Here is a 72,089-nt window from a genome sequence, read left to right as displayed (position 1 = left end):
AAAAAAAAAAAACAAACAAACCAAAGGCTTTTTACACATTTTTTTCAGTTAGCCTTCATGGCCAAATTAGTAAGACGATCCAACAGGTCAACTCTCCTGGTGTTGGATCTATCACAACAGAGAATAGCTCAACTGCTATTTTCATACTAGAGATGACTCCATAGCCACTCAGGCACCAAAGGGTTGTCATCTCCCACTCCTTCATTCTTCCATTTCCCAAACCATGCTTTTGCCATATTTCAGTGAGTCAGGGTCATTCGAGGATATCTTACTGCTGCCACCACTATGGTGGGGGTCTCCGGGATCACTGCCAGGTTTGATGATTGACAAGGAGGACTCACAGGACACCGTAAATAGTCATACTTAAGGCTTTAACTTATTATAAGGAAAAGCTACACTGAAAAATAAGCAAGGGGAAGACACATGGCACAAAGCCAGGAGGAAACCAGGTGGAAGTTTACAAAAGTCCTCTTCCAACGGATTCACACAGATCACATTTAATTCCTCCAGCAACAAGGTGAGACAACAGATGTGAAATGCTGTCTACCAGAAAAGCTCTTTAGAGACTCAGTGCTCAAAGTTTGTATTGGGATCTGGACATGTAGGCACCCTCTGCTTAGCAAATACCAAGATTCCATACAAACAGAAAGATCACATGTGTTCAACATAAACAATATTGTTTTCACACTTTTGGCACAATGAGGCATTTTTATCAGTTAAGGAAGGATGGGAACACTCCCAAAATTGAAGTTCCCAGACACTAGTCAAGGTCTAACATTGCAAGGAGGTCTGATATAACTCATTTATGCATAGTCGGTATAACTTACTCAAACAGGGCACTTAACCTCTACCCACTCGTAGAATAAGCCCGATACAATAACATCTGTATTTAAAGTACATAAGCAGCAACTAACAGGCTTTTTGTAGGTTAACAGACAATAGTTTCAACTCACCTAATAAAAATCATACTTCCAACCATGTCAGAAGACTTGAAGTAGCCAAAGTGTGATATTAGGAATTCATTTTTCAATAACATAAGAGAGGAATTACATTTTTAATTTTTAAAAATCTTTATTGAAATATAATTCAAAAAACATAAAGTCTGACCATTTAAAGTAAAAAATTCAGTGTTTTTTAGTATACTCACAGAATTATGAAACCATTACCAAAATCTAATTTTAGAACATTTTCATCACCTCAAAAAGCAACCCATTAGTAGCCGCTCCCCATTCTCCCTGACCCCAGCACTAGGTAACCCCTAATCTATATTCTGTCTCTATAGATTTGCCTATTTTGGAAGTTTCATACAAATGAGGTTTCTTTAGGCTGGCTTCTTTCAGTTTTGCTTAATTTTGAAAGTTCATCCATGTTTCAGTATATAGCAGTACTTCATTCCTTTTTATTGCCAAGTTTTCTATACATGGATAAATCGTATTTTGTTCATGCATTCATCAGTTGATGGCAAAGGTTTCTTTTTTTTTTTTTTTAAGATTTTATTTATTTGACAGAGAGAGACACAGTGAGAGAAGGAACACAAGCAGAGGGAGTGGGTAAGGGAGAAGCAGGCCGAGCAGGGAGCCCGATGCGGGGCTTGATCCCAGGACCCCGGGATCATGACCTGAGCGGAAGGCAGACGCTTAACGACTGAGCCACCCAGGCGCCCTGATGGCATTAGGTTTCTTTCAAATTTTTTATTATTATTGATGCTGCTATAAACATTTATGTAGTTTACATGTGGAAGTATGTTTTTATTTCTCTTGGGTAGATATCTAGAAGTGGAATTGCTGGGTAATATGTTAACTATATGTTTAGCATTTTGAGAAACCGCCAAAATGTTTTCCAAAGTGGCTATACTATTTTGTATTCTCACCAGCAATGTACAAGTGTTTCAATTATTCCATGTTTTTACTCACACTTTTTCTTTTCTTTTTTTTATTATAGCCATCTAGTGTATGTAAAGGTGTATCTCATTATAGCTTTGATTTTAAATTCCCTTGCGACTAATGATGCTGAGCATCTTTTTATATCATTACTGGCCATTTGTAGATCTTCTTTGTTGAATCTCATTTGTCTATTCAAATCCTTTGTCCATTTTAAAATGGAGTAATTTATCTTTTCATTATTGAGTTGTAAAAAGTTATTTTTTAATATATTTTGGATATAAGTCCTTAGCAGATACATATATTTTTTTAAGATTTTATTTATTTATTTGACAGAGAGAGATAGCGAGAGCAGGAACACAAGCCGGGAGAGCGGAGAGGGAGAAGGAGGCCTCCTGCTGAGCAGGGAGCCTGATGCGAGGCTCGATCCCAGGACCCTGGGATCATGACCTGAGCCGAAGGCAGACGCTTAACGACTGAGCCACCCAAGCGCCCCTCAGATACATGTTTTGTAATATTTTCTACCATTGCATAGATTATCTTTGACTTTCTTAATGGTATTGTTTATAGCACAAAAGTTTCTAGTTTTGATGAATTTATATTGCTTTGTTGCTGTGCTTTGGCTATCATATCTAAGAAGTCATTTCTTAACCCAAGGTTATGATGATTTACTCCTATGTTTTCTTCTAAGAGTTTAATAGTTTTAGTTCTTATATTTCGGTTTATGATCCCTTTTGAGTTAATTTTGTGTGAAGTGTGAGGTACGGTTCCAACTTCATTCATTCATAGGTGGATATCCGGTACTCTTAGCAATATTTTTTGAAAAGACTCTTCTTCCCCAATCAAATTGTTGGTACTGTTGCTTAAAATCAATTGACCAGGGGCGCCTGGGTGGCTCAGTCGTTAAGCGTCTGCCTTCGGTTCAGGTCATGATCCCAGGGTCCTGGGATCAAGTCCCACATCAGGTTCCGTGCTCGGCGGGAAGCCTGCTTCTCCCTCTCCCAATCTCCCTGCTTGTGTTCCTGCTCTCTCTATCTCTCTCTCTGTCAAATAAATAAAATCTTAAAAAAAAAATCAATTGACCATAAAAGTAAGGGTTTATTTCTGGACTCTCAATACTAATAATATGAGTATCTTTATGCCAGCACCACACTGTCTTGATTACTGAAGCTTTTTACTAAGTACTGAAATTTCAAGATTGTTTTGTGTATTCTGAGTTCCTTGCATTTCCATGAGTTTTAGAATTAGGATACATCTTGATTCCTACAAAAAGGCAGCTGGGATATTGACAGGGATTGCATTGAATCTGTAGATTAATTTGGGGAACACTGCAACTTAATATTAAGTCTTTATATCTATGAACATGGGACGTCTCTACATTTACTTAGATATTCTTTAATGACTTTTGACAATGTTTTATAGTTTTTAGTGTACGATTTTACACTTCTTTTGTTAAATTTATTTCTAGGTATTATTTTTGATGCTACTGTAATTGAAATTTTAACATTCCTTTTTCAGATTGCTTATTACTAGGGTATGGAAATAGAATTGATTTTGGTAGATTAATCTTGAATACTGCAGCCTTGCTGAAATCACTTATTATTTTTATTTATTTTATTATTATTATTTTTTTATTTATTTATTTGAGAGAGAGAATGAGATAGAGAGCATGAGAGGGGGGAGGGTCAGAGAGAGAGGAAGACTCCCTGCTGAGCAGGGAGCCCGACGTGGGACTCGATCCCGGGACTCCAGGATCATGACCTGAGCTGAAGGCAGTCGCTTAACCAACTGAGCCACCCAGGCGCCCTCACTTATTATTTTTAATAGGTTTTAGTAGATTCCTTGGGAATGTCTATGTACATGATTATGTCATTCACAAACAGAGATAGGTTTATTTCTTCCTTTCCAAATGGGATGTCTTTTTTTTTTTTTTCTTTCTTGCCTAATTACTTTGTCGAGACCCTCTTGTAAAATGCTGAATGGAAGTGGTGAGAACAGAGATCCTTCTCTTGTTTCTGATCTTAAGGGAGAAGCATCCAGTCTTCCTCCATGAAGCATGATGTCATCTGTGGGTTTTTCTTAGATGCACCCTTTATCAGGTTAAAGAAGTTCCTTTGTATGCTTAGTTTGTTGAGTGTTTGTTTTGTTTGTTTTGCTTTTGTTTTTGTTTTATAATGAAAGACTGTTGCATTTTGCCCTTCCCATATAGTGAGAAAATCACAAATATTTTGTCCTTTATTCGACTAATATGGTGTATTACACTGGTTGATTTTCTGATGTCAATCTAACTTTGCATTCCTGGGATTAATCCCAAATGATCATGAAGTATAATTCTTTTTCTATATTGCTGGATTCAGTTTGCTAGGATTTTGTTGAAGATTTTTTTCATCTATATTCATAAACAATAATGATTTGTAGTTTCCCTTTCTTGTGATGTCTTTTTCTAATTCTGGCACTGTAGCATTTAAAATTTTCCACTTTATGTAGGTCACTCTAAAATAATTTCCATCTTCCTCAGTATCACTCCACTTCTTGTATATCTAGGTACAGAAACTTGAGAGAGAGAGAGAAGGAGGGAGGGAGAAACTGATAGTGAAGGAAAGAGAATGAAAATCAAGGAAAGAAAGGTAATATATAGTCCCAGATATGCCAGGCATATTATGATATATCTCTAAGTAATTTTTACTAGTTAAATTCAATTTTGTGTCCTTATCAACAGCTCTTTTACCAGTGACTTAAGCTCTCCAGAACTCTCTGAATTCCATTTCATCAAAAGAGGTTTTTTTTTTGTTATGTTATGTTAATCACCATACATCATTAGTTTTTGATGCAGTGTTCCATGATTCATTGTTTGTGTATAACACCCAGTGCTCCACGCAGAACATGCCCTCCTTAATACCCATCACCAGGCTAACCCATCCCCCCACCCCCTCCCCTCTAGAACCCTCAGTTTTTCAGAGTCCGTAGTCTGTCATGGTTCTTCTCCCCCTCCGATTTCCCCCGTTCATTCTTCCCCTCCTGCTATCTTCTTTTTTTTTTAACATATAATGTATTATTTGTTTCAGAGGTACCTGTCTGTGATTCAACAGTCTTATACAATTCACAGCGCTCACCATAGCACATACCCTCCCCAGTGTCTATCACCCAGCCACCCCAACCCTCCCACCCCCCACCTCTCCTTGTATCATATGACCTCACTGATATGAGGAATTCTTAATCTTAGGAAACAAAAAGAGAAGAAGTTGACCATAGCCTATTCTCTCTCTTTTACACAGCTCTATCTCTGGCCCATGTGGGCATGCTCCCAAAACAACACAATGACCACCATTATCACCACCACTCCTCCCTCAAATCTCAAATTCATACTGTGCAGAATTTTGCCTGAGGCGAAACTTGAGCACCTCTGGAGAGCAACAGGACATGTCTTTTTCCAATTTGTAGTATAAACATATAAACCATCCCTAGTGAAGGGGCAAGTGCAGGTACTGGTAAAATCATTCTGAAGATTTTGATGCAGATCTAATCAAATTAAAAGAAACATTAAGCCAAGTTAGAAAGGAAAAATTATGTTACTCAAGGACAATCTTAGCCTGAAGGATGAATTTCTGTATCTTCCCTAGGGCCAAGTGGTTGGGAAGGTCATCGGCAAGAAGAACATTTGATTTTTATTTGGCTACATTGTATAACCACCTGGTTCTAGCCATGCAGAAACAGACCTCTCAAAGGCCCAAAACTTGGGTAGTCGGTTCAATACATTCTGGCCCAGAGCCTACCAGGAAAACTTGTTCTATACCATGTTTTTGATGTGCTTTGGCAAAACAGAGTGGAAACAGAATTCCACATAAACCTCTATTTCAAATGACTGGCCCAGCCATGGTTCTTAAGCCAACCCACTGGCCTTTCTCTGGGATCAATCCTCAATAGGAGTAGATTTCCTTCACTATGCTTTAGAGTCCTCAACTTCTTAGCTTTGTCATAAAGTAAATCATAAAACACATCCTGACTTTCTACAGAACTCAGCAGCTTCTGATATTTTTCATTTCTCTGTTTGTAGTACCTTGGAGTTGATACAAGTTTCTTCTTTGCCAGTGCTCACTTTTTAGCTTGTCTCCTCTAACCCAATTCCAATGTACTGCCGGGGCCATGTTTGCCTCTGTAATTGCTCTGTCCAATACCATAGGCACTAGCCACATGTGTCAAGTGAGTCCTTGAAAAGTGACTAGTCCAAACTACAACACACTGCAATGTAAAGTATATATTAGATTTCAAAGACTTAGTTTAAAAAGGAACATGCAGGGGTGCCTGGGTGGGTCAGTTGGTTAGGCGACTGCCTTCAGCTCAGGTCATGATCCTGGAGTCCCTGGATCGAGTCCCGTACTGAACTCCCTGCTCAGCAAGGAGTCTGCTTCTCCCTCTGACCCTCCCCCCTCTCATGTGCTTTCTCTCATTCTCTGTCAAATAAATAAAATCTTTTAAAAAAAAGGAACATGCAAAGTATTTCATTAATTTTTATATTAATTACATCTTGAAATTTTAATGTTTTAGATTTAGGTTACATAAAATATATTATTAAAATTAATTACACCAATTTCTCATTACCTTTTGTAATGTGGCTACTAGAAAATCAAAAAAATTAAGTATATGGCTTGCATTTGTGGCTATTATATTTCTCGTGGACAGTGCTGTTCTAGACTCTCTTAGTTCTAATAACTAGACACTCCCTTCAGAAATTGTTTCTTTCAGTGACAAAGTAATTTTGCATTAGGTAGACTTGGATTTACTTCCTAGTTCTGCCACTAGCTATATAACTTTAGGCAATTTATCTTGGGTCTTGGTCTCTTTACTTGTGAAATGGGATTATTAATACTTACTAATTTTACCTGTATATATGGTTTCATTTAATAGATTTGCTGTTTTAAAGTTCAAAAGATAAGTCTGTGTACAGCTCAGTGCTTGTCAAGTGGTAGGTAGGCAGGTTCTCATCATCTCTTCCCATCCTAAGTCTATATAGTTAACAAATGGACTTTTCAAATCTTAAGTCTCCTTACTGCTTGATTTGTCCATAAATCTTTTGCAGTTCCTAGTCTCTGATCTGGTCTTTTTGCACAAGGCTGTTCTCTAAAATGCACTACAGGTTCTCCATAAAAACAACTTCCTATAAAGAGTACTATATATTCAGGAGACACATGCAAATGAAAGTAATTTGCATTTTAGAAGATTTCTTTTAGGTTAATTTCTGTTTAGCCCATATGCCACTCCAGAATTTTACAAAATGCTGCAGGTACCAGTGATTTAATTATCTTCAGGTTTTATTTTATGCTACAGATTTTTTCCCGACCCAGAAAAAATATTAACTCATTTTCTCTACCCAGGCAGGGTGAAACATAAATACATAAATATTATAATCTCCTTTCCAAAAGGGAAAAACAATCATCAAATTCCCCTATCATTCCCTACCGACAGTGAGGATAAGGACAAAAGATTACACAAAAGTGATCAAAATAGAAAATATGCATTAATCACTGTTTTTTTGCTAAAAGTTAATACTTTAAGTCAACAATTTTCAAAAGGTTAACATGTATTACTTTTAAAAAGTACAAGTATATTCTGAAAGTATTTTTTATCCACATTTTGATGTGGAATATGTTAGGCTTTTCAGTCTGTATCACGTAACACTTTTATCTAGAAACTAGGGAAAAATTAAACCATCTACCAATAATTCTCAACAGAGTTAAGATTTTTGTTACAAGAAGTACTTATCATTGGTTTAATATCTTTCAAGGGCATCTGTAGATGTCATTCATATTACCACACATGAATGTATACTTATTTGAATATTTCTTTGTAAATGCTTTTAGGTCATATACGTGACTGTGTGTATGTGTGTATGTATCTGTATACACATGTTGCTGTGTTTCCCTGGTTTCTTCTCTTCTGTACCTATGACTTAGTTGATTTTTTAAATTAAGGTATAATTTACAGACAATGAAATCCACATTTTTTTTAAAGATTTTATTTATTTATTTGAGACAGAGAGAATGAGAGAGACAGAGAGCACATGAGAGGGGGGAGGGTCAGAGGGAGAAGCAGGCTCCTTGCTGAGCAGGGAGCCCGATGCGGGACTCGATCCAGGGACTCCAGGATCATGACCTGAGCCGAAGGCAGTCGCTTAACCAACTGAGCCACCCAGGCGCCCAGAAATCCACATTTTTTATGTATAGTTCTGAGAGTTTTGACAAAAGCATACAATTGTGTAACTACCATCCATCACTCCCACAAATCTCCCATCTTGTGTTCCCTTGTAGTAAACCTCTCTCCCTATCTAGAGAAAACTCATCTGTTTCCTGGGCCTACAGTTTTGCCTTTTCCAGAATGTCATATAAATGAAACCATATTGTATATAGCCTTTTGTATCTTCCTTCTTTCACTTAGCATAATGCAGTAGAGATTCATCTGCAGTGTTGCTTGGGTTAGAAATTCATTCCTTTTTATTGTTGACTAGAATTCCATTACATGGAAACAACAGTTTGTTTATCCATCTGTCAGTTGAAGGGATATTTGCTTTTTATAGGTTTTGGCAATTACAAAAAAGCAGATATAAATAGCCACAGAGAGGTTTTAGTGTAAAGATATATTTCCATTTCAGTTGAATAAACACTTACGACTAGGATTGCTGAGTCAGATGGTAAGTGTATGTGAATCTTTATAAGAAACTGCCAAATCATATTCCCATATGACTGTCCCATTTTTCACTCCCATCAGCTATATATGAAAGTTCAAGGTGGTCTGCATCCTTATTGATGGTGTTTCAATTTTAGACATCCTCATAATTGTGCAGTGAAATTGCACTGTGGTTTTTTTTTTTTTAAGATTTTATTTACTTATTCATGAGAGACAGAGAGAGAGAGAGAGAGAGAGAGAGGCAGAGGGAGAAGCAGGCTCCCAAGGAGCAGGGAGCCCGATGTGGGACTCGATCCCAGGACCCTGAGATCATGACCTGAGCCAAAGGCAGATGCTTAACCATCTGAGCCACCCAGGCGCCCTGCACTGTGGTTTTAATTTGAAATTCTCTAGTGTCTGATAATGTCTATCTTTTCATATGCTTATTAGTCATCCATATCTTTTTTTTTTTTTTTTGTAAAATGTATGTTCAAATCTCTCACCTACTTCACCCACCCCTTTTTGTCTTATCATTGAGAGTTCTGTATATACTCTGGAAACAAAGTTCTTTATCAGATATGTGATTTGTAAATATTTTCTCCCAATCTGTGCACTGCCCTTCATTCTCTTAAAGAGAACCTTTAACATAAGTTCTTAATTTTAATGAAGTCCAATTTATCATTTTCTTCTTTTATGGACCATGCTTTGGTTCTGTGTCTAAGAAATTTTTGTCTCACCCAATATCTCAAAGATTGCCTCCTACCTTGCTCAAGAAATTTTATAGTTTCATGTTGTGCTTTTAGATGTATGATCCACACTGAGTTTATTTTTATATGCTGAAAGAAATGAATTAAGTTTAATTTTTATTTTTTGCATATAGATGTTCACTTGTTACAGTATCACTTGCTGAAAAGACTGTCTTTCTTTACTGAATGGCCTTTTCATTTTTGTCAAAAATTAAATGACCATACAGATATGAGTCTGTTTCTATTCTATTCATCTATACTTCTATTCCATTCATCTCTGTATACTTTTGTCAGTATCACACTGTTTTGATTATGGTAGTTTTATAGTATGGCTTGAAATCAGACAGTGTGTCTTCACACTTTGTTCTTTTAAAAAGTTGTTTCAAGAGGCACCTGGGTGAGGGCGCCTGGGTGGCTCAGTTGGTTAAGCGACTGCCTTCGGCTCAGGTCATGGTCCCAGAGTCCTGGGATCGAGTCCCACATCGGGCTCCCGGCTCAGCGGGGAGCCTGCTTCTCCCTCTGACCCTCTCCCCTCTCATGCTGTTTCTCTCTCTCTCTCTCTCTCTCTCTCAAATAAATAAATAAATAAAATCTTAAAAAAAAAAAAAAAAGAGGCACCTGGGTGGCTTACTTGGTTAAGCCACCGACTCTTTATTTCAGCTCAGGTCTTGATCTCAGGGTCGTCACTTCAAGCCCCACATTGGGCTCCACAGAGCCTACTTAAAAAAAATTGTTTCAAGAAATTAAGGAGTCGATCCCATTTCCAATTGCACCCAAAACCATAAGATACCTAGGAATAAATCTAACCAAAGAGACAAAGGATCTGTACTCAGAAAACTATAAAATACTCATGAAAGAAATTGAGGAAGACACAAAGAAATGGAAAAACGTTCCATGCTCATGGATTGGAAGAACAAATATTGTGAAGATGTCAATACTACCTAGAGCAATCTACACATTCAATGCAATCCCTATCAAAATACCATCCACTTTTTTCAAAGAAATGGAACAAATAATCCTAAAATTTGTATGGAACCAGAAAAGACCCCGCATAGCCAGAGGAATGTTGAAAAAGAAAAGCAAAGCCGGCGGCATCACAATTCCGGACTTCAAGCTCTATTACAAAGCTGTCATCATCAAGACAGCATGGTACTGGCACAAAAACAGACACATAGATCAGTGGAACAGAATAGAGAGCCCAGAAATGGACCCTCAACTCTATGGTCAACTAATCTTCGACAAAGTAGGAAAGAATGTCCAATGGAACAAAGACAGTCTCTTCAACAAATGGTGTTGGGAAAATTGGATAGTCACATGCAGAAGGATGAAACTGGACCATTTCCTTACACCACACACAAAAATAGACTCCAAATGGTTAAAAGACCTCAATGTGAGACAGGAGTCCATCAACATCCTAAAGGAGAACACAGGCAGCAACCTCTTTGACCTCAGCCGCAGCAACTTCTTCCTAGAAACATCGCCAAAGGCAAGGGAAGCAAGGGCAAAAATGAACTATTGGGACTTCATCAAGATAAAAAGCTTCTGCAAAGCAAAGGAAACAGTCAACAAAACCAAAAGACAACCGACAGAATGGGAGAAGATATTTGCAAATGACATATCCGATAAAGGGCTAGTATCCAAAATCTATAAAGAACTCATCAAACTCAACACCCAAAGAACAAAGAATCCAATCGAGAAATGGGCAGAAGACATGAACAGACATTTTTCCAAAGAAGACATCCAAATGGCCAACAGACACATGAAAAAGTGCTCAATATCGCTAGGCATCAGGGAAATCCAAATCAAAACCTCAATGAGATACCACCTCACACCAGTCAGAATGGCTAAAATTAACAAGTCAGGAAACGAGAGATGTTGGCGGGGATGCGGAGAAAGGGGAACCCTCCTACACTGTTGGTGGGAATGCAAGCTGGTGCAGCCACTCTGGAAAACTGTATGGAGGTTCCTCAAAAAGTTGAAAATAGAGCTACCATATGATCCAGCAAATGCACTACTGGATATTTACCCCAAAGATACAAAAGTAGGGATCCGAAGGGGTACGTGTACCCCGATGTTTATAGCAGCAATGTCCACAATAGCCAAACTGTGGAAAGAGCCAAGATGTCCATTGACAGATGAATGGATAAAGAAGATGTGGTATATATATACAATGGAATATTATGCAGCCATCAAAAGGAATGAGCTCTTGCCATTTGCAACGACGTGGATGGAACTGGAGGGTATTATGTTGAGTGAAATAAGTCAAACAGAGAAAGACATGTATCATATGATCTCACTGATATGAGGAATTCTTAATCGTAGGAAACAAACTGAGTGTTGTTGGAGTGGGGGGTGGGGTGGGAGGGATGGGGTGACTGGGTGATAGACACTGGGGAGGGTATGTGCTCTGGTAAGCACTGTGAATTGTGCAAGACTGTTGAATCTCAGATCTGTACCTCTGAAATAAATAATGCAATATATCTTAAGGAAAAAAAAGAAGAAGAAGGTAGCGGGAGGGGAAGAGTGAAGCAGGGGAAATCGGAGGGGTAGAGGAACCATGAGAGACGATGGACTCTGAAAAACAAACACGGTTCTAGAGGGGAGGGGGGTGGGAGGATGGGTTAGCCTGGTGGTGGGTATTGAGGAGGCCACATTCTGCATGGAGCACTGGATGTTATGCCCAAACAATGAATCATGGAACACTTCATCTAAAACTAATGATGTAATGTATGGGGATTAACATAAGAATTAAAAAAAAAAGAAAAAAACATTGTTTCAGTTATTCTAGTTTCATTGCCCATGCACAATAATTTGATACTTTGTCTCTGTCTCAAAAAGTCCTGCTTAGGTTTTTTTGTAATTATGTTGAATACACAGATCAGTTTTTGGGGAAACTGACAACAATATTAAGTATTCTAATTTGTAAATACAGTGTATCTCTTCTCTTGTTCAGGCAGTATTTGATTTTCTTCATCAGTGTTTTATTGTTTTCAATGTACAAATCCTAACACATTTTCTATGATTTATAACTAAGCATTTCATGTGGGCCTTCTGGGTACAATGTAAACAGAACTTTAATTTTTTTCCTATTCAATTGTTCATTGCTAGTATACAAAAATAAGATGGATTTTTGCATATTGGCCTTATATCCTGAGATCTTATTAAACTCATTTATTAGTCTCAGTAGCTTCTTTGTACACACTTCAAGATTTTCTATGTAGACAATTAAGTTATCTGCAAGTAGAGCCAGTTTTATTTCTTCATTTCCAATTTGTGTGCCTTTTATTTCCTTTTCTGGCCTTATTTCACAAGCTAGGACCTCCAGCTCAATGTTAATTAGGAGTGATGAGAATGGACATCCTTGTTTTGCTGCTGACCTTCGGGTGGAAGTCATTCAATCTTCCACCACTAAATATGATGTTAGGTGTAGGTTTTTCAAAGAAGCCCTATATCAGGTTGAGAAAGTTTCTCCTATTCCTAGTATGCTAAGATTTTTTTTTAAAGCAGAAATGGATATTTGAATTTGTCAAATGCTTTTTATGAATCTATTGAGATGCTTATATGACATTTCTTCTTTAGTCCGTTAATATGATAAACTACATTGATTGTTTTTTTTAAAGTTGACCTAGTCCTGCATTCCTGAGATGAAACACACTTGGTCATATTATGCCATTATTTTGTACATTATTGGATTCAATTTTCTAACACATTATTAAGAATATTTGTGACTATATATATATATATTTTTAAAGATTTTGTTTATTTGTCAGAGACAGAGAGAGAGAGAGCATGTACAAGCAGGGGGAGCAGCAGGCAGAGGGAGAGAGAGAAGCAGGTTCCCCACTGAGCAGAGAGCTCAAGGTGGGACTCCATCCCAGGACCCTGGGATCATGACCTGAGCCAAAGGCAGATGCTTAACTGACTGAGCCACCCAGTCGCCCTATTTGTGCATATATTTATGAAGGAAACTGGTCTGTACCATTCTTGTAATTTTTTTGTCTGGTTATCATATCAGGGTAGTGCAGGCCTCATAAGATATACTGGGAAGTATTCCTTCTTCTTTAATTTTCTAGAAGAGCTTGTATGATTTACTTGCTTCTTATTTAAATATTTAGCAAAATTCATCAGTAAAGCCAGTGGGTCTGAAGTTTTCTCTGTGGGAATATTTTAACTAAAAATTCAATTTAATTAAAGATAGAGGGCTATTTAGGGTATATATTTCCTGTTGAATGAACATTAGTACCTACATGTACACAACATGGTCACTGTGGATTTGTTTTGGTAACTTTTGTATATAAGAGTTTTGTATCTCTGTTCATACATTAGATTAGCCTGTAGTTTAATTTCATCTATGTTGTTAAATTTATTGGTATAAAGTTGTTCATTATTAAAGAGAATACTTCTGACAACAAATATGTGGAGGTTTTCCCCATACCAACCAATTCTCCAACTTTTCCAAAAACCGATTAGCTGTCCTAAAATTCAATTAGGACACTAACTACCTGGAATCAGCACAGATCCCACAGGTTAAGGACTCAATCCCACAAGACTGCTCCCCCACCAACCACTTCAGGCACTAATTGCAAATCTAAGCTGGAGGTTCCCATGATTTCCTCTTCAGCTTTGATAATTTTCTACAATGTTTCATAGAATTCAGGAAAACAGTTTACTTACTAGATTACCGTTTATTATAAAAAGACACAACTCAGAATCAGCCAGATGGAAGAGATACATAGGTCAAGGAATAAGGGGAAGGGGCATGGAAACTCTAGGTTTTTTACCTTCCTGGGACCTCCATGTGTTCACCAAATTGGAAGCTTTCTGAACCTCTTCAATTAGGGTTTTTATGGTGGCCTTATTACCTAGGCATATTAATTAAATCAGTTAATTAACCTCTAGTCCTTCTCCCCTCAAGTCGGGAGGAAGGGCTGAAATAACACTGTTAGTTCCTCTGGCAAACAGTCCTCCATCCCTAGGGGCTTTCCAAAAGTCACATCATTATCATAAATTCAGGTGTGGTTGAAAGGAGTTTGTTATGAATAACAAAAGATGGTCCTTTCATCTTTATCACTCCAGAATTGTTTCAGGAGCTAGGGAAAAAAACCAATTATTATAACAAAGATGATTCTACTGCTCTTATCGCTTAGAAAATTACAAAGGTTTTAGAACCTCTGATGAGGAACTGGGGATGAAAAATCAAAATATATATCTATATAGCAATTATATTCCCTCATCATCCTTTGAATGAGTATATAATCTGTAGTAATATCTCCTCTCTCTTTCCTGAAACTGGTAATTTTTGTCTTCTCTCTCTCTTTTTTTCCTGATTAGTCTGTCTAGAGATTTATTTTTTTGTTTGTTTAATTTTCTCAAAAAACCTGCTTTGATTTCATTGATATGACCTATTGTTTTTATTTATTTTTGTTATGTTTTCTATTTCACTATTTTCTGCTCATCTTTTTGTTGTTGTTCAGACAGCTTTATTAATATGATAAAAATCACATTTCTACAACATGAAAGAGCTAAAATTTAAAATCATTTCTACCTGTCTCTGAATCTGAAATGATTAAATATCTTCCTCTTGAGGAGTTTTCCCTAGACCCAGACTCCTGTTTTAGCTGCTACCTCTGGTCAGTGACCAGAGATTTCTCCCTCTTTTCACAACCTTATTCTTTCAACCTCTTTATAAAATTACTCCTTATGCTCAGGTCATCTTACTTTGGGGAATCTCCAGTACACTGAGCAACCTTCCTAAACATTAGGACCCAATTTTCCTCAATTTACTGAAACAGTTTAACTCATAACTTACTCATTTTAACATATGTATAAAAACAAACTCTGCTCATATCTTTATAATTTCCTTCCTTCCACTTGACTTGGGTTTATTTTGGTCTTCTTTTTCTCCTTTTTAAGGTAGAAGGTTAAATAATGGATTTGAAACCTTTCTTTATTTTCTAATATAAGAATTTTTTAAAGCTTTCAGAAATTAGCATGCAAACACTGCTTTAGCTACATGTCACAATGTTGATATGCTGTTTTGTTTTCACTCAAGTCCAAATAATTTCTAATTTCCCTTTGATCTCTTCTTTGACCTTTAGGTTGTTTGGAAATGTATTATCAACTTTTGAATATTTAAATGTTTTTCAGATATCTTTAGGTTAATAAGTTCTAATCCAGTTTTGTTGTGATCAGAGAACATATTATTCATGATATGAGTAATTTTATATTTATTGAGATCTGTGTTGTGGGCTAGAATATGGTCTGTCTTAGTAAATGGTCTAGGTACACTTAAAAAATGTTCTATGGGATGTTTCTAAACTTTCTGAACTCTGACCCTATGATTTTTCCTAATATAAGTATGATTTCTTCTTTTTCATTCTTTTTCTCCTACTGATTATCACAAATAATACCAATGGTTGCCTGCAGAGGAAACTCTGTGGTTTTTGAATTGTGTAGAAACACTGCTTATTCAGAAAGTAGAGTTTCATTTTTAAATGGCTTTTGAAGAAGATAATTGAATCATGGTGGTGAACTAAACACAAAAATTATCTACACACACACACTAGAAAGGGTGCCATTAGGAGACCAAAAATTGTGAGGAATTCTAGAAAAATAGGAGAAGAGGCTATTAGATTGGCTAATTCAGAGAAGTTGCAACACCTGCCATAGAAAACCTGGTCATATTCAGAGAAACTCTAATGCCAGAGTAAATGAAATTGCAGCAGTGCAGAGGCTCCAGGGTCAGCTGTGAGATGAAAGAGTTAGTCTATGAACAGCAGATCTAATTTTCCTGTCCTGCTCTGACCCTCCCCACCTCTCACTTAAAATGAGAAGTAAGCACCTGTATCATCTGACACCTTTAATCTCCCAAAACTACACTCCAAAGAGAGTGAATGAGCTTAAGACAACTACAGATCTTCACAGGAGAGAAACACCAGGACATATCTACCCAGAAGGAAAAAACATTACTCTTCCAATGTCAAAAATATATTTATTTTGGTAACAGGGAGGGTCCCTATCCAAGCTCCATGCTTTATACCCACAAAAGAGAAAACCATTGAATAAGTGACACACCCTGCCCTTTCATTCTGAGAAGCATATTGGTGAAATGAACATCACAACTATAGATCAGATCTTTGCTAATTACCTAGGCTAATTAAACAAGCCATTTATTCCTAAATATAAGCAAACAAAGGTTTGGCAGATATTTGACAAAATTAAAAGTGAAAATCATGAGCAAATGAAATATTTGTGGGGGGAAACAGATATAATACAGGAAACAGAAGAGAACTTCACCAAAAAATTTAAATTCATATTCTCAAAAAAATTTTTTTTAAGATTTTTTATTTATTTATTTGACAGAGAGAGAGACAGCTAGAGAGGGAGCACAAGCAGGGGGAGTGGGAGAGGGAGAAGCAGGCTTCCCGCAGAGCAGGGAGCCCGATGCGGGACTTGATCCCAGGACGCTGGGATCATGACCTGAGCCGAAGGCAGATGCTTAACAACTGAGCCACCCATGCACCCCCATAGTCTCAAAATTTTAAGGGAAGAAAATTAGTTTATAAAATAAGGAAATGCTGCTATAGAACAATTAAGAATAAGATAAACTTCTTGCAAACTAGAAAAATTGATGCAAAATTTAAAACGCATTAGAAGCCAGGCACTCAGCACAGTTTCCCTCTCTTATGCAGGCTCTGACAGAACCTGAACCCAGTGCTTGGGGCCCGCCCCCTTCTTTCATCCTTCACTTCCTTCTTCCCCTCCCCCACATAACGGATCCTCCCTCCCCCTCCCCCACCACTTCTGGGTAACGGTTTCCAACTACCGGCCCCATCTCAGAGCTGTTGCCACCTGGCACGGAGTCTGTCTGCCTCCGGCCTCTCTCTTCATTCACACTGGGAAATCTCCGAGGCCGCCACCGCCTTCGGCCCCGCCGCTGCCCGCTGCGCAGCCCTCGATTGCGTGCCGCCTTCGCCTTCGTCTGGGTGCCCGGGCCGCCAGCCATGGCCACCGCGCCGCTCTCCCAAGTGCGCCAGAACTACCACCCCGACTGCGAGGCCGCCATCAACAGCCAGATCAACCTGGAGCTCTACGCCTCCTGCGTGTACCTGTCCATGGCCTGCTACTTCGACCGCGACGACGTGGCCTTGAAGAACTTCGCCCAGTTCTTCCTGCGCCAGGCCCGCGAGGAGACCGAGCACGCCGAGAAGCTGATGCAGCTGCAGAACCAGCGCGGCGGCCGCCTCCGCCTGCGCGACGTCAAGAAGCCGGACCGCGACGACTGGGAGAGCGGCCTGAGGGCCATGGAGTGCGCCCTGCACCTGGAGAAGAGCGTGAACCAGTGCCTGCTCGACCTGCACCAGCTGGCCGCCGCCAAGAACGACGCCCACCTGCGCGACTTCCTGGAGCGCCACTACCTGCACGAGCAAGTCCAGTCCATCAAAGAGCTGGGGGGCTATGTCACCAGCCTGCGCAGGATGCGGGCTCCCGAAGACGGCATGGCGGAGTACCTCTTTGACAAGCTCACCCTGGGCGACGGCGACGAAAAGAACTGAGGTGGGACTGTGCCCCGACAGCCCAGGGTGCGTGGCGACTTTCCCTGATCACCATGCCGAGCACGCATACTGCAGCATCGCCTTTGCGAAACGTTCCAGTTTTTTTCTTCCAGTTCTGCCATAAATAAAGTTAATTTGGTTTCAATAAAGTTATTTGGTTCTTAAAGAAAGGTCTCTGGTTGATTCGCGTGCCAATCTTTCGCCTTTTAGGTTTTAAAACAGGTATCCAGGAGTCTCTCTATCCACCCAACCCCATCCACATGCAGCTCAGGATCTCGGGAGATGGAGGGAGAAGGTATTCCATGGGACCCTGGAAAACACAAATCAATCTTCCCTTTATAAACGATGTGGGGGCAGGGAGGTGGTGGGGTGAGGTGAGGTGGGTGGTCTGGGGCCCTGGGTGTCAGTGGGTAATATGTACGGTAAAAGTATAAAAGAACATGGTCTAGAATTCACAACAGTGGTTGTCCCTATGGAAAAAGTGAAGAATGGGATTAGGCTGGTATTAAAGGGAGTCTTCAACTTCACTTGAAAACTTTTAGCTTACTAAAATATGCAAATATTAACAATTGTTGCTTCTGGGTAGCAACATGGGGGTCTTAGAAGCAGGAATGGCAGAGTATTTCTTTGACAAGCTTGCCCTGGGCAACAGTAACAGTGTAACTGAGCCTTAGGCTGGCTTCCCATAGACAGGGTTGGTCACCCTGCTAGACGTGCATATTGCCCTTAACAAAATATCCAAATACAATTTCAATTGTACCCTTTCTTCCATTAATGTAGCAGGAGTATCCAAAACCCCAAACTACGTTATTAGAACGGCTGAAAAATACAAGGTCAAGGTTGAAGCTCAAATTTGTGATACTGAATATGAAGTAGAATAAATCCCCCTGAATGTTAAGCCACTGAGTCTGACTGCTTTGTCAAATGTAGCGGGTGGGCAAGAGTTGAAGCTGGGAGGCCAATCAGGAGATACTGTAGCAGATCCAATGAGAGACTCTGGTGGCTGAACTGGAGTGAAAGCTAAAGAAAAGGTGACAACAAAATTCTAGTTGGATTTGGATGAATCAACAAGATTTGCTCAGGGACCACAGGTGAAGAATGAGAAATGAGGAAAATAATTTAGGTGTTTGTACTTGAACACCTGAGTTGATGGTAATGCTTAGTTATTAATTTGAGGGGTAGGGAAGGCATGTCATGTAAAATCTGAGATGCCTATTAGATATGCAAGTGGAACTGTCATGCAGGTAGTCAGAAAAATGAATCTGGAGCTCAGGTGGGATGTCAGGTTTAGAAATAAACATAAAAGAGACATCAGTCACAGATGGTGTTGAGGTCATGGGACTGGATAAGCTTACCAGAGAGTGTGGCACAGTCAGCCCCATGCCCTGGACAGCTACCATTAGAGGATGGGTTGAGGTGTTACAACTCCCAGAGGGCTACTGGCCCCACCTTGACCATTACCTCATTCCAGACTGTGACCATGTGTGCCCATGCCCAGTGTCCCCAAATCAGCCTGTTCCTGATATAAGTGTGGTTTCAGGTTGCTCCTTTCAAGATGCAGAGAGGAGTTAGCCTATTACCTTGTCTTCATGGCTATGGGTAGAAAGAAATTATTTCTTAGTAAAAAGATTTTCCAAGGAAATGATAGATGCTTCTCTATGGTTTTTTTTTTTTTTTTTCTGCTTCCCTTTAACAACTCGTCCCCTCTCTCAGTCCACTCTCTGACCGGATGAAATCTGTACCCATGTAAGTCTTTAAGGCTGTTCGTGTCTGGGAAAAAATACTCAAAACATTTTGTTTCTTCTGTACCATGTGTACTTTACAAAGATCAAAATTTAAAATTTATGGATTTTGTATCCTATATTCAAAGACACATGGGTAGCTTGATCTCTTTAAAGCTACAGATTGCTTTGAAGTATTTGGTAAAATATGAATTTTAGCTAAGCAGTAATCTGCTTTCACATTTTCCCATGACTGTGCTTTAATACTTTTTAAAAATGAGGATTATGGCCCTTTAGTTTCCAGAAAATGTTATTACCCTTTATTCTTCCTAGTCAAACTTGGTCTTTTCACTATTTCTTTCTCTGCCTACTTTGAGGACTTCTCCTCTCTCTGGGTTTGTCTCAGATTTTACATATTTATTTATATATTTTAATATGTACCCGTCCCATAGATATGAGGAAGCACAGGGCAAGCATCTATTTGTGTGTTTAAAACTATCAGTTCAAACTGAGTGTTGTTGGAGTGGGGGGTGGGGTGGGAGGGATGGGGGGACTGGGTGATAGACACTGGGGAGTGTATGTGCTCTGGTAAGCGCTGTGAATTGTGCAAGACTGTTGAATCTCAGATCTGTACCTTTGAAACAAATAATGCAATATATATTAAGAAAAAAAAAAAAAGAAGAAGAAGAAGAAGGTAGCGGGAGGGGAAGAATGAAGTGGGGGAAATCGGAGGGGTAGACGAACCATGAGAGACGATGGACTCTGAAAAACAAACAGGGTTCTAGAGGGGAGGGGGGTGGGAGGATGGGTTAGCCTGGTGGTGGGTATTTAGGAGGGCACATTCTGCATGGAGCACTGGGTGTTGTGCACAAACAATGAATCATGGAACACTTCATCTCAAACTAATGTTGTAATGTAAGGGGATTAACATAAGAATAAAAAAATTAAAAAAAAAAAAAAAAAGACATACAGGGACAAAGGAAAAAAAAATAATAATATATTAAACAGATCTATTCATAAAATCCAAAAAACTATCAGTTCACTGAGGATCTTTCTTACTTTCCTGTTTTGGAGAGGCATTTTGCTGTAATGGTTTCTTAACCTCAGATTGCCTGGGTTCACATCCCAGTTTAGCCACTCATCTTGGGTGAATTTGGATACATTATTTAATTTAGCTAACTATGTCACCTTGCATACTGAGAAGGGAAGAAAACAATCTTCTGTGGCTTCTTTGGACTTTGGGCACGACCAGGACTCAGCAAGGAAGAACTGTGTTTAGGCTGCCCCAAGCTCAGGGCGAGAAGTGAGTTTTACTGTGACAACTTTCTGTGGTAATCCTCCTATTTTGTCTAAACCAGCTTTCCTTTTAAATGGCCTCCTAGAACACGTTTTGCTTATTCTTCCCAAATCCAGTTTTCCTGATACTTCTCTTTCCATCTTGAACTACTTTTCACTCCTCAGAGATGGATAAGAGCAAAAGGATAAAGACCTCGCTCTGATTCTCACCATATATATGGATGTTTTGACATGAAGAGGTGTAGAATGGGGTGAGAAATAGAAAAAAGAACCATATTAGAGCTACTGATAATATAAAAATTAAAATTTATAAAAACACCATGAACTTTAGCAGAGGTTCTTAAGCTTTTCTGCCATTAGAGTCACCTATGGAGCTTTTAAAAATCTTGAGGCACAGGCCACATCTCAGAACATGTACACTAGAATCTCTTGGGGCAGGATCTAGACATCCCAGGCTACAAAAACCAGTATGAGTGCCTTGCTACTCAAAATGTGGTCTATGAACCAGAAGTGTCAGCCTCATTTGAGCATGTGATACAAATGCAAAATTTGAAACCCCATTCTAGAACTACTGAATCAGAATCCACATTTTTAACAAGATCCTAGGTGATGAATATGCACACTGAAGTGTGAAAAGCACTGGTTTAATTAACATCCTGGTACTCAAACACACCTGCCCTGTGGAATCACCTGGGGAGCTGGAAAATAATAATGCCTCAATCTACACAACTCACTAAGTCATATAATCATGCAAGTACTGGACCAATGACACAAAAAATTTACTCTAACTTCAATAAGAGTTATTGAATCAAGAATTACTGATCATGGGCCGCCTGGGTGGCTCAGTCGTTAAGCGTCTGCCTTCGGCTCAGGTCATGATCCCAGGGTCCTGGGATCGAGCCCTGCATCGGGCTCCCTGCTCGGCGGGAAGCCTGCTTCTCCCTCTCCCACTCCCCCTGCTTGTGTTCCCTCTCTCACTGTGTCTCTCTCTGTCAAATAAATAAATAAAATCTTAAAAAAAAAAGAATTACTGATCCCACACATACACATACACACTTTTACACATTTTGCTGTTTTATCACAAACTGGTTTGTTTTATAGCATGGATTGTCAAACTATGGCCCACAGCCAAATCCAGACTTTTGCATAAAGGATATTGGTCTGTAGTTTTCTTGTGATACCTCTGTGTGCTTCTGCTCTCATGATAACATTGGCCTCAATGAATGTGGAGATATTCCCTCGTATATTTTTCAGAAGAGTTTGTGAAGAATAGGTATTAATTCTTTAAATATCTGATGGAGTTCACCAGTGAAATCAAAAGCCTGGGCTTTTGACTGCAAAATGTTTTTAAATTACTAATTTAATCACTTTGCTTCTTATATAGGTCTATTCATATCTTCCAGTTCTTCTTAAGTCTTTTTGAGTCAGTTTCTGAAGTTTGTATCTTCCTAGGAAGTTGTACATTTCATCTAGGTGGCATATCTAGTTCTGGTTCACAGTATTCCCTGTTTGCTTCTATAAGCGAGGCAGTGATGTCCTTCTTACATTCCTGATTTTAATAATCTGTCTTTTCCCTTTTTTTCTTGGTCAGTCTAGCTACACATTGTCAATTTTGTTGATTTTTATTTTTATTATTTTTTTAAAAGAATTCATTTATTTATTTGAGAGAGAGAGAGAAAGAATGAGCAGGGGGAGGGGCAGAAGCAGGCTCCATGCTGAGCAGGACTCTGGGATCATGACGTGAGCCAAAGGCAGCCCCTTAACTGACTGAGAAACCCAGGTGCCTCCAATTTTGTTGATTTTTAAAAGAACCCCACTTTTTTTTTTTTTTCTCTATTGTTTTTCTGTCCTACGTTGCTTTTACTTCTGCTCTAATCTTTAACATCCCCTTACTTCTGCCTGCTATGGGTTTATTTGGCTCTGAACTTTCTCTTTTTTAAATTTAGAATGTTAAGTTATAGGAGATTTTTTTTTAATGTATACCATTTGCAGCTACACATTTTTCTCTCATCACTGCATTTGGTGCATCCCATAATTCTTGGTATGCTGTGTTTCTTTCACATTCATCTCAAAGTATTTTCTAATTTCCCATGTGATCTCTTCATTGGTCCACTGGCCATTTAGAAGTATGTTGTTTAATTTCTACATATTTGTGAATTTCCCAAGTTGTCTTCTGTTACTGATTTCTAATTTTGTTCCATTTTGGTCAAAAAACATTCTTTGTATGACTTCAATCCTTTTAAATTTATTGAGGCTCATCTTAGAATATACTGTATCCTGAAGAATATGTCATGAGTGCTTGGGAAGAAGTATTCAGCTGTTGTTGGGTGAAATGCTCTATAGATTTTTGTTAGGCCCACATGGTTGATAGTTCTAGTCAAATCTTCTACTTCTTTGTTGCTTTGCTATCCATTATCAAAAGTGGGAATTGTCATCTCCAACTATTATTTCTGACTTACTATTTCATCCTTTAATTCTGTCAGTTTTGTTTCATGTATTTGAGGCTTTCTGGTTATATACATGTACATTTATAATGTTATCTCTTCCTGATGATTTGAACTTTTTATCACTATAAAATGTCCCTCTTTGGGGCGCTTTGGTGGCTCAGTCAGTTAAGCATCTGCCTTTGGCTCAGGTCATGATCTCAGGGGCCTGGGATTGAGCCCTGCATGGGGCTCCCTGCTCGGTGGGGAGCCTGCTTCTCCCTCTCCTTCTACCATTCCCCCCTGCTTGTGCTCTCTGGCTCTCTCTATCTCTCTGTCAAATAAATAAATCTTTAAAAAAATAAAAATAAAATGTCCCTCTTTGCCTCTAGTAAGAGTTTTTGTCTTCATGTACATTTTTTTCTGAAATTAGTATAGCCACTCCCACTCTCCTTTGGTCACTGTTTGCATAATGTAACTTCTCTCTTTTTACTTTTAAACTATTCATGTCTTTTAATATAATGTGTATCTGTTGTAGACAGTATATAGTTGGATATTCTTTTTATTCATTGTGACAGTATCTTTTTTTTTTTTAAGATTTTATTTATTTATTTGACAGAGAGAGACACAGCGAGAGAGGGAACACAAGCAGGGGGAGTGGGACAGGGAGAAGCAGGCTTCCTGTGGAGCAGGCAGCCCAACACGGGGCTTGATCCCAGGACCCTGGGATCATAACCTGAGCTGAAAGCAGACACCCAATGACTGAGCCACCCAGGCGCCCCAACATCTGTCTTTTGATTGTTTAATCTATTTACTTTTAATGTTATTATTGATATGGTTGATTTATATCTGCCATATTGCTATATGTTTCCTATGTATCTCCTGTCTCCTGTGTTTCCCTCTTCTTCCTCTACTCCTTTCATTTGTATGAAATAGATATTCTCCATTATACCATTTTAATTCATCTGTTGGTTTTCTTTCTTATGTTTTAAAGTTATTTTTTAGTGATTTCTCTAGGAATGACAATATGTATTTTATCACAATCTACTTCACCTTAATACTAATACATTCCAGGAGCACCTGGCTGGCTCAATGGGTAGAGCATGTGACTCTTAATCTTGGGGTCATGAACTCAAGCCCCACATTGGCCCTAGAGACTACTTAAGGAAATAAAAAAAATAAAGAAAATACAAATACATTCCAGTAAAACATAGAAACTTTCTTCCAGTATAGCTCCATTCTTTGTATCCTCCATTGTGCTATTATTGCAATATACATCTGTATGTTATAAATCCAACAATACATGGTTTATTTTAATTATTGCTTTAGGTAATTCTCTTTAAAAACAATTGCTTTGTGTGTATTCTAGTAACTGCCTGGTGTTATTTCCTTTCAGATATAAGAACTGTTTTAGATTTTTTTATAAGGCAAGGCTGTTAGCAATGATTTTTATCAGCCTTCATTTATCTAGGAACATCTTTATTTTGCCTTCATTTTTAAATGATAATTTTGCTTAATATATTAGTGTTCTTGGTTGACTTTTTTTCTTGCAGCAATTTGGATATCCCATTGCCTTCTGGCCTCCATTATTTATTTATTTCTAAAGATTTTCTATTTATTTGAGAGAGAGAGAGCACAAAAGACAGAGCATGAGTGGGGGAGAGGCAAAGGGAGAGGGAGAAGTAAACTCCCTGCTGAGCAGACAGCCCGACTTGAGGCTCCATCCCAGGACCCCAGGATCATGACCTGAGCAGAAAGCAGACAACCAACTGAGCCACCCAGGTGCCACTGGCTTCCATTATTTTTGATGAGGAGTCAGCTTAAGTTCTTACTGTGGTTCCTTTCTATGTGTTGAATATTTTCTTGCTGTTTTCAAGATTTTCTCATTGTCTCTGTCTTCCAGAAATTTAACAATGATGTATCTAGGGGTAGATTTCTATGTTTTTCCTAATTGGATTTGGTTGATCAGTTTGAATTATAGGTATTTATCCTTAAATTTGGGAAATTTATGGGGTGCCTAGGTGGTTCAGTCAGTTAAGCATCTGCCTTCTGTTAAGGTCATGATCCTGGGGTCCTGGGATGGAGCCCTGCATCAGGCTCCCTGCTCAGTGGGGAGTCTGCTTCTCCCTCTCCCTCTGTCTCTGAGCCCCACTCGTGCTTTCTCTGTCTCAAACAAATAAAATCCTTTAAGAAAATTGGGAAATTTATATACATTATTTCTTCAAATACTTTTTCTGCCCCTTTATTCTTTTTCCTCTCATTTGGGGACTCCAATTATGCATATGTTGGTGAGCTTGGTGGTGTTCTACTGGTCTCTGAGTCTTGGTTCATTTTTCATTCTATTTTTCCTTTATGATTAAGATTATATAATCTCTAATGATTTACTTTCAATTTCATGGATTCTTTCTTTGCCAGCTTGCCTCTGCTGTAAAGACTCGCTGGGGAATCTTTTCATTTCAATTATTGTACTTTTGTAGTTCAAAACTTCAAATTTATTCTTTTTTATATTTTCTATATTTTTCTTCTTTGACAAATCATTGTATTCAAACTTTCCTTTTAATCTTTGAATACTGTTTCCTTTATTTCTGAATATATTTATAAGAGCTCCTTTCACATCTGTGCCATCTGAGTCTACCATTTAAACTCCTTCAAAAAGTTTCTACTTATTGCTTGTGTATTAGTCAAAATTTCTTATCTCTTTGCACATCTTACAATTGTTTTTGAAAAGTGGACATTTTAGATACTATACTACAGCATCTTCAGATTCTGTCTGGATTTCTTCTGTAGAGTCTCCCTTGAAGTGTGTGGCTGCTGATGTCTCTGCTCATTTTTTTTATTCTTATTTTTATTTTTAAACCTGGCTACCTACAGGTCATCTGTGTGTCACCACAGCATAGTGGTCAGCATTTGAATGGTCAGATTTTGTGCTTAAACACCCTGTCTTAGTTAGGTTGAGCTGTGATAACAAAGTACCATCAACTGATGGCTTAAACAAAGCCACTATTCTGGAGCGCTCACAGTTCTGAAGACTGGGAAGTCCAAGATCAAGATATTGGCAAGGTAAGTTTCATTGAGGTCTCTTCTCTTGGCTTATAGATGACAGACTTCTTGCTGTGTCCTCATGTGGTAGAGAGGTGTCTCTTCTAATAAGAGCACTAATCCTATATAATTGGGCTTCACGCTTATGATTTCATTTAACCTTAATTACCTCCATAAAGGTCTTATCTCCAAATACAGTCACATTGGGGATTGGGGCCTTAACATATGAATTTTGGGACGGACACATTCAGTCCATAACACAACCTGAGCCAGTAAGACTTTCAGCCTTTGCTGATGGATCTGCATACATAAAATGGGGAATGCACTCAAAGTTCAGGAAGTTTACAAGTCTGCCATGGCTTTTACTTCCTTGGTATGCAAGGCCTCACATTCAGCCATAGACAACTGGGGCCTTCTCTGGTCTTTCTGGAGAGTGTACACACCCTTGCAGCCTTGCAGATGCACATAGCCTTCCAAAATAGCTGGGCTATGTGGTAGCTTATTAAAGTCTATGATGGCTGCCTTGTTGCCAGATCTCTCTGTTAAATTTTTGGCTGATTTTCCTATTTGTAATTCACACCAACCCATACTGCAGTCCTAGGTTAGCTGTGATACTGGTCTTCCTCAACTGTTTGCCATGGAGTTAGCTCTTGTTTTTAATATTACCCCCAAGCATAGATTTTTCCATGTTGTATGTCAAATCAACCCTCTCCATCATCCAGACCATTGGTCCTCATGGCCTGCTGTTTCCTAGAAGAACTGCTATACCACAGAGCAGGGGACAGGGAGGCAGAATAGGAGCAGCCCAGGCTACAAATGCCACAAATTCCCAGTTTTTTTTTTGAATACACATTCTCAATTTGTTTGCTTTTTGTCAATTTCCATAGTACTAAAATAGTTATTTTTGACAATTTTGTCCAGTTTAGCATTGCTTTTTGGGAAGAGAATTTGCTAGATCCCTTACTCAGCCATTCTCAAAGTCTGTTTTCTAGATGGCTACACTAATAAAGTGTGGAAAGATGGAAACAGTCACTGTGGGCCTACCATTGGTTACCATGTTCGAGTGCCATCTAGTTGATTCTAATTTGGATACTTAAAAAATACTAGGTGAGAAGCGCCTGGGTGGCTCAGATGGTTAAGCATCTGACTCTTGATTTTGGCTCAGGTCATGATCTCAGGGTCATGAGACTGAGCCCTACATCAGGCTCTGCCCTGGGCATAGAACCTGCTTAAGATTCTCTCTCCTAGGGCGCCTGGGTGGCTCAGTCATTAAGCGTCTGCCTTTGGCTCAGGTCATGGTCCCAGGGTCCTGGGATCGAGCCCCACATCGGGCTCCCTGCCAGGCGGGGGAAGCCTCCTTCTCCCTCTCCCACTCCCTGTGCTTGTGCTCTGTCTCTCGCTGTGTCTCTGTCAAATAAATAAAATCTTAAAAAAAAAAAAAAAAAAGATTCTCCCTCCTCTTCTCCCTCTGCCCCTCCCCACCCCCTCTAAAAAAAATACTAAGTGAGAAATCTACACTTTTTTTTTTTTAAAGATTTATTTATTTATTTATTTATTTGAGACAGAGAGAGTGAGAGACAGAGAGCATGAGAGGGAGGAGGGTCAGAGGGAGAAGCAGACTCCCTGCCGAGCAGGGAGCCCGATGCGGGACTCGATCCCGGGACTCCAGGATCATGACCTGAGCCGAAGGCAGTCGCTTAACCAACTGAGCCACCCAGGCGCCCTACACTTTCTATTATATGAAATACACAGTTCTATAATGAAGTAAAATTTAAATTCATTGCTATCCTAGTCATTTTTTTTTTAAAAAAGCACTCACTTTTTGTTTTTCATTTATTTCAAAATGTTCTTTGGAAAAAGAATACTTTTAAAAATTCTTTGGAAAATATAGACTTAAAAAAAAAGTCTTGAAATGTCTGTAATGTGCCTTTTCTAATCTTAGAAGTTATAAGGATTATATAAGGATATATAAAAATTTTATATATAAATCCTTATATAAGATTAAGAAGTTTTCTAAGCTCATTACACTAAGAGGGACTAAATTCTGGTGGTATTATATATATGCCTCCAAAGTAGAAAGAATTTTTATTATTTTTATTTATTTTTTTAAAAAATTATTTATTTGAGAGACATAGTGAGAAAGCAGAGCAGGAGGGGGGCCAGAGAGAGAAGCAGGCTCCCCGCTGAGCAGGGAGACCCATGTGACTCGAGGCTCCATCCAGGGAACCTGGGATCATGACCTGAGCCGAAGGCAGACGCTTAGCTGACTGAGCCACCCAGGCACCCCAGGAAGAATATTTAGAAATATGTAATTGAATTGTAGCTTAAATTTACTTGTATGGAAAAATAAAAAGAATTCCCCATAAGTGTGTGCGTGTGTAGCTACTGCCCTTTTTTTTTTTAAAGATTTATTTGTTTTAGAGAGAGAGAGAGAGAGAAGGAGAGAGAGAGAGGAGAGAGAGAGAAGGAGAGAGAGAGCAGGGGCAGGGGGAGAGAGAGAGGGAGAAACCCTAGCAGACTCACTGCTGAGCACAGAGCCCAATGTGGGCTCGATCTCACAACCCTGGGATCATGATCTGAGCTGAAACCAAGAGTCAGACGCTTAACTGAGCCACCCAGGCACCCCTAGCTATTGCCTTTTTATTGTATAGGATATCTTGGGTGTGCAGTCATTGTATGTGATATCCCTATATATCATGAAGAATCATTTCCTTTTTCAGGAGAGTGGAACGAGATTAGATGTGTTAAAGTGTCACAGTATATTTAACTTAACTACATTCAGAACAAAATTATTTTTAGTATTCCTTGGAATGAATTATGGCTAAATTCACCTTAATTTCTTGATATTGTTTTGTCAGCTCTTCTTTTCATACAAGTAAGGGTTCCCTGGGTTTATATTACTAGGTCAGTTGGAGCTTTATTTATTTTTATTCAGGGGGACAAAGACTGGTAGTCTGGAGACTGGATTTTGATTTGGTTGCTGGTGTCCAACAGCAGGATGCCTGGAGGCATCCACTTGTAACACCAAATATAAGGGGGCACCTGGGTGGTTCAGTCGGTTAAGCATCTGCCTTTCACTCAGGTCATGATCCCAGGGTCCTGGGATTGAGCCCCACATTGGGCTTCCCTGCTCAGCGGGAAGTCTGCTTCTCCCTCTCCCTCTGCCCTTCCCGCACGCTCATGCGCTCCCTCTCTCTAATAAATAAAATCTTAAAAAAAAAAAAAAAAAACCAACGAGTATAAGTAGTGGATCACTATTACTATATTTAAACATCGATGGTTGGCAGGAATGTGCTAAAGTCTAAATCTAACAGGAATTATGTCTCTGTCCCTGCCCAGGGCAACTGCTACGAAAAGACATGCTCATATGAGGAGGAAGACAGCAGAGGTGGTGGTTTGGAGCTGAATGTTACTTCGTTGCTGACTCAGGGGAAGAAGTTTAGAATGTTGGCTATGTTTTCTAAAGAGCACCTAGCAGTTTTCACCTTGTGTATTAAGCTTCTGCATGTTTTTCAAATTATAATTTTATGCTTATGATTTTATCTCTTCCTAGTTTTTCTCACAGGAGAAAAAGCCAATTCAGTATTGAAACGCTACCAAAGAGCAAAATGACTTTTTGAAGAAATAAGACAGGGCAACACTGGTTGTGAATGCAAAGAAAAAATCTGCACATCTGAAGAAGCAAGAGAAGCTTTTGAAAATACTGAGAAAACTCTAAGTACATTGGCAATTTTTAAGAAACGTTCATAGCGGGGCGCCTGGGTGGCTCAGTCATTAAGCGTCTGCCTTTGGCTCAGGTCATGATCTCCAGGTCCTGGGATCGGGCCCGCATCAGGCTCCCTGCTCAGTGGGGAGTCTGCTTCTCCCTCTCCCTCTGCCTCTCCCCACTGCTCCTACTCTCTCTCTCTTTATCTCTCTGTCTCAAATAAATAAATTTAAAAAAAAATTCTATAAAAAAAAAAAGAAACGTTCATAGCTTTGCCTACCTTTTGGATGTATGTTTGCAATCTGCATTCCCAAATTGTGTGCATTGTTATCAGTTACAAATGGATCACAAATTACGTTTGTGAAGAACTCTGGAAGTGGCATCTAACTAAGAATACTCTGTGGATAGGAGAGCCAGGTTCACTTCCCCGTCTATGAGGGCCCTGTTTCCACCGGACTCTGCTGAGCCGAGATTGATCATCCTAGCAAGGGGAAAGCGCTTGTTTCACAGGAGGCTCTGATGGGGAAAGTTATAAATACCATCACCTTACTCTGCCTCATCAGTGAGAAAGTGTGGAGGAACCTAACAGATATTGACACTGTTTTAAAATCGTTTACTTCTTGTACAAAAGACATATCCATATTTGAACTCTCCTCCGCACTCTAAGAATACTCCTTAACCTCTCTTTACTCTAGATGGCAAGCCATTCAAGGAGAGCAGGGTTGGGAAAGCAAAAGGCAGTGGTATAAATTCTGTGGAACTGCTCTGCAGTTGGAGATGACATTACCAGGGGTAGCCATTATAGAAAGATCCATTTCTGTGTACCGACCATGAAAATAACACTAGGTGCTAAACAAGTGATGTCAGATGTTCTATAAGACAATCAAATACATCTTGTATGTCACTCTTGTATTGCTTCACGTGATTTTGTTTGAGTGTACAGGTCAATGTGTGTGTTTTAACACAACTGGCTTTGTCTTAAAGTGGCCATATTCCTAGACCAATCCTAAGCTATTTTGTATGCTAAAGAGAAAAAAGTGCCATTTTTAAGTGTGACCTAAATGTTATTTAGAACCTTTACTATCTATACCAAATATCATGAAATGTTTAAAGTACAATATGGCTCATGTTTTTAAAACATACACAAAATCTGGTTCTTCATATTGTGGGTTTTTTTTTTTTTTAAAGATTTTATTTATTTGACAGAGAGAGAGAGAGACAGCGAGAGAGGGAACACAAGCAGGGGGAGCGGGAGAGGGAGAAGCAGGCTTCCCGCCGAGCAGGGAGCCCAATGCGGGGCTTGATCCCAGGACCCCGGGATCATGACCGGAGCCAAAGGCAGAGGCTCAACGACTGAACCACCCAGGCGCCCCTTCATATTGTGTTTTCTCAATGAATATAAGTTTTAGATATTCTATAGTTTTCACAAAACTAGTGACTTTTCCTCCTAATTTCCTTTAAAGGAAAGGCAAATACTTGTTCAAAATGCATTGTATGAAAGTATACTTTCACACAGTGAACAATATTACTTTGAACTTAAAAATGTAAATAATTTTGGGGCGCCTGGGTGGCTCAGTCATTAAGCGTCTGCCTTCGGCTCAGGTCATGGTCCCAGAGCATGGGATCGAGCCCCACATCAGGCTCCCTGCTCAGCGGGAAGCCTGCTTCTCCCTCTCCCATTCCCCCTGCTTGTGTTCCCTCTCTCACTGTGTCTCTCTCTGTCAAATAAATAAATAAAATCTTTTTAAAAAATGTAAATAATTTAAAATGTTTACAAGAAGGTTTAAGAATACAAAAATGCTGTTTACTCATATTTGCCAATTACATTTTGCCACATTTGCTTTATGTTTTCTCTCCCTTCCCCACATTTTTTCTAGGAAGCTGCATATATCGTGCCTGTCTACTCCTGAAAACGTCACTCTGTATTTCCTAAAAAAAAAAAAAAAAAGGGACGCTTGGGTGGCTCAGTCGTTGAGCCTCTGCCTTCGGCTCAGGTCATGATCCCAGGGTCCTGGGATCGAGTCCCACATCGGGCTCCTTGCTCAGCAAGGAGCCTTGCTTCTCCCTCTGCCTGCCTCTGTCTCTCTCTCTCTCTGATAAATAAATAAAATCTTAAAAAAAATTTACTTAACCACTATTGATCAAGTCAGGAAAATTAAAATTGATGCAATATTATTTAATATCCTCATTTGCACTCAACAATCATTCTAGTCCTTTATAGCACTTTTGTTTCCACTCCAAGACTTAATTCAAGAATCAATTCTGTCTTAGGAGCTCTCACAATAGAGATCTGTTTGCAGCTTTTAGTGTTGGCTGAATAAATTAAAAAGTTCCAGGCTTTTGTAAGTAGTTCTTGAAGAGAAAGAAAAATCTGGAGGAGAGAGAAGATATTTGGAGAGGGAGAGAAAGAAGGGCAACTCACAACCAACGACGTGTCACCAAAAAAGGAAAGGAAATTACTCCTGTCTCTGTTCCAACTCTCCAGATCCCTCAAAAATTTAAGGAAATAAAACCCAAACCGCAACTCCCCGGGGAAAACCGAGACAAAGTGGAGTAGAGCAGGCAGAAACGTGGGCACCAAGAGGTAAACTCAGGCAAATTCCTCCTTGAGAGAGGAGGGAGAAGAGAGCGGGGAAGACCGAGCAGAGGACCCGGGGCGTCTTGGTGGAGTTGGGGCGGTTTTGCCTCTTTCTTAACGTGAGTGGGGAAGGCGTTGCGTTTTTAACACAGCCCCACGGCTCTCGCCTCGAAGGGTATCAATTAGCCCAAACAGCATACGTGTTACTCCAGAGCCCGAGGAATGGCCCCGGGAGGACGGAGAGGGCGCGGGGCGTCGCACTGGGTCTGCGACCAGGACCGGGGAGAGACGCGGGCCGGCTATCAGGGAGGCGGCTGCAGCGCAAGGGTCCGCGAAGGGCCAGATGGAGCGGCGCGGCCGAGGGCAGGCGCACAGAAGGCGGGGAGAGAGGCGGTGGCCGTCCGGGCGGCGGGGCACCGGGCCGTCCGGGGCGGGGGCGGGAGTCGCGGCGCGCCGGGCTCTCACCGCTGCTGAGCGTGGAATCGCAGTGCCAGCTGTCCAAGCTGGCGGGCTTCCGGCAGGACTCCCACAGGGACAGGTAGTACTGGTGGTCGGCCGTGACCCAGGCCGGGCTCAGCACGGCCCCCAGGTCCAGACACAGCGCCAGGAAGATGCACACCAGCCCGACCAGCTTCAGCGGGGTCAGCACCGACACGCGCACCTCCTCCATGCCGCTGCCCGCCGAAGCCATGCCCCGGGCGCCGCAGCCGCCCGCCCCGCCGGAGGCGAGGTCGCCAGGCGGGTCCGGAGAGCGGGGAGCCGGACCTCCTTTGGAGGGAAGCAGCGGAGCCGCCGCGCGCCGCGAAGGTAGGTCTGCGGGGACTACCGGCCGGGGTGGCGGGAGGGAGGGGGTCTTCGGCAGCCGCAGCGACGCCTATCCCGCCGGGGACCTTCGCTGCCAGCCCCGCGCCGTGCTCTGCCCGCGCCCGCTCCGCCCCGCCCAGCCGCTCCCGGTGGCAGCAGGAGGCCGGAGGGCTGGCACCCAGCAGGGAGGGACAGTGGTTTGCACCCCACAGGTGGCCTGAGGCTCTAGTTCCAGGCGCGAAAGGCTGGCGCGCACCGGCCCCTGCTCGCCCAGTTCCCTTCTCTGAACCCGGAGGCTGGTGCGCTCAGAGCAAGTGCCCCCATGGCCAGGCTGGCGCTGGAAAAATGGGTCCTGCCTCTTATGTATCTCATACAAGTGTAATCATGTAGTATTTGTCCTTTGTGTCTGGCTTATTTCACTTAGCATAATGTTTTTAAGTTCTTCCATGTTATAGCATGTATTAGAATTTCATTTCTTTTTAATACTGAAAAATATTCCATTGTATAGGAGTCCTCCCTTAAGTGCCAGGTGGTTCCGTCCAAGACCCTTGAAACCAGGGTTAGTACAAAACTCTATATATACCATGCTTTTTCCTATACATACCTACCTAAGATAAAGTTTAATTTATAAATTTGACACAGTAAGAGATTAACAATAATAGAACAATTATAACAATATACTGTAATAGAAGTTATGTGAATGTGGTCTTTCAAAATATCTTATTACCCTGTACTCACCCATCTTCTTGCAATGATGTGAGATGATAAAATGCCTACCTGATGAGATGAAGAGAAGCGAATAGCATGGGCACTGAGACATAGCTTTAGGCTACTACTGGCCTGCCGATTTCTCAAGAGGACCATCTGCTTCCCAGGCTTCCATTGACCGCAGGTAACTGAAAAGGTGGAAAGTGAAACTGCTGATAAAGGGGGACTACTGCATATATATACTACATTTTGTTTAACCACTCACCTGTCCATGGAATGTGGGTTGTTTCCACCTTTTGGCTATTGTGAATCTTGCTACTTTGAACATGGGCATACAAATAACTGTTCAAGTCTCTACTTTTAATTATTTTGGGTATAAATCCAGAAGTGGGATTGATGGATCATATGCTAATTCTATTTTTAGTTTTTTTTAGGAACTACTATACTGTTTTCCACAGCAACTCACCATTTTACTTTCAAACCAGCAGTGCACAAGGGTTCCAATTTCTCCGCATCCTTGCCAACACTTACTTTCTATTTTGTTTTTTATAATAACCATTCTAATGGATGGGAAGTGGTATCTCACTGTAGTTTTGATTTGCATTTCCCTAATGATTAGTGATACTGAGTAGTTCTTTATGTATTTATTGGCCATTTTTCATCTTCTTTTGTGAAATGTCTATTCAAGTTCTTTGCCCATTTTTAAGTTACATTGTGTTGCTGTTGAGTTTTAGGGGTTCTTTATATATTCTGGATATTAATCCCTTATTAGATATATGATTTGTAAGTATTTTCTCCCATTCTATTGGTTGCTTTTTCACTCTCTTGATAGTGTCCTTTGATGCACAAAAGCTTTTAGTTTTGATGAAGGCCAATTTATATATTTTTGCTTTTGTTGCCTGAGCTTTTGGTGTCCCATCTAAGAAATCCAATGTCATGAAGCTTTCCTTTATGTTTTCTACTGAGTTTTGTAGTTTTAGCACTTATGATTCATTTTTATTCTTTTTCATGATGCAAGGTATGGGTCTAGTTTCATTCTTTTCATGTGGATATCTACTTTTCCCACTACCATTTGATGAAAAGACTGCCCCCCCCAGAACTATATAGTTTTGAATTATTAACCTTTTGGACTACTTGACAAGTCACAAGTAAGCGGTGCTACACTGTGAAGAGTAAAGCCTTCCACATCTTGCTTGCCTCATCAGATCTGCATCTATCCCACATCTCTGTCGGTCCCATCCCTCCCTCTTCTCCTCATCTGTTCATTCAGTAGATTCCATCCCCAGTGCTCTCAATCCTTGCTACTCAAAGTGTGGTCCAAGGATGCCACCAGGGCTGGAATCACTGGGGAGTTCACTAGAAACGCAGAGCCCTGACCTCTCCCCAGACCTACTGAATCAGAGTCTGTAGTTTAATGGGATCCACAGTGATTTGTGTACAAGTTCAAGTTTGAGAAACATCTGATCTACATCATCTCAAGCCTCTCAGGGCTCAACTTCTACTACAAGCGGCGGTATCAAAGCAGCTGCTAAACAAATGAAAATTCACCACTTTATGCCCTACCCTTCAACACATTACCTGCTGCCCAGGTGAATGGTGTTTCTTTCATGTCCCTTTTATGTCCACTTCTCCCACTTCTGACAGCTATGCATCTGGTGATATGTTAATTGATGGATGAAGATAAATAATGATGCCTTACCAAGGGTATCTCAAATAACCATCTTTCAGATTCTGAGGGAGGTGGAACTTCCAGAATGGTGGTAGAGAAGTTTGGGGAAATCTTACCCCTGGAGAGACATCTCTTAAGCTGGTGAAACTGGCATACACAATCACTCAAAGTCTCTAGAGATCCATCAAAGGACTCACAACAAAGTGAGAAGCATTTATTTAACTAAATCTATGGGAACTAAGTAAGAATGGGGGGAGACCGTGGCATTTAAGCTAGAGATGGCAAATATGACTTCACAGTTCCACCTTGCATAAGAGCTGTTCCCGGGGGCTCAGCATCTTAGGGTAGTGCCCATCTCCCCAGCTTATTGGGTGGAAGAGCCATTCTGAACGGAATCCAGATAACTGGGTAATGGAGAGAGAATTAAAGTGAAAGACAAGTAAAGTTTACTTTAAAATTATAAAAGCTCAATTTATATAAATAATTGGTAGGTCATGTAAAAAGTAAATGAGAGGGGTGTCCGGGTGGTTTAGTCAGTTACGCGCCCAACTCTTGATCTTGGGGCTCAGGTCTTGATCTCACGGTTGTGAGTTCAAGCCCCGCATTGGGCTCCACACTGGGTGTGGAGCCTACTTAAAAAAAGTAAAAGAGAAATAAAACTTATTATTAAAGTTGATTATTAAGACTGAGAGACAAGATGGTAACACTTGCAGGGAACAATTTTTCATGGCTGGCATAGACTCAGGGTGATCAACACCAGAGTTCCATTTTTGGACTACTGCCTTGGAGTGAAGTAAGTGAAAGTGTGATTTCTGATAATGCTTTATTACTTGACAAGATATCACAAATTTTAATAAAGCAAGAAAGATATAGCAGAATCATAAACATATACAGATATGTATATTTCCTTTGATACATTCTTTTTTTTTTTTAAGATTTTATTTATTTATTTGAGAGAGAGAGCGAGCACAAGAGGGGGGAGTGGGAGAGGGAGAAGCAGACTCTCTGCTGAGCAGGGAGCCCGATGCAGGACTCGATCCAGGGACTCCAGGATCATGACCTGAGCCGAAGGCAGTTGCTTAACCAACTGAGCCACCCAGGCACCCCTCCTTTGATACATTCTTCTCTTCAGTGTCTACTGAAACATTTTGTTAATGGTTTGAATGTTTTTACCAATTCACTGTCACTTTCATTCCAATCTTTGAACACTCTTTTGGTCATATGTTTTAATATTTTGTGCGTGCCTCGGTGGGGGGCACATCATTTTCTATAAACTGAATTAATATGCATTGCTTATGCTCATGATTGTCATGGAATACCTTTATTTTTTAGAGACAGCCTTCATTTTAAGAGAAGCAAGTTGATGTTTTGAGTGAAGACATCTGGCATGTCGGACTTTTTAAAAATTTATTTTTGTTATAATCAGTTTAAAAACATCATTATTCGTGGCCATCTGCTGTGTTGTAAAAATAATCCTGTTTTACAGAAGTAGCCTTTTAATTTGCATTGATTAAAATAAGGACCTTAGACTTGTGTAGTCTAAAGATAATATTCTGTTACATAATAGATGCAAAGCTCTTTACATGCACTACAAATGTGTTTTCCTCTCCCTTTTCCTTTACCATCCCCCACGGAATCCCAAGTGATTCCCTAGTCTAGAACATCTCTTCAGTGGGTATGGTTGTTATCACTACTGTACAAGGAAATAAACTGAAGTCCTAGAAGATTAAGTGAGAGAGAATAAATGTCAGGACACCTGTGCTTTCTAGTTCAGATGTCTTTTGTACCACAATACTTCATATGTTCTTTAATAAATCAGGAGCTCATTTAACAAATCTATGTCTACTCAACCAATTCACCAAATTAACCAGTGCTCTCCAAGGTCTCTGTAAAGCAAGCCAACTGATGCTCAGGGCATACTCAAGACTCAAGAGTTTGTAGGCTACTCTACTGTAGGCCCACTCCATGGAGAGATGACTGTTTACCGAGAATGATCTGTGTTTGTTAGGATACCTGTTTATAGTATTGCACATGTTCTGATAATTGTATAATTTAATTACTATTTAAAAGCAATACAGGGGTGCCTGGGTGGCTCAGTCAGTTAAACATCTGCCTTTGGCTCAGGTCATGATCTCAGGGTCTTGGGATTGAGTCCCACATCCAGTTCCCTGCTCAGCGGGGAGTCTGCTTCTCCCTCTCCCTCTGCTCCTGTCCCTGCTCTCTCTCATATAAATAAATAAAGTCTTTTAAAAAAGCAATACAAACAATATAAGAGAGAGTAGCTTATATGAAAACTAGGTTGAATACTTTGGTGTGATTCCATAAAGGTGAGACAATTAAAAAAAAAAAAAACCTGTCAAATTAAATGTGGGAAAAGCAATAACAAAACTTAAAATAATCTGAAAAAATCTAGATAGAGTCTAAATCCAATGTCACTCCTCAGTATCTGAGTTCTTTTTCTATTTAAAAATAATGGAATAGATAATCCCAATAGGCCTATATCTTTTAAAGAAATTGAATCAATAATTAATAACTTTCCAAGACAGAAAGCCCCAGATCCAAATGGGGCTACCAAACATTTTATGAATAAATTATATCAATTCTCCACAATCTCTTCCAGAAGATAGAAGCAGAGGGAACACTTCTTAACTTATGAATTATCCTAATACCAAAATCTGACAAAGACATTACAAGAAAACAGACTAAAATTTCTCATGAACATAGATGAACATCCTCAACAAATATCAGTAAATCAAGTTCAACAGTGTATAAAAAAATTATGCATTAAAACCAAGTTGGTGTAGATAGGTCCTTACAAAGTGTTATATCCAAATCACCATAAATATTGTAAATGATTTCCACCACTCTAGAGAAACAAGTCCACATCTGACAGGGTGTGCGTCTGAGCAAACTGCCAAGCCTAAAATCATTTTGCTTCACAATCACATTTTTTATTTTGAAAAATAGCATACTTACAAAAAGGGGTACATCAATTTAATGAGTAATAATTACATAAGTGGTTGTGTACCCAACACCAAATTTAGAGTAAAATATTATCAGTACCTCACAACCCCCTGTATGCTCCTCACTGATCTCCCCCCCTTCCTCTCTTCAATTTAGATACACTCATAGTTCAAAAGTTTATATTACTTATCCTTTTGTTTTTATTTTATTTTTAATACATAAACATTTGCTATTTAGTTTTACCTCATTTAGTGCTATATGAATATAATCCTAGAGCATGTCTTTTTTTTAAGATTTTATTTATTTATTTGAAAGAGAGAGTGAGAGAGAGAGAGAGAGAGAGAGAGAGAGAGAGAGAGAACACAAGCAGGGGGAGAGGCAGAGGGACAAGCAGAGTCCTCACTGAGCTGGGAGCCCACAAGGGGCTGGATCCCACGACCCTGAGATCATGACCTGAGCTGAAACCAAGAGTCTGACAATTAACCAACAGTTGCCCCAATATGTTTTTTTATGTGACTTTTTTGAACTTCATCCATATTGATGCAGGCAGCTGCTGTTTATTCATTTTTTCTGTTGTATAATAGTCCAGTGCTTATTCATACAATGAATGAATATTTATCCATTCTCCTGTGGAAGGCCATTTGGGCTGATTCCATTTTTTTGCCTTTAAGAACAATGCTGCTAAGAACATTCTTTAAGCATTGCTTAGTGCATATGTGTAAGTGTTATGTACTAAGGAGTGGAACTGTGGATCATAAAGTATGCTCCTGTTTACTTTTATTGGAAAATACCAAACTGTTTCCCAACTCATACTTCCACCAGCACTGTGTGAAATAGAGTTTTGATTGCTCCAGCTCTTCATAAACGCTTGGTTATTTCCAAATGTTTAATTTTTTATAGTTTTTTTTTTTTTTTTTTAGTGTTTAGCATCTATTCTGGTATATTGGGGCTAGCAGACTAAAAGAACAATGATTTTCTAAAGTCACCCTATTCTGTTTACTAAGGAGAGCCACGACTGTGGCTTCATTCTAGTTTTATAGCACTCCATACAACCTAAAGAATGTTGGCTAACAATTCTGTGTGGAAATACCAAATTATCTCTTGCTACCACAGCCTGTTAATTTGAATATTCCTAGCTTAAGGGACCACTGCCAGATGATGGCCTAAATACACTAAGTAGTAACATATTCAAATAAATATTTAAAGACACTTTCCTGGCTAAGAATCTTAGAGAGTGCTTTAAAATTTTAGTGTGCAACCCAATTTTAATTTTTTTCTACCTCACTTATATTCTCACAGAGCTCTTTTTGTACTCTAGAGGCTGGATATCATAAAATTCAAACATGTTCTTTTCATCTACATTCATACTTACAAGTAGAATTTTTATTTTTTTATTATTTATTTTTTTTACAAGTAGAATTTTTAAAAGGTAAAAATTTAACTACTTTAGTCTGGAGTCAAGAATCTGTTAGAATTCTTATTTCAGTGGACTTTTTCAATATTAAATACCTATTTATATGCTATATTAATATAAAGAAACTGATAAATATGCTATTAATAGTCAATGAATAATAGCATTGCCTTTTCTGTATAAAGTGTTTTTAATCACATTCAGGAGACATGTAAATAATTCTATGCAGTGCCATTTTATAAATGTCTTATAACAGATTGATACCACATTATTAAGAACCTGTTTCAAACATGAAAGAGGTAAAAAAGCAAGCCTCCCAATCACTGACTTAGATTTAGAAACCTATGTTCTCATTATGCAAGTTTTTTATATCATTTCTAAATGTTACCTCAAATTAAAATACAACTGCCATTTCTTATTCAGTTTTGCTTTCACGTAAAAACAGAACAAATCTACAGCACTCAAGCTGGAGTGAGTGCCATGGCAGAGAACTGTTAGGCACAGTGGTAGCAAGAGTTCCAGAGCATTACTTGTTATCAAAGCTGAGAATATTCTGTTATTAATTTTAGACAGATTTTTAGTAAGGGATATAGTACAAGTTTATGATAAATTTGTTTAGATAAACTTTTCAAACTAACTTACTGACATTAAAACTTGCATATAGAAATGAATGTCACCTATCATTGGAAAACTGGAAATTTCCAACCATATGCGGCATTTTTCTCCCCCTGGCCTCTTGATGGAAATTTCATCTAAATTATGCGATTTCAGATCCATGGTACATAATAACTGTTTCCAGAAAGTGCGCTGAGGACAAAAATTCTCACTTTTCTGTAAGTAAGGAGTCAAACAGGCTTAGCTCTTTGGGGCGGGTGGGGTGAGGGAAGAACGGGGTATGAGGAAGAATTCTTTAAAGGTTGATACTTCCTTAGCCACTGGTCAGAAATTAGATGTAAGGAATTTAAGAATGTATTTTTAATTGTAGATCTTCTTCTTCTTTATGCCCATCATCTGCTGTTTCTCAGGGATCACTGGCTAAATTCTTGAACACGTACAATCAGAAATACATTATTCAGATAAAATAGAAAAATACATCTTATACATTCAGGTAAAATAAATAAACCAAAGTAAATTTAAGAAGTAATTATGAAACTCCTACAGGGTTATAGCAAACACTAGTCCAAACAGTAATTCCACATGTTAAAAGGTCCATTTAATCCATAGTTGTTGTTTTGTAAATAGGAGAGAGTTGTCCAGCTAATGTCTTCACACCTTGTGTGTTCTCACTTGGTTATCTCTGTACCACTAATCTTTTCTTGTCACCACCACCCTCCCTGCTCAGACTTGCTCTCCCTGCGTCCTGCTCCTTTCCTCTCCACTATCTTACACAGGATTCCTTGTCCTAAATTAACACTGGTCATACCACCCCTTCAGGGACTTGTCCTGCTTTACATTATCATTTCTCACCCAAGATCCTCAGAACACATACGTCTCTGGACATGTTACATGGCTTTTGATGGGGAAAAAAAAAAAAAAGGAACCTGTGATCAAATACACTTGAGAAATAGAATGAAAAGAGTAAAGTCAGTTTCTTTACTACTTATAACCTTTGGTGTCCCAAAGATTCAGTGAGAATTTTCAAATTAGAAGTGCTTCCCAAACTTACTTGTCCCACAACATCTTCTCCAGAGTTGCTTTTTTGTGTTCTGCATGAGTTACTTTTCTTCATGTGCACTGCAGTGTTATGGAATTATGCGCCATTTTACTCTTGATTTCCCTTTCAAAAGACTGATTAGCGTAATCAGTCACTGGAAAGCAATTTTCATCACGAAAAAGCAGCTTCATTTTTCTCTTGATTAATAGCCCTGCTACAAATTATTCAGCAGAAATAAATAATCTGTAAGAACACAGACATTGTATGTTCTCTGTTGTTACATGATAACATATATAACATAGTATCTATGTTGTACTAGACAAACATTCTGCTATCCCAGGTAGACAAATGATCAGTGAAGCCACACTGCCTTGTATTTCTGTGATATTCCTCTTTTATTTGGAGAACTGGGCCCTTAGCACTTGTTTTTGTTTTTTCTCATTTCTATATGAACCTTTGGGTTTTTGAGAAAACACATTTGCCTAAGATCTGTTTGAAGAGAGAGAAAATGCTTTTTACATATCAGTATCACAAACCAATGATTCCTTATTTCTATATGTATGTTCTGTCACTCACACTAAAAGCAGTGTCTATCTGAAGCAACAAAGTTGCAAAAAATAGCACAGAGTTCCTGTATACCCTTCACTCAGCTTCTTCTAATGTTAACCTCTTACAGAACCATAATGCAAATTATCAAAACCAGAACATTAATGTTAACACAATGCCATTAACTAAACCACAGACCTTATTTGAATTTTGCTAGTCTTCTCAATAATGTCACCTTTTTGAGTCTACCATCCAACATAGCTCCCCATACTGCATTCAGTATTCATGTCTCCTTAGTTTGTATCAGTTCCTTATTCTTTTCACGCCTTTCATGATACTGACACTTTCAAAAGCACTGGTCAGTACTTTGTTGAATGTTCCTCACTTTGGGTTTATCTGTTTCTTCCTAATGATTAAAATGAAATTATGTATTTTTGGCAAGAATACCAAAGAAATAATCTGTCCTCAGTGAATCATATCACAGGATTCATGATGTTGAAGTATCTTATTGCAGGTGATGTTAAATATGATTCCTTGATTAGGTGATGTTTGTTACATTTCTTTAAATAAAAACAAAAAGTTGCTGTTTTTTCCATTTGTGGGTAATAAATATCTTGTGAGGAAAGGCTTTTGAGACCATGCAAATATCTTGTTTCTCACCATACTTCCCCACTAATTTTAGCATCAATCAACAGTTCTTGCCTGTACCAATTCTTACTGTGATGATTGCCTAAAGGTGATTTTCTATTTCCCTTATTCCTTCTTCACTTATTAATTAGAATTATTTTGTAAAGAAGAGCTGCACTTTCTCATTTCTTAATGCAATTATTTATATTAGTATTGACTCTTTTTACCTTGGAGCATCTTGTGAGTCAACTATTCTATAACTTGAACTTTGTGAAATCTTGACCCAGTCAATGAAATAACAATAAAAATATGTTGACAACCACCAGGAATGGGCTAGCAAAGTAGTTGGAGCCTTAAATTCTAACTACATTTAAGCCTTTACTAAGCATCATGACTTTTTCACTCTCAATGTACATTAGGCATAAATAGTCATCATTTTGTAGGACCTACATGGCTTTGTAGTATGTCATTAACACTGATGCTTAAATATAGTAATTACCTCCAGTTCTTCTGTTTTGTACTATATATGCTTCAGAAAATTACATTTTTCTTTATTTTTTTTTAAAGATTTATTTATTTGAGAGTGCCGAGGGGAGGGGCAGAGGGAGAAGGAGAGAAAGTCTTAAGCAGACTCTGTGCTGAGCAGAGCCTGATGTGGGGCTGAATCTCATGACCCTGAGATCATGACTGGAGCCAAAAATAAGAGTTTGATGCTTAGCTGAATACGTCACCTAGGCATCCCACATTTTTCTTTAATAACTGGTATTTTATAGTATTTCTGATAAATAGGAGGAAAAATATACTTTCTTTTTTAAAATAATTTTATTTATTTGAGAGTGCGTGCATGGGGAGGGGGCAGACAGAGAGGGACAGAGAATGAGAGAGAGAGAGAGAATCTCCAGCAGACTCCCTGCTGAGCTCGGAGCCCCACCCAGGGCTGGATCTCATGACCATGAGATCATCAACTGAGCTGAAATCAAGAGTTGGCTCCTCAACCAACTGAGCCATGCAGGTGCCCCACTACTTTCTTAATATAATGACAAAATTTTTTCCCCAGGTAATTTTTAGGGACTGATATTTATAAATTCAATTAAGTTGGGGTTTGAAATGAAGATTATGTAGCCCAACCCACCATTGAGCCATTGTCTCAAGCCATGCCTCCTGAATTCCCCTACGAGCAGGCCAGTAATATCTTCTATGCAAAAAGTCTAGGACAATAAAATGATTTAATGAACACATATACCTCTATTTTTCTTTCTCTCATCTATCTATCTATCTTTAAGTTTCTCTAAAGATTGTGACTTCTAGGAAAGTTTAAGAATCTTTTTGTTTAAGAAATACAGCAATACAGGATTTTGCCTGATAATTCTAATACACGATACCTGAATATGTGATTTTGCCTGTTTATGTTCCAAATTTCTTGTGTTCCCAAACTTTGTTACATTTGTTTATTGTATTTCTTCCATAAACCTATGATGGTTTAAACTTTCTTCCTTTTTAAACTCCCTGATGAAATTTAGACATAAAGCATGAGATTAGATACTATATAAATCAAATACAGCTTATGACCTGAAAGAGGTTTAAAAATACCAGTAACCATTGTTATAGGAACCCTGTGTAATGTTACTAGAAGGGTGCATTTGAGGTATTGTAGGAGCTTAAAGAAGAAATGCTTTGTGAAAATAGAGGCTTTTGTCAGGATTAAAGAAGAGACACACTTTAGATATGTGGATAAGGTAAGCAATAGAATGGAGGTAAGAGATTCCATCACCAAGGTGGACTCAAGGTCAAATTTATATAGACATTGAGTGATGGAGAAATCTAAGCTAGTATCTGGAACAAAGAGAAGCTGGTGACCAGAAGATCACTTAGGGGTAGGTAAGAGGTAATGATAATTTGAACTAGAAGCAATGAAAACTGAAAGAAAGAACAATCAAGCCAGACTCTGAACTCCTCGTATCCTAACCATTGCTTGTGTTTGAGGGGTGAGGAAAAGACAGAGGTAGAAAATGAATGATATTGTTGACCAGTGTGGCTGGGATGAGGACAGGAGACTGGCAGTACCATTCACATTCATAGGAAGAAGTCAAGAAAAAAGTTAGCCTATAGAGGGGTATGTGGTTGTGTGAAATATACCGGAGATTAGCTCCTGGCAGAACCCTGGGACTTCACAATTCAGCAGTCTACATCCAGATTTTAAGAAGATAAACTAAGCTGGAGGCCACAGAGAAGTTTAGAAATGAGTGATGCTGTTAAACATTTAATTAATTTGATTATATATGAAAAATTGCACTATTGCATTATTAATAAAGGAGGTGTATCTTGTTGACTCATGTGCTAAAATACATAAATACATATTTGCTTTGACAGTGCAAGTCATTTAAATATTGTTTTATTTATATTCACAATCTTTATCATCTGGAATCATGAAGAAAAAATGACAGAAACTGAATGTCAAAAAATTTTCCAATGTGGATCAAGAAACTGGTTAGCTTATTCATGGAATAAAGGTCTACTCAACATTAATTATGTTTGGCACTGAAACAGTTATGGTGGAAGATGCAAGAAAATGTAAGTTTATCCCTTCTCTTTAGTGACTTATAATCTTGATGAGGTCAAAGAGTGTTCTCTTCTGAATCCTGATGAGACTATTATATTTTCATTTGTTACCTCATCTTAGATTCTGTCACCAAGACTGGACCATAAGCTCCTTGAAGTAATATGTCTTCTACTTTCTTTTAGCAGTAATAAATACTGTTGACTATTTCTTCAAATTATTAATGACACACAATGAAGTCCACATATTCCTTTCCTGAAAACCAGTCTTCAGATATGATTTATAAATAACAATGGCTTGAAAGATTTTACAGAGACCCTTATATAAAAATGGGTAAAATATTACTGTGTGGTAACTAACATAAATGAGTTAAACTTAATAGTCTGTGCCTCCTTTTTGGAAACTTTGTTGAAAATGGGTTGACTTGAGTTCAGTAGCTGACACCAACACAAGTGAATCTTTTTGTTTCAGAACTTAACATATATTGACAATTATTTCCTATAATGAGGTGGGAAATAATACATAAACATCAACCATTAATTACTAATTGAAGCACTTCAGAAATCCCATATGATGCACTAAAATTAATTAATAGGGACTTCCATACTTAAAGGAGGTGTAGGGGTAGAGAAAATGGCGTCCAAATCAAGAGGGCAGGTGCCAAAACTTTCAAACCAACCAAATTACCATGACCTGCTTAAATGTCAACTGTGTAAAATATACTATGCTAGGTGCCTGATAAATAAGATGTAATGTTCTCTGTCCTCAAAGAGCTTACAACTAAATTGAAAGTAAACCACACACCTCCAATAAGAACACAATAAAACACACACAGAGTATAAAAGAGAACTCTATTATAATAGTTTCTGACAAGTTATATGAAGAGTAAAGCAAAGTCCTTGTAATGAAATTGCCTGACACAAAAGATGAAAATAATAGTTTATACCTATTAAAGGCTCACAATATGCAAGGTAGGCAGATGAGGAAACTGGCACAAAAAGATGAAGTAACTTGTCCAAAGCCACACGATTGGTATCAATGGTACTCAAAATCAGGTAAAAAATATTCCAATGTCCAGGACTTTCTGTATGTCATGCTACCACCCCTCTGTGGACTGAACTGTGTTCCTCCCCCCCCCCCCACCAAATTCATTATGTTGAAGTCCGAATCCCAAGTGTGACTATATTTGGAGACTGGACCTTTAAGGACATAATTAAGGTTAAATAAGGTCATAAGAGTGGGGCTCTTATCCAGTAGGAGTGGTGTCTTTGTAAGAAGAGGAAGAGATACCAGAGCATGCTCTCTTTACCTCTCTCTTTCTCTGTCTGTCCATGCATGGAGGGAAGACCATGTGAAGACACAGATGCCTTACCAGAAACCAACCCTAATGGCATCTTGATCTTGGACTTCTAGCTTCCAAAACTGTGAGAAAATAAATTCATGTTGTTTAAGCCACCCAGCCTGTGGTATTTTGTTATGGTAGCCCTAGTAGACTAAGGCACTTCCTGTAAAAGAATAGACATGAGTCTTATCTTTTACCAACAATGGAGCAACATTAGTATTCTTACATAGTTTAGAACTCTTTTCTTTAGCCTATTCCCAAGTTCTCTGCACGTATGTGTGTGCGTGTGCACATGTTCGTGTGTGTGTGCATGCACACACACAATTTTCTATAAGTAGTGATGTTTACTTAATTATGCACACACTTTCCAATAGTTAATTGTAGATTATCTCACGAAGCCTAGAGGGGCTTCATACTTGCATAGTACTGGCTTGTTTCTTCTAGGAAGAAAAGAGAAAGATAGTAAGAGTCTGGGATGTACTAGAGAGCTTCCATACGCCATTAAAAAAAACTTTTTTTTTTTTTTTTGAGTGAGAGAGAGGAGGGTGGGAGGAGCAGAGGGAGAGAGAGAATCTTAAGCAGGCTCCACACCCAGCATGGAGCCTGATGCAGGGCTTGATCTAAAAAAAACTTAATACTTAAGTTCACTAGGAAATTTCTTATACGTGTCTTTCATACACACAATCAGTTTGTCAGTTAACTGTCTATGGCAAACTTTAATGTTTTAATAAACTAGGTATTAATTGATGTAAAGCTTGGTATCCTGTAGGTCAATGCCATTATAAACCACACTAAACAGTTTAGAAAATCAGTAACATATTAAACAAAGATTAGTACTTCTGGAATAAGTTAGGAAATAGTTGTTTTCTGAAAGGTTGTGACTGATTCTTTTGCTTTTTGGAAGGTATGCTCATTTATAGATATACAGATTAGGCGGGAGGCAGGGAAAGGGAGGTGGCCAGAATCCAGGCCTGATGCTCGTTTCTGTTGCTTTCTCCACACACAAACCCATTTATCGACATCGGCTAATTAGAGGAAAAGCAGGGAGTAGGGTGACGTATTAGGCAGTTTTCTTGAAATGGGAGTTTGCTGTGCCACAGTCAGGAGTGGTGCCGATCGGGTGCGAGTACTCTTCAGGCCGGGGCTATCGACCTGACAGCGCTGCTTGCACAAAAGCAGCCAGTTGGAGAAATGCAGATTCCCAGAAGACTCAGCGGCAACCCTTCCCAAGGCAAGACTGTCTGTGTTCTGTCAGAATATACTCCTCTAGGGGCGCCTGGGTGGCTCAGTTGGTTAAGCGACTGCCTTCGGCTCAGGTCATGATCCCGGAGTCCCGGGATCGAGTCCCGCATCGGGCTCCCTGCTCGTCAGGGAGTCTGCTTCTCCCTCTGACCCTCCCCCCTCTCATGCTCTCTCTATCTCATTCTCTCTCTCAAATAAAAAAAAAAAAAAAAAAAAAAAAAAAAGGAATATAGTCCTCTACCTGAGCTTCTGGAGAGTCAAGTCGGAGAATAACCGGGGAATGTGTGTGAGGGCAATAAGTGAAAGCAGCATCATGCTGACTAATCCTTCTTGAAAGGAGTTCACAGCCTCTATGAGACACGTGCTGTTGTTGTCAGAACCCCACACACCATACTCCAAGTCCCTTCAATAGGCCTATCTCTATAGGTTATATCCTTTCTGCGAAAAACCTCATTTCATGTTTACTTTCCTCTCTTCTCTACTATGTGTTCTATGGCAAAAGGTTATTAACATGAATACTATCTTATTAATGCACCAGAGGGGCAAAGGTACTGTAAATGATTTGTAAAGGATCAAGGAGATACTGTGTAATGTAGAATGAAGAACATTCAACTGGGAAATGGGAAATCTGCGTTCCTCTTCTGAGCTCGTGACTAACTATTGGGTAACCATGAGGAAGTGACAACATCCCTGGATGTAAAGTATCTCACGTGGACAACAAAGGATTGGATGAGATCTTACCTGGGTCCCTCCCAGTGTAACATTCTATTCCAGTGATTACTGCACAATTTCTATGTGTAGTCACTATGTTGAGCACTTTCCCATTTCCTTTGATTGTCACAACACCCTTGGGAGGTAGGTGCCATCACCCCCATTTTGCTGCTGGAGAGCCACGTCTAAGGAATGTGCCATAGACACAGCCTGCAAGTAGCTTAGCTGGTTTTCTGTATCCTAATAACTATGCTGTGCTCCTCACCTGGACTAAAAGGTTATTAATGGGAAAAACTATATTTTGTTATCAAACTACCAGTGGATTATTAGCCACTTCCCTGAGCTGCCAGACCTCCTCATTAATGCCCTAGACATCTCCCCCCACTACCATATGATCCATTCAGCAACTAAGGGGGCATGCCTGGCACAGCCTTCTAGAGTCCTTTCTAGAATTAGGGCAATTTTCCATAAACAGAGTCATGGTGTCACTCTCCAGTGCAATAACAGACATGTGAACACTAATAAATCTTATAACATAAATTTTAAAGGCTTTGGGTTAGATATGCTATATTTTTGAAAGCTTTAAGGTTGAAAAACAAGTCTCAGGGGCGCCTGGGTGGCTCAGTCGTTAAGCGTCTGCCTTCGGCTCAGGTCGTGATCCCAGAGTCCTGGGATTGAGCCCCACATCGGGTTCCCTGCTCCGCGGGGAAGCCTGCTTCTCCCTCTCCTACTCCCCCTGCTTGTGTTCCCTCTCTCGCTATGTCTCTGTCAAATAAATAAATAAAATCTTTAAAAAAAAAAAAAAAGAAAAACAAGTCTCAGAAGCAAGAAGTAAATTTTTCAACCAACATCCTACAAAACAAACAATGGAGCATTGGCCATATGAATGTTTGCCTTTTCTTTCTATACTCTCTCCCTACCCACTGCGTTAAGAATTTCCTTTAAAAAAAAAAAAAAGATTTTCCTTTTTAAACTATTGTATTGTTGGCTGGACCTAAGGAGACTTCCAAGGGCAGAAGGTATTAGTGTTTGACCTTAACAGATTGATATGATTACTGGGTACTAAGCGTCTTGTTGAATTTTGGGGGCCTGCATACTTTTATCTTGGTTCTCTCTTTCATCTGTGCTTTTCATTTGCTGAGAACACACTGGTTCATATTTGGACTTAAATCCCTGCTTGGGGAGCTCAGAACACTGGCTATGCAGCCTGTTCATTATGTATCTGTTGAATTTATTGTTTCCCTGGCTAAGGGCAAGGATTTACGTTTATCAGTTTTATGCCTTTGCCTACTGGTGACTGAACTAGTGCCCACTGTCTGAGAGAACTGTCCCTATGGGGGATTAGGGCAAGGCCTGAGAACACTGAGTAAGGATTAGTATTTTAGAGTGATGCTATTCTCGGAAGTGTTATGCATAATAAAGGAAAGAGATGATTTTCCTTTTGATTATATCAAATCTAGTAGGTCTGTGTTCCTTAGGTTCATGTCATTCACATTTGTACCTTTCTCTCCCTCAAGGTGGTATATATTGTCACATGGTGACATTAACTACAAAGGTTTTATCTTATTGAACTTCCAAGAGCTGAAAGTTATTTGAATGGACAATTAAAGGTACAGATATTATTTTGGATGATGACAAACAACAGACAGAAATTGTTACCCTGTAGTCTCTACTTAGCCCTGAGATTTATAGGAAATCTGGGAAATGGTGGGTGGCAATTTCCTCTTTAGCAGTTGAGATTCACCATAAAGCATTTTTTCCTTGAAATATTTTTTAATGACAAAATTTTTAGAATAAAGTAATCCATACATTAAAGATCTCTTTTGGGACTATCCCTGCATATTGGGATTGGAGTTAGGCATATGGAGAAACTAACACAATATTCTAAGAGTACAATACATGGTCTGTGTCCTCAAGGGCAAATCAAAGTAGCGAGGAAAGATTGAAATCCAAAGTAGTAAACTAACAAAACAATATTTTTACTGGAAGCTCCAGGAATTCAGCTAGGTTTCCCTCCTGAGTAGCTGTGTGAGTCACTGCAAGTCACACCAATCTTCCCCGGCCTCCATTTCTTTACCTTAAAGAGATGAGCTGATAAACAAACATTTGTTGAGCAGCTATCATTTTCCAGGTACTGTCAAAACTATTGGGGAATGAGGGAATCATTGAAGCCACAGTCCAACTTTATGAAATTAAAGTCCAGAAGAGAAGGCAGCATTTTTATAACTAACAAAAAGAGATACATGTTAGAAAAGTTTGTTTTGAGCAAATATTGTAGAAGAGGAGGAAAATTCCTCAATGTCCCTTTCAGCTTTGCAGTACCAGTAGTTCTGAGCATTGCTTGTAGGTACCAGAGGGGGCAACACAAATTTTGTTTTACATAGAATTGGGGTTTTGTCCTGTCTGATGGCTCTCTGAAGACTCAGTTCCAAGGGCTTTTGTTTTGCAAACATGAAACTTTCTCACAGCTGGATAGCCTCCCAGTGGGCATTTATCAAAAGCATTTAATGGCAAATGTATCAGCCCCAGCCATCTGAGACAAGAAATAACAGATTAGAAAAATACTTTGAGATAAAGAAAGAAAAGCCAACATACCAAAACATATGGGATACACTGAAAGTAGAGCTGAGAGTAAAATTTATAGCTGTAAATGCTTGCATTAAAAAAAGAATAAAGACTTCAAAACAATAATGTAACTTGCTACCATCATAAACTAGAAAAAAAAAAGACTAAAGTAAATCCAAAGCAAGCAGGAGGGATGATAAAAATTAGGGTGGAGATAAATGAAATAGAGAATAGAAAATGATAAAGAAAATCAATAAAACGAAAGTTTGTTCTTTGAACATATCAAGAAAAAAGGAAAAATCATTTGATAGATTAAGAAAAAAAGAGAAGACTTGGATTTCTAATACCAGCAATTAAAATGGGACACTACTCCTGGCCTCACAGAAATAAAAAGGATCATAAGAGAATATAATGAGCCACTGTATGCCAACAAATTATGTAACCTAAATGGGAAGGCCAAATTCCTATAAATACAAACTATCAAACCTGACTCATGACGTAACAAAATCTGAACAGACCCATAACAAGTGGAGAGATTTATGTTGATCATTATAAATATAACAACAACAACAACAAAAAGCAAAACCCAGGACCAGATGGCTTTACTGGTGAATTCTAGAAGACATTTAAGAATTAACACCAATTGCTCTCAAACTCTTCCAAAGTAGAAGAGAAGGGAACACTTCCTAACTTATTCCACAACGTCAGTATTACCTAATACCAAAGCCAGACAAAGATATCACAAGAAAACTACAGAAAAATAGCTCTTATGACTACAGATGTTAAAGCACTCACCAAAATACTAACAAACTGAATCTAGCAGCATGTTATAAGGATCAGACACCTTGATCAAATGGGATTTATCCCAGAAGGGTAAGGTGGTTCTACATATGAAAATCAATCAATATTATATACCATATTAATAGAAGAAGGAAAAAAATCTCTACACGATTATCTCAATGTATACAGAAAATGCATTTGACAAAATCCATACTCTTTCATGATAAAAACATACTACAAACAAGGAATGGAAGGGAACTTTCTCAACCTGACAAAGGGCATCCAAAAAAAATCCACAACATAACATTAATGGTGAAAGACCGAATACCCCTAAAATTAGAAACAAGACAAAGATGTCTTCTGTCACCATTTTTTTTTAAGATTTTATTTATTTATTTTAGAGAGAGAGAGTGTGTACATGTGAGCAGTGTGGAGGAGCAGAGGGGGAGGAGAGGGGTGGGAGGGGGAAAGAATCTTAAGCAGACTCTGTGCTGAGATGGAGCCTGATATGGGCCTTGATCTCACAAACTTGAGATCATGACCTGAGCTGAAACCAAGAGTTGGTCGCTCAACTGACTGAGCCACCCAGGCACCCCATTCTGTCACCACTTCTATTTAACACTGTGCTAGAAGTTCTACCCAAGGTTATTAGGAAAGAATAAGAAATAAAATGCAACCAGATTTGAAAGGAAGCAGTAAAACTTTGTGTTCGTAGAAGACATGATCTTATATACAGAGGTCTTAAATAATCCACAAAAATTATTAGAGCTAATGAGTTCAGCATAGTTGTAGCATTCAAGATCAATATATAAATATCTATTATATTTCTATACACTTGCAATGAAAAATCCAAAAAATGATATTAAGAATACAATTCCAGGGGCGCCTGGGTGGCTCAGTTGGTTAAGCGACTGCCTTCGGCTCAGGTCATGATCCTGGAGTCCCGGGATCGAGTCCCGCATCGGGCTCCCTGCTCAGCGGGGGGGTCTGCTTCTCCCTCTGCCCTCTTCCCTCTTCCCTCTCGTGGTCTCTGTCTCTCATTCTCTCTCTCTCAAATAAATAAATAAATAAATCTTTAAAAAAAAAAAAAAGAATACAATTCCATTTACAACAGCATCAAACAGAATATACTTAGTAATAAATTTAACCAAGTAAGTACAGGACTTGTACACTGAAATTTACAATGCACTGTTGAAAGAACTTAAAGACAATGTAAATAAACAGAAAGGTATCCTGTGTTCATGCATTGGAAAATTTAGTTTTGGTATGACGGCAATACTAACCAAATTGATCTACAGATTCAATGAAGTCACCATCATAATTCCAAATGTGTTTCTTGCAGAAATTGACAAACTGATCTGAAAATTCATATAGAAAACCTATGGGTGAAAATATTTGCAAATTATATATCTGATAAGGGCCTAGAAACTAGAATATATAAATACCTCTCATCACTCAATGAAAAAAAAAACAAACAGCCCAATTGAGATGAATATATATTTCTTCAAAGAAGACATACAAAGGGCCCATAAGCACAGGCAAGATGCTTGACATCATTAATCAATAAGGAGATGTAAATCAAAACCACAATGACGTACTGCCTCACACCTACTAGAATAATATGATAAAAAAAAGATAAGAAGTATTTGTGAGGATGTAGAGAAACTAGACCCTTCATACATTGCCAGTGTGAATGACACAACTTGTGTAGAAAAACATTTTGTCAGTTCCTTAAAAAAATGTAATCATAGAATTACCATATAACCCAGTGATTCTACTTCTCAGTATATACCCAAGAGAATTGAAAACATATGTTCACACAAAAACTTGGACATAAATATTCATAGCAACATTATTCGTAATAGCCAAAACTTGGAAACAATCTAAATGTCCACCAACTGAAGAATGGGTAAAGAAAACATTGTGTGTGTGTGTGTGTGTGTAATGAAATATTATTAAACCATAAAAAGAGTGAAGTACTAATACATTCTACAACATGGATGAACCTTGAAAACATTATGTTAATTAAAAAGCCAGTTTCAAAAGGCCACTTGTTGCATAATTCCATTTATGTGAAATGTTCATAAAAGATAAATCCATAGAGACAGAAAGTAAATTAGTGGTTGCCAGGGAGAGAATAATGGAGTGAGTGCTTAATGGGTACAGGCTCTCCTTTTGGGGTGAGAAAAATGTTCTTGAATTATTTATCGATGATAGTTGCACAACATTGTGAATATAATAAAACCACTGAATTGTACATTTTTAAATGATTAAAATGGTAAATACTGTTAAGCGAATTGTATCTCAATTAAAAAAAATAATTGCCAAAATTATAAAAACATAATTCAGTAGGCAGATGACTTCTTTGGAAAAAAGAACAATATCAGCAAATCAACCTGCCAAGTGAATATGAAAAATGTCCTGGAAATCTAAGAAGAGAATGTGCATTTTTAATTATTCATGACACTGATGCTCAGGAAAAAATAAATGAAAGGCACCTCATTTTGTAAGAATTTAATTCAATTTATATGCAGTCCTTCTAGACTATCTTTCCCATGAGGCCAGTTTAAATACAGATTTGAATGAAAAGTTGCAGCTTTGTCCCTTACATTTTTTTCAGCCACAATCATCTCCTATACCCCATGCCTGGGCTAGTGACATCAGAACCATTTCAATTCTGGGCCATGGCTCTTCTGATAAAAGATGAGACAGGCATACATAGAATGATGTCCACCTTCAGAAAAGATGCTTGTAGTACAGGCATGTGCTTATGTTTGGATAGGTCCTGTTCAACATTTTAATAAATGAGTTGAATGATTTCACAGAATGTATGTTTTTAAATGCATGGATGATGCAAAAATGGAAGAGTCAGCTTATATAATAGATGACAGAATCAGTGTCAAGATCTTGACAAGTGGATGTATGAGCTAAAATTACCAAGGTGATGTGTTTATATCCTCTAAGGATACATATAAATCTCTTTACTCGGGATTACAAAAAATCCATTGCATATACAAATGGGTTGGGAAAACCTGACTAAGTGGTCATTTATGTTAAAACTATAGCAACAGTAGCAGCAGCAAACAAACAAACAAAACTAGAGTTTTAGTTGACTTCAAGCTCAATGAGTCCCTGGTTGCAAGTCTACTGCATGAAACTCAATTTTGGAAAATGTGATGAAGCTATATAGCAAACTTGCCTTTGGGGGATGAAATACATTCTAGAAATGCTCCAGGAGGAAGTTCTTGCATTCTTTTTGATGTATGACCTCCTGGACTGCACATACCTTATTTGTGTCAGGGGAAGCCAGCAGCACCGAATATAAAATATAAGAAATTAGCAACGGAAGTTCTGATTACATCTCTCTTTTCCATAGCTTCATTTATTGAAATGCCTCACTTGGTTTACCTAAAATTAGAATAAGAGCCAGCTTCCAGCATTTTTGTAGGGATAAATTTGATATAAGGGGAAAATTATATTAAATTCAAAAGTACTATGCAATGTTAATTTTAAATCATATCTTTCTATAGATTTATCCTTAGTGGGGTCGTAAGTATGTGAGCACTCTTTGGAAAACAGCCCTCTGAAACTAGCCTTCAAATTTCTCAATGTACATGTTTTAATCAAGAAATTCCATTTCTATTAATTTTTCCTACAGAAATACTCAAACCTACTTACAAAGCTCTAAGTAGAAAGGATGTTTACTCCAGTATTTTTTTTTTTTGTAACAACAAGATACTGGAGAAAAAAATTTAAAAGGGCATTAATAGGGAAATACTTCAGAACTATTAATTAATTATGGTATGCCGATACTGTCTTAGTTACCTTGGGCACTATAACAAAATACCATAAACTGGGTGGTTTAAAAAACAGATATTTATTTCTCACAATTCTGGAGGTAAGAAAGGCCAAGATCAAGATGCCAGCAGATTTTTGCTTTTGGTGATGGCCCTCTTCCTGGCTTGCAGAAGGCCACCTTGTTGCTTTATTCTCACATGGCAGAACAGAAAGTTCTGGTGTTTCTTCCTCTTCTTATAAAGACACTAATTCCATCATGGAGACTCCACCCTCATGACTTTTTCTAAACCTAATTACCTCCTCCTTTTTGGTTCCCGGACCCCATTCTAATGTTTGTGTGTGCAGGGCGGGGGTCTCCCACAGCACCAAGCAATTCTCAGACACCAGCAGGGTGTCTGCCCTACCTCCCCCACTTCAGATGCCAGCCACAATAAAGAGTGTTTCTTTCTAGGGCAAAGGTTGGACAGAGCTGCTAGCAGCCCCCTTTAAAAGTCTGTGGTTTCCTAAAGTCAGGGTTCTTCAAGCTTTCAGATGTTACCTTTTTCTGCCTCTGTGTGGATGTGTATAGTGAGGGAATAGCAATCAAGCTTTTCATTTGAGGTGATAAAGGGTAAATCTTGCAACACCAGCAACTTCATGCAAAACTATGTACATCCAGAGGGCAGACCTAGAAGCAATCACTGAGAAAGTTACAAGGGAAATAGAAGTAAAATTTTTATCAATAAAAGGAAGTTTCCAAATATTAAAACAAATGAATAGGCAACTTCCCCATTAGTAAATCTCTATTGGTCCCTATGACCTTATTATTCTTTTTTCAATAAAGAGTTATGATGAAGGCAAAAAATGTGTATACCCAATGTGCAAGGGTCCTCATCTGGTGAGTCAATCCTTGACTAGATTTATTGCTAAGTGCCCTTTAGAGCCTTCTCAAATGAACTTGATCTTTCTCTCCCTTCCCCATGTTCTCTCTTCCTTTTCACTCACATGGGTTGGCCTCATATGAGCAGCTCTATCCTTTTACACCATTCACGAGTCTTTTCTTGTTCATAGAAGTGGGGTCTAAGGGCCAGGATTTAACATGAAAATTGGGTGTAGCCTTTGTCTAGTTGAAATAGTAAACAAAAATTTTTCATTGTAGGTCTATGGAAGCCTGAAAGAAGGCCACTCAACCTGCTTTGAGTCTGAGCTCTAAGTATCTCTCCCTCAGAATATAGGATTATGGACCTAGATCATCTTGTAGCGCTCTATGTGCACCATTGACTAATAAAGTACCTCTCTATTTTCTGTGCCTTTCATGTATGTTCCTTGGGAAGGTGACAGGGAAGATCCCTCAGGGCTAGGTAGGACTGAAGTAATTCTGCGTCCTTGGCTCAGAGGCATTGTTAACACCATTCTGCAAAGGAACCCTAATCATTTCTGTTCCCAAAAAGCACTGAAGGAATACTGATGAGGAGTATCTTCTACTGGGCCAGAGAGGTTAGAGTAGAGGTCTTGTATGAAGTTTCTAGAAAGTATTCCATTCATATAAGGATTGCTTTTTGTATGAATTTCACATATCACAGGATTTAGTAAATTAAGGCTGATATGGAGGGAGGTCTAAAACTTAAAATGCTTACCTGCAAAAACATTCATCTTAAAATGTATTTTATTATGTCTCACTGTTTTACAAACCAAATTACAAATGAATTCTGTACATCAGGGAAGTTTGAGAAGATAGATACCAGACAAATCTCAAGTGTGTTTCAAAATCATTCTGTCACAGCGTCACAGTCTAATGTCCATGGCAGTAAACAATACATTAATTCATCTCCCTCCTGCAATTTTCCATTCTTCCCTTTTCACATGTCAAAAGCAACCAGAATGCCTGCATGTTTCTTAGAATAATTTTATTGGAGTTTTCTAACCTTTACTATTGGCATCGTTATCTTCCTTTTGGGCCTGTTTTCATTTTATAGAGACATCATTCTATCAAACTCTCCAGACAGGGAATATGGGGACTGGCCTGTCCTACTCAAGCCATGCTAGTAGAATTTCCATCCCTTTTGTTACCCCTTTGGAAATGCCAAGCAATAATTCACAACTCCTCACCATGTAGGGCTTTTGTAAAAAAGTTAGCCAGATGCTGTGAAACACTCCTGAACAGTGCAATGCAGGATGAAGGACTATACATTGCAGGAATGTCTTGGAGGCTTTGTGCACTCAGAACAAGGCAAGAACCATCCATGAAGAAAGAAAAAAAGAAAAAAATAATGGAGCTGAAACTTGAAGCCTGTACCATAGAATCCTTGAGAGCAAAGCTCGACAAAAGAATCATATCCCGTATTTATGGAAAGTGATGTTTAATTATAACTGAATAAATAATACAATATATGTGGCTAAAGGAACTAGAAATAGGGCTATACATACATATACACGCATATAAACACATATATATTCTAAGTATAATATATGCATGTGTTCTTTCTTTCCTGGGGTGTTTTTCAAAACCCAATATGTTTTAGAACAGGGTCAGCAAACTTTCTGTAAAGGGCCAGATAGTAAATATTTTAGGCTTTGTGGGCCACACAGACTTATAATTACTCAGCTCTTTCATTGTAGCTCTAAAGCAACCACACACCAGGTAAACAAATGGACATAGTTGTTCTCCAATTAAATTTTATTTATGGACACTGAAATTTCATACAATTTTCATATGCCACAAAATATTCTTCCTTTTAAGTTCTTCAACTATGTAAACATGAAAAAACCATTGTTAGCTTATGCAATGTATAAAAACAGATGGCAGGCTAAATATGGCCCATAGACCATAGTTTGCTGACCTTTGTTTTAGAGGGTCGAGATCCATGAGATGAAATAAAATTTGATGCTGTCTAAAAACTGAAAATATTTTAGATTTGTGGGACATCTCCTAAACACAATTCATACATACTATTTAATGACTATTTTGAAGTGCAAAAAAAAAAAAAAAAAATCACTAGGTGGCTCTATACTCTTTGTTTCCTCTGTACTTGTAACAGCATTTCACCCATCCTCTGCTATGCATTCAGCACTAGATGGCACCAACAACTGACAATGTGCTTTTTTTATCTTTTGAATTTAATATTCCTAAATATAGAAATTCTCATTTTCCCTGTATTACAGGAAATATACCATCAATCTCAGTTCTTATTATCAGAATGCTAAATAACTGCTGTAATGTCAGCTTAGAAAGTAGAACTTACCTAAATAGCCTATCAAAAGGAGCATTTTTGTATAAAAATAGATTCAAATAATGCATTTGGCCAACAGAAGCAGAGGGAAGCAGAATATGTCACTTTGGTATGTGGATTATTCTGAGCTGAAGGCAATCAAGACCCAGCAGACTCAAGAAAAACTTTTACCTCTCTCTTAACTACCTAAAAGAATTTAGAGTAGGGGGCCTGGCTCAGACACAGAGTTATTACCAGAGATAACTTTTATTTGAATGACCCATCCGTATGGCAGGGCAAACATCTAATTACCAAACACCTACTGTTCTAATTGTCCTGTGAATTACTTTCCCCCTCTCTGAAGTCCCAGGCCCCTATCCCATTTGTTAGTTCAGGATGGCATACAAACCCCAAACGCCTGACTTGCTATTGGGTCTCAGATTTTTATGGGGCTCCTGTACTTATGAAATTAAATTTGTTTTTCTCGGGGCACCTGGGTGGCTCAGTCAGTTAAGCGTCTGCCTTCAGCTCAGGTCATGATCCCAGGGTCCTGGGATCGAGCCCCACGTCAGGCTCCCTGCTCAAGTGGGGAATCTGCTTCTCCCTCTCCCTCCCTCCTGCTTGTGCTCTCTCACTCTCACTCTCAAATAAATAAATAAAATCTTTAAAAAAATTTTTTGTTTTTCTCCTGTTGTCTTATGTCTGTTAATTATTAGACCAGCCAAAGAACCTAGAAGGGTAAAAGGGAAAATTTTCCTACTCAACAGAAACTATACACATTGAAGAGCTACAGAAAACTAACTTGACACATTAAAGTAGTTCCCAAGTATCTAATTCTAAATAATATTTGTAAAATACATAGACATGAAATAATTTAGTAAATCAAAAATAAAGTTGACTTCACTGCTTTTGTGTTTATAGTGAAATAAATCTATTATTTCTGAAGTCCAAAGAAATGACATATTAATACACCCTCAGTGAAGCAGAATCAACCCTACAGGTCATTGACTCCCTGGGTTAAAGTTACTTTCAAAATATTATTATTAGCACTGTTGCACTGTAGGCTTCTAAATCTATTACAGTAGAGGCAGTATTGCATTTCTTATAACAGTTTGCTAGTACTTCAAGTAGACTTGATTTTCCTAAATTGAAAAAGACTGAGCTCATTGTCGGTAACTTGCCACAAAGGCAAACTTCCAAAATTTACAAGTTAAAGAAACATGCTAAAGTAATATGTAGATAAATAAATCACTGGCACATTTAAAAATGAAATGTTTTTGAAATAGTTGGCTTTACTTATAATTGGCTCATTTTACCTTCTTTACCACCTTCTTAAATTTAGGTCTCTCTCAAGCTGGAGAAGAATAGATGAGGGAATCCAATTGTCATTTTACTGCCAAATCTATACTCTAATTTCTTTTCCACATGCTGTTTTCCAAATGTCATGAGATTAGAATGCTGTTTGTTTTTATTCAACTTTAAGTGGTTCTGTATATGAGAAATGAATTGCATTATGTGTGTGCATACCCAGTGCATCTCCAAGAGAAAGAATATTAAAAATAGTTCATCAATCAACAGGCTTAAAATCTAATAAAAATGCTTTCAACGTGGTACAATTCATTGCAGCAAGGTTGAGCAAAGCATATGTAGTTATCTCGGTTTCTTCATTCCTTTTCATTTCCATATGAAAAATGAGTTTTGCAATGATTTCTTTTTATTCATGTGTACATTAAATCAAGAAACTACATGACACATACATTTCAGGAACTGATAGAATGCTGTTATCAACTGAAAACAAAGTCTATTTATTGTCATAACTATGTATCAATGGAGTAATAAAGGTTATATATTATTCTTGAAGTAGCATCTCTGATGATGGTAGCTTTGTTTTGCATTGAACATAATTTCATCTCTCCTTATCATTCGTTAACTAACCCATATTCCTTTGAATAAGAGATCTGAACACATTATTTTTATTAGTCAGGACATTTTGTTCCACTAAAGAAACTAACTCTGCTCTTTCTCAGAGATTTTCAGCTGACATTTTGGGAGGAGTATATTAAAAACAAAAACAAGGAAGGATGTCTGTGGTTTAAATTTCACTTTCTTGGTTTATTTATATTCCTCTAATGGAAATTCACATTTAAACTGCATCTCTACAGGATAAAGTTCGAAATGTAGTTGACAATTATCTGGTAGATTTAGCTTTAAGAAATAAGTCTAAAAGTAAAATTCATATCTCAGGGCTGGGTGGCTCAGTTGGGTAAGTGTCTGACTCTTGATTTCAGCTCAGGTCATGATCTCAGGGTGGTGAGATCAAGCTCCACACTGGGTATGGAGCCTGTTTAAGATTCTCTCCCTCCCTCTCCCTCTGCTCCTCCCCAGCCTCTGTCCAAAAAAAAAAAAAAAAAAAAAAAAAAAAAAAAAAATTCATATATCAATGATTATCTAACCCATTTTCAAACAATTTCCCTTAATATCATTAAACTGCTGTTTTTTAACCACACGCAACTGACAAACCAAGTGATAAACCAACTCAACATGCTTCTGTCTTCCTTCTTGCATCTGGTATACTAAGCACAAATGTAGTGAAATAGCATAATCCTGTTGATAGCTGTCAATATAAATTTATGTTCCACTGCTGAATTTTCTCTTTAGTTCTAATACTTTATTAGTTGATTATCTTGAATTGTTCATAAATGATATTGTCTGCAAATATTTTTTCATCTTCTCTTTTACAACCATACTCCGTATTTTTTTTCTCTTGTTTTATTGCAATGGGTAGGACGTTGAGAACAATGCTGTTATTATAAGGGGTCATAATTTTATTCCTGACTTTAATGTAAATCATTCTAGAACTATGTATCTTATACATATATTTGTTATAGGTGTCTGGTAGATACACTTATGAAAGCTAACTTTGCCAAAAATATTTATCATGAGTAGTTGCTGCATTTTATTCAATGGTATATTAAGACTTTTATTAATGAAATATTTCTCTCATTTAATTTATTTTAGTGAATTACTTTGATAAATTTTCTAATATGGTGCTATTCTTGCAGTCTTGAGATCAGCTCTTGGTTGTGATGTAATTTTTATAGTAAACTCTTGATTGTATAGGCTTGCTGACAATCTATTTAGAACTTTTGCTTTTATGTTTATAGGTATGATTAACCTACAATTTTATTTTTGTGTGATTTTCTGTCTTTAGGGTCACAGTCATTACTAACCTCATAAGATCAGTTAAGTAGTTTCCCATTTTATTTTCTGTGTTTTGGAACAGCTTTTATACAATTGTCATTAGCTGCTTTTTTAACAATAAGTCCATGTGGGACTGGTATCTGTTTTGTTGAAGAAATTTAACTACTCTCTCATTTACTATACAGCCTGCTTTTTCTTATTAACCAACCACCCTGTTAATTTATATTTTCCTAAGAAAATTTTCCATGCTGCTTAGCTTTTCATATAACTATAAACTATAAACTTGTTCAAAGTATATTGTTTTTAGATTTATTTTTTAAAATCTTAAATTATATTTCCATTTTTCACTACTGATGTTTATTCCTAGCCCCTCTTTAAAAAACAAAATAATACATGACAGAATGTCCTGTTTCATTTTTCTTGCCAAAAATGAAAAAAATTTAATTTATTGATCAATTCCTTGTGCTTTTTTTTTGGATTTTGAATTATATTAATTATTACTGTCATCCTATTTTGGGTGTTTTTTTTTTTTTTTTTTGCTTGTTCTTTTTTTGCCTTCTTTAGTTGAAATATTCTTTTTTTATTTTCTTTCAGGCTTTCTAGTTTTCTAGTAGATGTAATTAATCTAAGCATCTCACATTCATTACTGCTTTTAGATGCAAAACTCAGGTTTGAAATATGGTGATTCATTTTCTTTTACAAAAATTTTGTGACTCACCAACAAATTATTCAGAATGCATACCTAATTTTGAGATATTTGGATTAGTGTTTGGTGGCTGTTACCTTTTTGTCATTGATTTTTCCAATTTTATTTTGCCATATTTTGTTTTGTGAGTTCTTGTACAATAGCTTTAGGAAATTTGAAATTTTATTTGTACTTTTATTTATGTTTTTGTAATATTGTATGAATGCCTGTCCTGCTTTCAGCTTCTTGTAGTTCTACTAAATTTAACCTGATTAAACTTACAATGAAAAGTTCACTTGGAGTTGCCTCTGCCAACACAGAGTGCACCAAATTCATACAAACTTAGCATAAATATAGTTACTATTTTGTCTAGCCTTCTAGAGAGTGTTAAAGAAATTGTTACTCCCTTCATCTCTCTACTGAGCCATAAATTTGCTGTACTTAGATATTTTGCCACAATCAATGGCTTTTTTACCTCGATAGTGCCTAGAGCCTCAAATACTTAGCCTCTCAGATTTCATAAATGCAAGGCATTTCTCAGACTCAGATTGTGACCATCCATCCATATCTCAATTGTCTGCATTGTAAGTCTCAGCCCTTTGCCAATTTTTGTGGCCCAGCTGCTATTGTGACAACCATCTTGGCATAGATTCTGATGAACTTCACAAAGGTGCACACCACTAGCAATTCTCCTGTCACTTTTCTCTAGGGCATCCCTGTTTGACTCTCAGACCTGCAATGTTGCAGGATCTGCTTAGTTCCAATGCGAATGCCATCCAGAAGAGCAGTGAAGTAACTCTTGCAACAATGAGAAGAGTGGACAATGGGAAATGGGAGCCAGAAGGTTGTTTCCTATCCTTCCTCTGGATGGACTGTACTGAAATGCAGTTGTTCATATGGCATCTTGGAAGTTGGTCCCAAGATATGGATCAACCAATAGTGCTTGATACCAAGCATTTGGTCAGTCAGAAGTGCTATGTTGTATTAATTTGTATTGATTTATGTTCCTCCTTTACCTCGTCATGCCCTCCTCCCTCCTGCTTCTAAGTTTGCACTCCCTAATAAAATAGTAGCACCTAAACTTTTGTGACATGTGTTGCTCTATTTAAAATCCACACTAAGAAAAAGGTGAAGAAATACATTGTAGAGTTCTATTTTCTTCTCTCTTTAGCTTTCAGGGTTATGGTATATTTCACACAAAAATGATACTAAGCTAATACCCTACAGATACTTCCAGCCCTGAACTGCACATGTCCACACAGACAGTGTAGTTCACAAGCTTGCTTACATTGATCTTGTATAGTTCATTGTACAACCTACTTACTGCCTTGAATGATGCTAAAATGGTGAGAAACGCTCAACTCTTGTATAGGAGTGTTCTGCAATGTAAACTCAGGTTCACAAGATGGGAGTGACCTCAAAGATCCTTTTCATCTCACTGGATTTTGTCTTTCCTGACTAGGGGAAGTTACTGAACTGATTCTGTTCAGTTCCACCCATGTCCATATGCAAAAGATTTTTCCTTTCAAATTTACTTCTCAAGATGGCTGAGGTCCCCACCCTACATCTCAGGGTGTATGAGTGTTTTTAGACATTGAAAATGAGGCCTGTCCTGACAGGTTAAGTTAAATGGGAATTGGGAAAATCTGTAGCTCAGACTGACATCACACTGCTGGACAGTCAACAGGAAACAAACTCTTACCAAAGGGATATTTTTTCTTTTAATCTTCACCATTTACCAGCAGTAGACAACAAAATTGCCCCTTAAGTTGACAGTCTCTATTAGTCTCCGTTCCTGTCCATCGTTCATTCCAGGATAGGTCCTTTCATTCTAAATTCTCCCCCCTCCCCCAGATTTACTGAGATATAATTGACACCTGACATACAACATTGTGTAAGTTTAAGGTATACAATGTGATGATTTGGTACATGTATATATTGTGAAATGATTATCACAATAAAGCTAGCTAACACCTCCATCACCTTATAGAATTCCCATTTTTGTTTTGTGGTAAGAACATTTAAGACCTACTCTCTTGGCAACTTTCAAGTATATAATACAGTATTGTTAACTATACTCACCATGCTGTACATTAGATCCTCAGGACTTATTCATCTTATAACTGGAATTTTCTACCCTTTGATCAACATCTTCCTATTTCCCTCACCCCTCAGTCCCTGGCAACCATCATTCTACTCTCTAAGAGTTCAGCTTTTATAGACTCCACATATAAGTGAGATAATACAGTATTTGTCTTTCTCTGACTTATTTCACTTAGTATAGTGCCTTCAAGGTCCATCCATTGTATTGCAAATGGCTGAATAATATCCCATTTTATATATATATATATATATATATATATATATGGATGAAGAAAATGTGATATATATAATATATATGTGATAAATATATATATCATATTTTCTTCATCCATTCATCCATCAGTGGACACTTAGGTTGTTTCCATGACTTGGCTATTGTGAATAATGCTACAATGAACACGGAAGTGCAGATACCTCTTCAAGGTAGTAATTTCATTTCCTTTGAATGAATATATACCCAGAAGTGGGACTGATGGATCATATGGTAGTTCTATTTTCAATTTTCTGAGGATCCTCCATGCTGTTTTCCATAATGGCCACACTAATTTATGTTCCTACCAACAGTGCACAAGGGTTCTCTTTTATCCACATCTTTGTCAACACTTATTATCTCTTATCATTTTGATAATAGCCATTCTAACAGATACGAGATGATATCTCATTGGGGTTTTGATTTGCATTTCCCTAAGGAATAGCGATGTTAAGCACCACTTCATGTGCCTGTTGGCCATCTGTATGTCTACTTGGATAAAATATCGATTGAGGTCCTCTACCCATTCTTTCTTTTTTTTTTTAAGATTTTATTTATTTATTGGACAGAGAGAGAGAGAGACAGTGAGAGAAGGAACACAAGCAGGGGAGTGGAAGAGGGAGAAGCGGGCTTCCTGCCAAGCAGGGAGCCTGATGTGGGGTTCGATCCCAGGACCCTGGGATCATGACCCGAGCCAAAAGCAGACACCCGACAATTGAGCCACCCAGGCGCCCCACTCTGTCCATTCTTTAACTGGATTGGGGTTTTTTTTTTGCTCCTGAATTGCATGAGTTGTGAGTTTTTTATATATTTTGGATGTTAATGCCTTAGGCAGATAAATGCTTTGCAAACATTTTCTACCATTCCATTGATTGCCATTACATTTTATTGACTGTTTTCTTTCCTAGGCATAAGATTTTAGTTTGATATAGTCCCACTTGTTTATTTTCACTTTTGTTGTTGTGCTTTTGGCATCATATACAGAAAATTGCTGCCAAGACCAATGTCAAGGAGGTTTTTCCCTGAAATTCTTGTAGGAATTTTATGGTTTCAGGTCTTACGTTTAAATCTTTAATCCATTTGGAGTTAATATCTGTGAGGGGTATGAGTCCAACTTCACTCTTTTGCATTTGATTGTCCAGCTTTTCCAATACTATTTATTGAACAGACTTATCTTTACCCCATGAGTATTTTTAGCTCCCTTGTTATATATTAGTTGACTGTATATGTGAGGGTTTATATCTGGGCTTTTGATTCCATTCCATTGATCCATTTGTTTGTTTTTTATCCCAGTATCTTGTTTTTGTTACTACAGCTTTGTAACATAGTTTGAAATCAGGAAGTATGATGCTCTGGTTCTGTTTTTTTCTCAGGATTACTTTGGCTGTTCAGAATCTTTTTGTGGTTCCATAAGAATTTTAGGATTGTTTTTCCCATTTCTGTCAAAAATACCATTGGAATTTTGATAGTGATTGCATTGAATCTATAGATGGTTGTGGGTAGTACAGACATTTTAACAATATTTATTCTTTGGACCCACAAATATAGGATATTCTTCCATTTTTTAAAAAGATTTATTTATTTACTTTAGAGAGAGAGAGAGAGAGCTAGAGAGTGCATGAGCAGCAGAAGGGGAAGAAGGAGAGACAGAATCTCAAGCAGACTCCCCGCTGAGCACAGAGAGCAATGAGGGGCTTGATCTCATGACCCTGAGATCATGACCTGAGCCAAAATCATGAGTCAGATACTTAACAGACTGAGCCACCCAAGTGTCCTAGGATATTGTTCCATTTATTTGTGTCTCCTTCAATTTCTTTCATCAAAATCTTGTAATTTTCAGTGTACAGCTCTTTCACTATCTTGGTTAAATTTATTCCCAAGTATTGTATTGCTTTTGATGCTACCATAAATGGGATTATTTTCCTTATTTTTCAAATATTTTGTTCTTGGTGTATAGAAATGCATCTGATTTCTGTACGTTGATTTTGATTCTTGCAACTTTATTGAATTTATGGATTAGTTCTAATAGTTTTTTTGGTGGAATCTTTAGGATTTTCTATATATAACATCATGTCATCTGCAAAGAAAGATAATTTTACTCCTTCCTTTCTGATTTGGATGCCTTTTATTTCTTTGTCTTGCCTAGTTATGAGAGTAGGCATTTAGTTAGACATGAGCAGGAGGGAAGGATAGTGATGAATAGGTTACACATTAGAAGCCATGAGGTACAACATCCTGGCCTTGCGGCTTCCAAGACCCTGGGGCTAACAGACCAAGAACCACAGGTGCAGAACATGTGCTCTCCTCTTCTACCACTGCCCCAGGGTAACCCCTAGACTCATTATAATGCATTTGCACTGCAGTTATAGCCACCCCCATGGGGGAAAGCTGCCATGATGGTTCCAGTACAAGCCTTATGAGGTCAAATACTCCCCCTCCCAACCTGTGGGAGGAGTTCCCCAAATTACTGGAAGCAGCCTCCATTAGAGACCACCCTGTCCATGACCCAAGTCACCCCCCCACCCCCACATGCACACACACATATAAAAGGAAAGGATCCCTGTAGCTGACGGGCAGTTGCCACTTGTGGGCCTGCCCACTCTCCCTGCTTGAAAATTTACTGTCCTTAATAAACTGCTTTGTGCTTGCTACTTTCCTTCTGGCTATCTTTATTTGAGCACAGATTCTCATGTAAATCTTCCATGGGAAATTTAAGAAATGAGACCTCCATTCACATGAGGTTGACTCTCCCACCACTGACAGTTACTCTGGCTAGAACTTCCAGTACTATGTTGAGTAAGAGTAGTTAGAGTTGGCACCCTTGTCTTGTTCCTGATCTTAGAGGAAAGCTTTCAACCTTTCACCTTTGAGTATGATGTTAGTTGTGGCTTGTCAGGTATGCCCTTTATTATGTTGAGGTACATTCCATCTATATTCAATTTGTCGAGAGTTTTTATCATGAATGGATGTTGAATTTTGTCAAATGATCTTTCTGCATCTCTTCAGATAATCATGATTTTTATCTTTCATTTTATTAATGTGCAACATTTATTGATCTGTTTATGTTGAATAATCTTTGAACCCCAGGGATAAATCCTATTTGATCATGGTGTATGGTCCTTTTCATGTGGTGGTTCGTTTGCTTGTATTTTTTTGAGAATTTTTGAATCTATATTCATCAGGGATATTGACCTGCAAATTCTTTTCCTGTGCTGTGTTTTTCTGCCTTCAGTATCAAGGTAATGCTGGACTCATAAAGTGAGTTTGGGAGTATTACTTCCTCTTCAATTTTTTTGGGAAGAGTTTGAGGATTGTCTTTAATTATTTAAATGTTTCGTAGACTTCACCAGGGAAACTATCTGGTCCTGGCTTTTCTTTATTGGGAGGACTGTGATTACTAATTCAATGTCCTTACATATTATTGGTCTGTTCAGACTTTCTGTTTCTTCATGATTCAGTCTTGGTAGGCTGCATGTTTCTAAGAATTTATCCATTTCTTCTAGGTTATTCAATTTGCTAGTGTATATAATCATTCATAATAGTATCTTACAATCCTTTGTATTATCTGTGGTATCAGTTATAATATCTCCCCTTTCATTTCTAATTTTGTTTGATTCTTTTTTTTCTTAGTCTAGCTACAGTTTGTCCATTTTGATTATTTTTCCACAAACCAGCTCTCAGTTTTGTCAATCTTTTCTACTGTTTTGCTGATCTCTATTTTCATTTATTTCTGTCCTGATCATTGTTATTTCTTTCCTTTTGATAACATTGGGCTTAGTTTTTAAATTTTCTTTCTATGGGCGCCTGGATGGCTCAGATGGTTGAGCGTCTGCCTTCGGCTCAGGTCATGATCCCAGGGTTCTAGGATCAAGCCCCGCATCAGGCTCCCTGCTCAGCGGGGAGCCTGCTTCTCCCTCTCCCTCAGCTGTCCCCCTGCTTGTGCTCTCTCACTCTCTCTCTCTGTCAAATAAATAAATAAAATCTTTTTAAAAAATTCTCTTTCTAGTTCCTTGAGGTGTAAGGAAGTTAGGTTGTTTATTTGAGATTTTTCTTTTTTCTTACTGTAAGCATATGTTGCTCTCAGCTTCCCTTTTAAAACTGCTCTTGTTGCATCCATACATTTTGCTGTCTGGATTTTCATTTTCATCTGTTTCAAGATTCTTTTAAATTTCTTTTTTGACACATTCATTGTTTAGGAGTGTATTGTTAATTCCATGTATTTGTGAGATTTCCAGCTTTCCTCTTATTTCTTGGAGCTGTATCCAGGTCTATAGCCAGGACAATGGTCAGCAAGTTAGCTGCCTGAATGGAGGCCTCTTTTCTCAAAACAGCTCTCCTCATTCTTGGACTGTACTGGGATTTCACAGCCTTCTACCTGGATCTCACAGCTCCCACAAAGGCACTTTTGTTCATGGTTACATGTCAAATTGTTGTTGTAGGAGGAATATAAACAAGGGATTTCTTATTTGACCACCTTGCTGATGTCATTCCCTTTCATCCTAAATTCTAAACCCTCACACAGACTTTTATTACTTTTCATACTTCTGTTATTAACTTGAATCACCAAATCAAGGAATCTTTTTTCTACTTATCAAAACTTCTTATAAATATATTATCTCTGAATACAAATTATTCTTATTCTTTTGATCCTAGATGTTTGAAATTCAAAAGCCAAAGCTGATTCATGCCAATGGCTATTCAACTGAATAAATGAGATTCAAAGGGCAGAAAAAAATATCCAAAGAGGGTAAATTTGTTTAGTTCTTCATAGACATCATCCTGCCACATTCCTGGTGCTGACTGTACTCCCATTTCTTTTACATGACCTGCTCCTCCCTTCACTTTTACCTTCTGCCAAACCTGCAAAATCAGACATTTCAAGAATGAAAACGCTTTTTGGCCTTTAGAAAGATGAAGATACACCACTTTATCACTGACCAGAAGAAATTGTAAAATGGAACTTTTACTATTTTTAAGCTATTGAGGATACAGTTTGCATAAATTATTTTCTATCATTTTGTAAAGATCCATATGACCCTGGAGAACTTGAAATGACAGCCATGGGAGGAAGACATGGAGGAGTAACTTATAATTATGTATTTAATTGACTTTGAAGTAAAATAAGTTGCATAACTGATAGTGATTACAATTACATAAAGATTAAAATATATTATTATCCAAACAAGTTACCTAAGCTATTTTAAGGTATTATTAGAATCACATAAGGTCTACACTCTAGATTATTTTGGCAGTTCTAAGACAACCACCATCCTGCTTTAGAGCAAAAGGAATAGAAAGTAGTTGGGAGATAAAATAAAGCATACCTTCCATCAGTGTTTTAGTATTTTACTTTCACACATCATTTCGAATTGTCAGATTTATAGTTAATAGAGTTAAAATGTATAATTTAAGTTGGCTTATTGAAATTGTACAATGTATTGCAATTTTTTGTTGGAAAAGATTATATTTAAGTCTCTATAAAAATAGTATTGTAGGAAGTGTTATGTGTCTAAGTATTTGTTACCTTTCAAATAATCCCAGACTGAACAAACTGCAAATTATACCACTACTTGTGAAAAGTAAAACATTATTTAATTACATACATGCACACATGCACAGATTGTCAATGATATGATTATTCTGACAAAAATAAATTTTGAATTCTCATATATTAATGAAGTACCGAATTTTAGATTTTGAGCTTTTCTAACTAAATAAAAAACACTTAGTTTTAATTATATATTTATTATATTTAAATATTTATATGATATGTAATTATGTCTATCTCCTTAAAAAATACTGTGGTCATAAATTATATAAAATAAAATTCCTTAAATAACAATGTGTATAGATGAAGCAAATTGGAGATGGTAATATACTGTAGGCCCATTTCATGAATAATAAAAAGGGTCTTTTATCTATATTTTAGCTTAAATGGAAAAATATAACATTTATATGTGTTTTATTCTGCTTGAAAATATAATTATTTTTTTCATTTCTTAACTGCTTGCATTATATTATTAATCCTCATGAAGCAGTATAATTTTTACATATTCAGACATGTGTATTTGACTCACATTTCATTTGTAACCAGAAAACTTGGGAATCAGAAAAAAAACAGATTTTAATGTTCCCATCCTGTATTTGAAGGTATTAAGGTATTCAGACACTGGAACTCTTGCACAGCATGTTGGTGGCAGAATCCTTTTCATATGTTTAATAATTTAGTAGTAGTCCTACTGTTCATATAATATTATTTTCATACCATGATATAGTAAAGGCCATACATGCTTCTGAAGCAAGATACTATGAGCACAAAAACAGCTGTTCTCTTTGATACTGCTCTTTGACACTGGTATCAAAATAGTATTTTCCAGGTTAACAACATGAGAAATAAGTAAATGATGGTAGTTATGTATCCTCTGAGAGACAAAAAAAACAACAACAACAACAAACACTCCACGGAAATAAAGTTTGCTGCAGCCATCTGGCTCCCCCCACTCCCTGCCCTGCTCCCATCATTTCCTCCAGTGAGTTTAAATATAGACTCCATGGCAACAATACTTCAAAGCTCATGACACTACTAGTTAACTGCAAATTGAGTATACTTCCAGGAAAAAAATGCTCCCCTCCCTCAGTTTTCTGGTAGATACCATTTATGTTATTCACAACCATGTAAA

General features: G+C 38.1%; 1 protein-coding gene and 1 non-coding gene across 2 annotated transcripts; one reads left to right on the top strand and one right to left on the bottom strand.

Annotated features, from left to right (window-relative positions):
* The first annotated feature begins 17,274 nt into the window (after positions 1 to 17,274).
* Positions 17,275 to 18,001, top strand: LOC118008837 (ferritin heavy chain-like). Its single transcript, XM_035002645.1, has one exon. The coding sequence runs from the start codon at positions 17,290 to 17,292 to the stop codon at positions 17,839 to 17,841; it is 552 nt and encodes a 183-aa protein (XP_034858536.1). The 5' UTR covers positions 17,275 to 17,289; the 3' UTR covers positions 17,842 to 18,001.
* Positions 18,002 to 36,389: 18,388 nt separating this feature from the next.
* On the bottom strand, positions 36,390 to 36,447 carry LOC118010634. The gene has a single exon (XR_004679274.1). It is a non-coding gene; the product is annotated as a U7 small nuclear RNA (small nuclear RNA).
* Positions 36,448 to 72,089: the final 35,642 nt, after the last annotated feature.

The sequence above is a fragment of the Mirounga leonina genome, unplaced genomic scaffold (genome assembly GCF_011800145.1).
Source record: "Mirounga leonina isolate KUSES-001 unplaced genomic scaffold, KU_Mleo_1.0 Mir_101609, whole genome shotgun sequence".
NCBI classification, from domain to species: Eukaryota; Metazoa; Chordata; class Mammalia; order Carnivora; family Phocidae; genus Mirounga; species Mirounga leonina.
This window is presented reverse-complemented; position numbering and strand designations above follow the sequence as displayed.

Bases quoted from the DNA above. Each gene is read 5' to 3' on its own strand.
- LOC118008837 (XM_035002645.1), top strand. From the start codon at position 17,290: ATGGCCACCGCGCCGCTCTCCCAAGTGCGCCAGAACTACCACCCCGAC.